Source organism: Phalangium opilio, unplaced genomic scaffold (genome assembly GCF_054372755.1).
Source record: "Phalangium opilio isolate 3A_F unplaced genomic scaffold, DU_Popi_V2 ptg000061l_1, whole genome shotgun sequence".
In the NCBI taxonomy this organism is placed as follows: Eukaryota; Metazoa; Arthropoda; class Arachnida; order Opiliones; family Phalangiidae; genus Phalangium; species Phalangium opilio.
The window spans coordinates 586513-658601 of NW_028324178.1; the positions used below are offsets into that span (position 1 = coordinate 586513).

Here is a 72089-nt window from a genome sequence, read left to right on the forward strand (position 1 = left end):
TTAAAATAAAAACATGTTTGGAAACCAAAATAAATCTCTCCAAGCCGAGACGAGGGCTAACATTTTCAATAAAAAAATTAGTTTTTAAACAGAGGTCAATCAGCCAATTAGGAAAACCGGAAATAAATATCACATATTTGGCGACATATTGCCAAGTGCATTTGTAAAGGTTAAAGTGTCAAATCTTTTACTACATAACCACAATAATGCCTTTAAAGGACATAATATTTTTCACTTAATTATTTATTTAACATTTGGCTCATTCTAAACCGTTAAGACCTCCTAAAAATGACACGAAAGAAGGCCAATTTGGTATCTTTATTCATAAACAAAATCGTAACAACACTTATTTAAATAAAGATAAAGTATTAACATTCATGTTGTTTAGTGGAGTCTAAATTTAAGTTTACACTATATAATGTGGAATTTGGGGTGACGTAGCGGTTAGTGCTTTCGCCTCGCAGCAGGAGGATCCCGGGTTCGATCCCGGATTGTGACAACGGTTGAGAATCTTGGAACAAATCCTTCTGCGTAGAGTTTGCAAGTTCTCTCCCCACTTGTTAAAAGGAGTTTTCCTCCACGGTCTAACCTGGTCCATCAAAACTTGCAGAGGTTAACGGTAATAGCTAGTATAGGGCGCTGTGAGTTAGCTGTAGCATAGGGGGCTATTGTTAATGTTTCACTTCTAGCGAACACCTATTTCAGAACTTTTGTAAATTGAGGGTATATATGGCGATTGATTCACGTTAAGGAATAAGAAAATGCGCAATTGCGTGAACCTTTGGTGGAAGCCCGGCATGTTAAAATAATAGTAATCCTGTATTTAGAGGATCTCGAACTTTTTAGCCCAGAAGAGCTTATTTTTGGAATCATTCAAGATATCGCTATTTTTGAAAAGAAAAATACTCGAGCCGAACGTGAAACTAACGTAGAAATGATGGGTCATCTTAAATATCACCGCAAATACCCTGGAGCGTTAACGCTTGTTAAAAAGCAGTTCCCAGAGGTCGAATCAGACAACGACCTCAATCCTTACGCGATTATCGCGGCTATTGTAGCAATATCAGAAACTCTCGAGGATATAAGCAGAATATTAAAACTGCTAACGCACTCAAAGTCTTCCTGTTATCTACATGACCTATTGGAATGCTTCTATTACTTGCCGTGCATTTATTATTTCGCCACGTTGAAACAAAGTCTGGAAAGGGTAGGATTAAAATTTTTATTTCGGGGGTAAATTTAACCTGAAATGATTTTAGCATTCATCATAGGCTGTATTATGCCTTATATCATTTCGAAGATTATATAAAAACGTCTTGGTTTGGACCAAGGCCGAAAAAACCAACGATATGTGTGAGGTTTATCAATTGACTGAAGTTACAGATATTGAAATTTTTTCTAGATATTTTTATACACTCAATCCTTAATCAATATTTAATTCAATCAACTGATTTTACTGTTAATCGACCTAGTCCCTCTAAATTAATTGAAAAAATTACATATCTACGCTTTTTCAAGAACAATTACATTTTCCGAAAACATTTTATCATGAAATTAATTATTTTGAAGGGATTTCGTGTCGATACTCACTAACTTGTGAGCATCTTGACCGACATAGTTTTAATTGTTGCTGGCTTGACAAATTTTCAAGTTTGCACCAAAGAAGTTTAAATCTGTTTTAAGTTGTTGATAAGACTGTCGTTTAGAGTGAATGTCGTCTACTTAAGACAAAGCAACAAAGTTTATCCTGTGTGGTAAAGGGTAAAGATCACATAAACAGAAATACTTCTCAGACTTGTTATATTCATTTCCCGCGGAAATAATATGGTTAAACACATCATTCATTACTAGTTATGCCAAGAAGGTCACATTTAACTCCGACACCCCCTCTATTCCTCTATTTTCCCAATATATGGCATTTTATAATCACCAGTGGTTTCAGTGTATGGGTCATCTGAGCCGTCGCAACACACTCAGCCAATATTACCATAGACTGAGTTATGACCAAGAAATTCTTAAGTACGGAAAAGGAAGTTCCAGTGCAACTTTACCATCAAAGAGGCGACAATAGAAATGTAGCATTTCGATATATGAAATTAAATGTATAAGTTCGCGCAACACCCTTGTTTGGCATCCACGATCAAATATTTACATTTTCCATTCGAGTTATGCCAAAGTTCGCTTGCTTTTTTTAGACATCCAGTAGAACATTTCAAATATTCAATACTGTATCCTCAACATGATAAATTAATTTCATGATAAAATGTTTTCGGAAAATGTTATTGTTCTTGAAAAAGCGTAGATATGTAATTTTTTCAATTAATTTAGAGGGACTAGGTCGATTAACAGTAAAATCAGTTGATTGAATTAAATATTGATTAAGGATTGAGTGTATAAAAATAACTAGAAAAAATTTCAATATCTGTACTTCAGTCAATTGATAAACCTCACACATATCGTTTGTTTTTTCGGCCTTGGTCCAAACCAAGACGTTTTTATATAATATCTGTCGCTTCAGTCTTAATGTAATTAAATATTGAGTAATTATGTTTTCTTTACCGCTTATTATTATGTCCAATTACGATGGTCAAAACATGTATCTAGCAGGGCCCGAACTTTGCACCTTCCGCGTGTTAGGCGGACGAGATAAATACTACACTACACATACCTGGTAATACTGAGATTCCGAAGAAATCTAGCTTATAATTATGTCCAATCACGATGGTCAAAACATGTATCTACCAGGGCTCGAACCCGGGACCTTCCGCGTGTAAAGCGAACGTGATAACCACTACACAGTGAATACTTAGTTAGTCTGAGTTTTCGAAGAGATCTAGCTTATTATTGTGTCCAATAACGATAGTCAAGTCATGTATCTACCAGGGCTCGAACCTGGGACCTTCCGAGTGTAAAGCGGACGTGATAACCACTACGCCATAGATACTTGGTTATTCTGAGTTTTCGAAGAGCTCTAGCATTATTATCACGATGGTCGAAACAAGTACTTCTGTAATTAACTAAAATTAACATACTTAGACTTAATTGTTTTGATCAAGCTGGCCGATAGCACACCCTGAATACTTAATTGTTAATTTAAGATAATTCCGAAAAGTATCTTCGCTGTAGTTTTTAAGTTATCGGTGGGGAAAAATCACGAAAAACCTATGTTAATCTCCATAGGAAATTAGCAAAAGCGGGTGAATATTACTTTAACGTTACAAAACGGTATCATGTCATATCTACAAGGGCCTACCGGCCCTGTAGAATTCGTGGTTTGGAACCCAGAAAGATATGCAAATTGCGAGACGGAGTAATGTTGGACAGCAATGCATTGATAAGTACGGGTATTTTAACTTGTTGTTTTAGGACTGGGGGTATTGAAGTGAAAAGACTAGGGGGGTAAAACTGCCTTCCACCTCGCTTTTGGCGCCTACGCTTTAGTCTCTTTGTATCCTGAGAGTGCGCGGAGACTAATGGCTTGTACGTCCCGATCCCGAGGGTTGGTAACTTAGGCAAGCCCCTTTTTTACGTTGAAAAGGTCAATTATCCCCATCCAATCAAATCTATGTATATGTAACAAGTTGGGAAAACCAAATATTACCTCTCCGTGTCGAGAAGATTATATAACCTTAAGTATCAAATGAAAACGTCGACCTTTTAGCCCTCATCCTTTCCCGCGCTTTGCGCTTCCGCATTTCATCCTTAAAGGAGGGACACACTTGCTAGAAAACCACGCAGAAAGCGGAAACAGAAACGGAAACAGAAAAATATTACGCTAAAAAGAAGCAGAATCATGGCAGAAAGTGGAGTTAAAAATGTTTCAACTTTTTCTGTTTCTGCCTTGATTCCGCTTTGCTAGTAGCCAATAAAACGCGAGATTAGACTGACGTCATCGAAAGAGAGAAAAAACAAACGAAAGGGAAAGGCGTCCATTTTTTCATCCTCGACGATTCAACAAGTTATTAATAATGAAGCGTCAAGATATAGAACGATTCATAGAGTCTGTTCGAAAGTACAGAGCTTTGTATGACAAAAGTGAGAAAACTTACAAAGATTCTACTTTTAAAAAAACCGTGTGGGAAGCCATTGCCAAAGCGCACAATTTAAAATCTGGTAAGTAAAATTAATTTTTTTTTAGTTAGGCCTTGGTCAAAAGAAATGTACAACTACATAGGTTAGGGGTTAGCGCTATTTGGTGATGCACTATTTATGAAATATTTTATTTCAGGTGCCGAGGCTGAAAAGTATTGGAAGGTACAAAGAGATAGGTTTAATAAAGAAAGAAGATTAGTACGTGACTCTAAAAATAGCGGAAGCGGTTCGGCAGAAGTTTATAAGTCAAAATGGGAACTATATGATATTATGGATGGTATTTTGGGTGGCTGTAGCTTTCAGGCTGAAAGGTAATGATCAATTTTGTGTTTACAAAATGTTTTCGAAGTAATATTTGGATAATTTGAATAGTACGATTACTAATGCCGAAAACATTAGTAATGACATTGTACCGGAGGAACAGTCAAGAGACACAGTATTTGCAAGTGATTCTGAGCTTCATGAAGAGATTGAAATTGAAATGAATGCTAATGCAACTACTGCCTGCGAAAGTAAACAAACTAAAGACACTGGTGTATCTGCAACATGCTCTCGTTCATCAACTGCTTTGAGTGATGATACATTTAACCCTAAAAAGGGCCGAAAACGTAAAATTAGTGAAGAAGTGGATCCGTCATTAATAAATGACGCGTTTCAAATGTTCAGCAGTACCTCAAACTCTATGAATTCGTTCTTAAAGTCAAAAGAAAAGGAGCCAGGTTTAATTGAGAATTATGGTCAACTTATTCAATCCAAACTAAAATTATTGGACAGAAGGGACCAATTGGATTGTATGAAAAAAATAGATGACATACTTTTCGAAAAATTATCACAAGAAAAATATTTTGAGTAAAACAATGTATTTTTATTTCTAATAAAGTTTTTCTGAAATATTTTGAAAAATAATGAAAAGTATTTTGGCTCAGTTTGTTTGGGGAAGGCCACGATAAACCATGCCTTCTTGCCATGGTACTTTTCCTTCGTTAATAAAATATTTGGATAAAGTGTCTCTCAGAACTTTTGCGTCTTTAGAATACATATTTGAACCAACACGTTCAACTCCTTCAATTTGCGCTTCTTGGCGCCATCGGCCTGCTACAACATCGTGGTTTTCGTCTTCATAATCAGCGTAACCATTTGGGCAATAAACATCCGCTGTCTCAGTTAACAAGAAATTGTGCAGAGCTAGAGCGGCCGAGACTATATTACGAACGGCATCCACGTGGTTGTTTAGTGGTCTTTTGAAAATTCTAAACCGCGCAGATAGTATGCCAAAAGCGTTTTCTATGACTCTACGGCCACGGGATAATCGATAATTATAAATTCGTTGATTATGGCTAAAGTTTGAACGTCTGGGATATGGTCTCATTAAATTAGATCTTAAAGGGAATGCTTCATCCCCTGCAAAATAATAGGAAAATGGAAGCTTTTCGGCAGGTGGGAGATTTAGCTCGTTCCTAAGTAGCTTTTGACCGAATAAACACTTTTGAAATATTCCACCATCACTTTCTCCGCCATAATGACCAAAGTCCACCATGAGAAACTTGTATTGGGAATCGCTTACAGCTAAAAGAACCTTGCTGAAGGTGCCCTTGTAATTAAAATTCAAAGTTCCAGTGTTGTCTGGACATTCGAGCCAAACATGTTTTCCATCTATACTTCCACAACAGTGTGGAAGTTGCCATTTCGCTTCAAAGCCTTTAGCAACTTCTTTCCAGTCTTCTGGGGTTTGAGGCATCGCAACGTACTTGGTTTTCAAACTATTCCAAATAGCCTACATAAAGTTTGGCAATTATACGACTTGTGAAACCAAAATGTTGGCATATTTTGTAGACTTGATCAATACCTCTGACGTTTCTTTGACTATGACTGATATTGTTGACCGGCCAACTCTAAAAGCAAAGCTTAGACTTCGGTATGTTTCGCCAGATGCTAGGAATCTTAACAAATCATGAAAATACTTAATATAAAGTTTTGATAAATTTATTCAAATGGATGTGCAGGAGTCTACCGCAATGTAATGCTTAATCTATCACTTGGTGAAATGGCTTTTCTAAATCTCGTGTCCTTTTTCTGAATTGTAGGTCCTAAAATTCCCAGCAGTTTGTCAAACATATTTGGAGTCATCCTCACATTGTTGTCATAAACCGCCAATATGAACTTACTGGAAGAAGAATGTTTGGTCGTTTAAGCGAAGTTGCGGGATCAAGGTGCCCTGAAATAATTTCCTCACCCAAAACCTTCTACTTCTTTTTGTGCGTTGCAAATTAATGAATGATTTAGCTAACATTAGAAATTGTGTTGCATATAGCCATCCAACCACACATACTTCATCGTCTGTTGCCATTTTCTCTACTTTACAAATTAAATTCTTAACATAATATAGATGGCTGCAGTTACGTTTTCTGTTTTGCAGTGTGGCCTATTGTTTTCGAAGAAAACCGAAAGAGGGCGGAAATACGTTTTCCGTTTCAGTTTCTGTTTCCGCTTTCCGCTTGGTTTTTTAGCAAGTGTGTCCTTCCCTTTACTCTCAACATTATCTTCCTCCATTTTACTTACAAAAAGCAAATACTCACAAATAGAAGCGGCAAAAACCTGCTGGCTCTTTACAACCACTTAATTTGACTTAATATCACACATCCAAACACAAATATTTACTGGTAGATAAATTGACAACCTACAAGCAAAGAAAAATTCCCAAGAATGGCTCCCGCAAATTTAAAAGGTATATTTTCAACTAGGTGGGCGTATCTGATTAGATTTAAAATATATATTTGTGAAATTTTTGATCTGACTGTTATCTACACCCAGATTGTTTTCAGTCAAACAAACAAGGAGCATAAACACAATAGTGGAAGCTTCAATCTTATTTAAAACATGTAAAGCAATTATCATCTCTCCAAATAGCTTACACATGTCTTTTTTACCAATGCCTAACCGTTTGGATTTTTCTAAAGCAATCTTTGCACCAAAAAATATTTTTTGATACAAAATAAATGTTTTATATTCTTATTAAGAATAAAGCAAGAGGATAAAAAAGGTCCGTCCTCTCGTAATTTTTTAAGCTTTTATCTTGATTACTCTATACAACAGTAACCAGGAGTATAAACCCATTAGTGGAAGCAGTATTTTTTTCCCGAAACAATCTCGCTTATGTTTATCCTCTCTAGACTTCTCTAAAAACGTATTACTCCTACGTAAAATATTAATAGACAGGAGCGCAATATTATCCATATTTTCATTTCATATACAGATAAAGGAAATTATTATGTTTCTGAGAGGAGCTTCCCATTTTGGTTGTTGTTTTGAAAAATTAATCGGAATGCACCGGCCTTGATAGATATAGGAGGCAATGATTTAATCTCTCTTTGCAAGAGAGGTTTATCTTTAATATTTAAATAAATATAATTATTTTTAATTATTTTAATCTTCAATAATTAACAATAATAATAGTTAAATCGTTTAAAATAAAGTTATACCTATTATCTTCTCAAACTTTGCTAATATTGACGTTTAAATTGAAGCGTACCCCTCCTACCCGATTCTTTTAAAATTTTGGAATATATATGGAAATCGTTTCCCTTATAATAGTAAGGAAAAAAACGCAATTGCGAAAACCTTTGGTGGTCGATCCCACCTTAGGGAGGCTTGACGTTTCTCGTAACCCTAGCTGATCGCCGCGTATATCCTAAAACCAAACGGTGATAATGGAGTAGAAGCCAATGATACAGATTGGTGTCTATGTGGAATAGACGGAAGACCAGTAGATGGTGGTGTTTAGAAGCCAGTATATACAGACTGGTGTCCATGTGGGATGGACGAAGACCAGAAGATGGTGGTGATTAGAAGCCAGTAAGTACAGACTGGTGTCCGTGTGGGATGAACAAAGACCATAAGATGGTGGTGTGAGAACTCAAGTAGAGTAGCCATTTCCGTGACTGTGAAAGCAGTTCGGAAATGGCGAACACGTTTGCTCCGATTTGGAAACTGCGAACGCGGTCACGTGGGTGTAACAACGGACAGACATACAGACACACACACAGACACGGCCAATACAGAACCTCTCCTGGACTACGTCACACGGAGAGGTAATAAAAAGGCTAAGTGGGTGTAGTTATACGCGAGGGCAAAGCTATAAATCTTGTAAGATAAGATGTAGTCTGTTCACAATTATGACATTGTCTGACGCATCGATACCCTTAGATACCGAGTCTGCAAATTACCCCATAAATAAATTATGAATTTTAATGTTTTAGAGATGGGAGAACGCGTCTAACCAGTCGACAGATCCGTATCATAAACCAGGAACTAGCTCCTTGGGGACTCTCTGGGGGACCAGCAGCATGGTCTGCCCTCAGGGTGGAGTTCTCTCCCCCCTGTTGTGGAGCCTGGTGGTGTACGAGCTCTTGGGGATGCTCGAGGGTGTAGGGGGCTGCCGGTGCTTCGGGTATGCGGACGATGTGGCGATAGTAATTACCGGGAAATTCCCAGCTACTATCGCCACGCTTATGAGCTCTGCTCTCTCTAACGTGGTGCCGAGTAGTTAACCTCACCGTTAATCCTGGCAAAACTGCCCTTGTTCCTTTTACGAGGAAGAATACTAAAGTCCTGTTCAATGATATCTCCATCTTTGCTCAGGTCCTGACAAAGTCCTCCGAGGTGAAATACCTGGGGGTTGCTTTCGACTGCAGACTTACATGGAAGCCGCACCTTGAGCGGTGCATCAAAAAGGCCATAATGCTTTTCTGGAGAACCAGGAGCTCTGTCGGCAAGACTTGGGGCCTTAACCCCAATGCCCCCGTACACTGGCTTTACACTGGGATCGTTAGACCCATAATATCCTACGGGGCGCTTGTCTGGTGGACGAGGGTCCGGCTCAAGACGGTGCAGGCTGACCCGCGCAAGCTCCAAAGGCAAGCCTGCATTGGTGTCATGGGGACCATGAGATCGACCCCGACCGCTTCCCTGGAGATACTCTTCGACATGCTTCCTCTTCATCTCATCGTTGAGGAAGAGCCTGCTAGGGGGCTTACAGGCTATACAATAATGGCCGCTGGGCACCCAGACTTTGGGATCAAAGCCATACTAAGCTCTTCCGGGAGTATGCCGCACTTGAGCCGTCGCTGACGATGTGCTCTGACAAAACCGTTAAAAGTTTTAATTTTGCAAAGCCATTAAGCCAAAATTACACTTTCAATATAAATTTTCTTATATTCAAGCGTGATACATTTACTTACGTTTGAATATTCTCTGTATATATTCTTCTAACATTTTTTAACTGTGAAGTAATTTGACATTTCCACGTTAAACATTTTCAAGCACGCGCTTCCTTAACCTCCCATAACCATAACCGTTACGTTAGGCTCGTTAGCACTTGGCAGAAGCAGACGACAAAAAAATTATCTTGATTATTATTGGTTACTGTCAAATAAAAATCTAGAGATATTTTTTCAAGTGGTCATGTGACCGAAACTTAGCCTGGCCTGTTATTTGAGACGCGCCTGCTCGTTTGAGCTACATCTTGTTTTGCACTTCCAAAGGCAGGAGCTTCCGCAACCTTTCTTAATTCTCTCTGGATGGATTAACGCCTTTGCGGGAGTCAGGTTAACGCCCGATCAAATTAAAAAAATATCACTGCATGTGCAGTGAACACGTTATATGGGCGGCGTTGCTTCTAACGCATGAAGAACCCGGTATTTTTTTAATTGTGATTTGCGGGGTCACGTGATGCGCGTAACCAAGGTAACTTGGAGTGCGAGCACGAATCTCTCATCGGAGAGATTAAAAACCTGAGCTCTAAGAACAGGCAGTAGAAAATATCTTCAGTGGATATCTTTAAACTTGCCATATTAAATGTAACATTTGGTCCATCCTTTACTACAATATCTTTAAAAACGTACTCTAAGTCTCTAAGCCTTGGACTAAAAATATAACCAAACCAAAATCGGGAACACTACGAGTCCGAGGCTCCGATGTAACTGAATGCACATACGACCCTACCGCGCATTGATACATTTCCGCGAGCTTCAGAGAGTGCCCGCTAGGAGGTTTATTTCAAAATTTGTGACGTCATGCAAACAAGATGCACAAGGCACTGTAAGACTGGGTCTCAGTAATAGTTTTACCTGATTGTCACACTTATGGAACATATATTATAAACTTATGGTAATAGTGGCAGGGAGCGGAGCTATGATCGAATTACCAAGACAATATAGCTAGTTTGCTTACAATAGAGTAATGTCAGTTCTACTATGCAAACATCATACCATAGAGTATTGTCGGTAGAGGGGGAGTAGACTGTGTATCCCTCCCTCTTGGCGCGCTTTTGTTAGAGGGGAAACTGTACGCGCCTGGTAGGAGGATGACATTTAGCTAAGAGATAGAAGGGTATGACGTTTGGATACGTAGAACTGATATTACTCTCTTAGCTCAGTGTCATCCCCCTTATCAGGCGCGTACAGTATCCCCTCTTACAAAAGCGCGCCTAGAGGGAGGGATAAACAGTCTACTCCCCTCTCTACCGACACTACTCCATAACACTAAAATAGGAAAATGCCATTACACTATTTTCTTGGAAAGAAGGAAAGACTTTCATTTCGCTTACCTCCGGCGGGGGGGGGGGTTGTGACGTCATTAACGAATTTTGAAATAAAAAGAAAAATCCAACAGATTTCCCTGTTCTTTACCAAACCAGAGCCTACCCTAAACTTAACGAAAAACCAAACTCTCACTAAACCCTTGCACTCGTCTTAGCTTATCTAACTCTAACCACACTGTTATTGGAAAAGGTTCAATTGTGGTAGAAATTCGCACCATTAGAGGTTCAATGTGAAATAAGGCTAACATTTGAACCTGAAAAGGTTCATATTAAAAAAATTTTCATTGTTGGACAACCGAAGGTGTATTTTTGTAAGATGGTTCAATGCTGGTTCAAGAATGAACCATGTCAGGTTCGCTTTTCTTAGATGGTTCAATGATGGTTCAAGAATGAACCATGTCAGGTTCGCTTTTCTTAGATGGTTCAAAGATGGTTCAAGAATGAACCATGTCAGGTTCGCTTTTCTTAGATGGTTCAATGATGGTTCAAGAATGAACCATGTCAGGTTCGCTTTTCTTAGATGGTTCAAGAATGAACCATGTCAGGTTCGCTTTTCTTAGATGGTTCAATGATGGTTCAAGAATGAATCATCTCGAATTTGATTTTCTAAGATGGTTCAAGAATGAACAATGTCAGGTTCGCTTTTCTTAGATGGTTCAAGAATGAACCATCTCGGGTTTGATTTTCTTAGATGGTTCAATGCTGGTTCAAGAATGAACCATGTCAGGTTCGCTTTTCTTAGATGAATCAATGATGGTTCAAGAATGAACCCTGTCAGGTTTGATTTTCTTAGATGGTTCAATGAAGGTTCAAGAATGAACGAACTCAGGTTCGTTTTCCTAAGACGGTTCAAGAATGAACCGTACGACGATATTTCTCTAAAAAGGTTCAATAGAGTAATTTTTTCCTATACAATGCAAGGTCATGACCCTCCATCTCTTACCTTAGTGATATCCCCCCTGCCGAGGTCAAACAGTATTCTCTTTACTAACTTTCCCCCAAAGCAAGGGATACAAGGTTCATTCCCCCTCTCTGCCGAAATTACTTAGGTTCAATGCTGATTCAATTATGTCAGCCAGGTTCTGGATTTTGATATTTAAGATTTTCTTAATTAATGACATTCTAATAATTACATAACATATAAAGATAAATTCTAGGGTAACAAAGTAAAACATTTACTTTGTAACTTACATCATAGATGGAGCAGGGCGGTGCTAGGTCAGCTCCAAAACCCCAGCTTTTAAATAATACAATATATTTTGTATGGAATAAATTAATTCGTCTATAGAATTACAAAACCTCACGGAAGTTTATCTATAAAAGGGGGGGTCTCCTCCAAGCGTACCTTTTAAGTTGTTTTAATATTGGTCTATAAGAAAATGAAATCTTAAATTTTCTTTGGTTGTTAAAATGCTGGCAACAGTGGTGGAAAATTTTGCTTAACAAACAAAAATCCCCTTTCCACTGACCACTGTGGGATTCCCACAAAATGTATCACTCAATCTTCAGATTGCTTTATATTAGGAATCCTATACACAGCGAGGCTTTATTTCGGTTTGAAAGAAAGGTGAAACGTTTCTTCGATAGTCACTTTTTGGGCCAACTATAGGAAGAAATGTAGTAGATAGATTGCAGTACGTGAACATATTTCTCTACCTATCAAATGGCAAGCAATAATGGGGGCTCTGCCTTTATTCAAACTGAATACTCGCTCTGTATCAACTTACAAAAGAGGATGGATTTGTCTCAACTTCTCAATACGCCTATATTTTGGACAATGGATGATTCCCGGGGATATTTTCTCGCTTTGTACGAATAGGTTAGAAATGGGAGTTCAGCAGGTACGAAGCTTTTACTCCCTCTCTAACGCACATGCAAAACGATCAAACTACCCTTGAAGTAAAATTATACTGAAAATTGAGCTCTATTCTCATTCAAACCTACAAAAACGGAGAAGCTGGAAATTTCCGGGAATTTAATTATGTCGAAAAATTTCATAGAAATTCATAATATTTGGTGAAATTAGGGACATTTGATAGCCTCGTATCTCTTCCTTCATGTCCAAAACCCTAATTTCTCAGACCCCCTCTCATATAGCAAATTCTAACAGCGACACCAAATTTTGAGTCTCTCGGAAGGAAAATGTTGTCAGTTTGGCCATGTCTACAAAACTTCGAAATATCAGGAAAATTTTGCTTTGAAAATACGAATATTTCAGGAAAATTCATTTTTGAAGTGTTGTATAAACCCTGAATAAGTACATAATGATTTATACGTTATAAACAAACTAACCCTCGCAAACTGAATGTGAACACTTTGCCTTCTATTTCTAAGACTAGATATTTTTCAATTTATCCCTATTGCAAAAAAAACATTCGGGAAGTTTATTTGAACTGTAACAGTGTATTTTTGCTCAAAAGTTATTGAAAAACGTTGAATCCTCTCCAACGAAGCAAAAGCTATAGCCCTTCCACTTAATAAAAGTATTTAGTCGCGTGCGAAATTCCACACGATTTTTTTTTGTTACACGTGATATTCGTAGTGTTTTTAATACGTTATTTTTTTGGTTAAGTGGCATAGGGAAGTAGTGATAGCTATACAAATAGCCACGGATCCAAGATGGCCGCCATACCCCCATCCAGTTAACTCGAACCAAACTTCCCAGACAAGTCCGCACTAGCCCAAGCTCCTGCGTGTTATTTTCAACGCCCATGACATCATCTTCTTAACTCAAACCAAAACTAAAACTATATTCAACCTTCACGTCATTCCCTGTCTGCTAGTAATGGGCGTCACCCTTTAACAAACCCAAAGCAGTCCAAACAAGCCTTTTCTTTCTGTAGGCCTTAAATTAATAAAAAAACACTCAGATTTTTAACACATCAGATATTTACTTTTATATGTACAAATATGCGTAATTATACAAAATATATATTAGAAAATAAACAACAACAAGCAGGGATAAACAAACATGTTTCAAAGAGTTCATTGTTCACGTTGACCCCGTATTCTTATTTGACTCGGAAGGGCGTTCAATGGAGGAACGTCTAGGTTTGGGTTCTAATTGTTTCCGGTTTCGGCGCTCAATTTCGTAAAGAGTTAATAAAACGTTGACTATTAACCCATAACAAAAAAGAAAATGAGGCACAGCATAGTGGGCCGGTTGCGATAGTAAATGATATTTAAATAGCTAGTACATGATATATGTAACATACTAGCGAGGTAAGCGGCATTTTTAATTGGTTCCTACTTGTTTTATTAGGCGGAGCGTAAGTAAAGAGATAATTTCATTGGATAGGTTAATTAAGGCGGAGCTAAAAAATTAGCCTATTATTAAAAAGGTAAGTCTGAGAAGAAAATACAAATTTACGAATAAAAATTTTTAATAACATAAAATATATACAATAAATAACAAGGATATATATATAATAACAAAAATATTTACATAAAAAACCCACCACCATTAAAAAAATAACTAGACACCGGTCGAACCGAACCCCCCCCCCCACCCCCCGAGCCGTGGGGATCAAAGTCTAGAAACAACATAAAAACGTGTTACGCTAAAGCCTAAATTAAAACTTAAGTTATTTACCGCTACTTCCACTGGTCTTAATAATAGCACCGCCGTGACTATTAACTGGGCGACCCTATCACCCCGCCGTAAACGTAGGGGGTCTCCTCGACATTGGCGACGACCACTTTTAGCGGGCCGCGATAGTCGGCGTCTATTATTGTTTAAAAATAGTATACTTTTCGTTTTATAAAATAGTTAATAAACATACCTATAGTCCCCTCGGCGACAAAAAGACCTTGGGCCGTTAAACTGCTACGGCCGACAACGCGACCGTAGCTGTCTGCTGGCAGCATGACGCCGACCCCCGTCGACAAAATTTTGATACCGTGCGGCTCGATCACGGTATCTACCGGACTATATAAGTCCAGTCCGGCCGACTGGGGCGTAGCGCGACGGGGGATAAACGCGGCCGGATGGATTTTGATGAAAGACAAGGCTGGTAGTCTAGGACTGTTAGAGCAAGACATGGTGGTTGATAAATACAGTGGTTAAAAAACTGATAACTTTCATTTTAAAACACGAGGCTTATATACTAAATTATCGAGGTCAAATCTAATATTGTCTATCGAATCCTTTCAAGATTCTTAAAAAACTATTTTCGATAAATAGCGAGAGTTAATTAGATATATTTATATATATTTAAAAAGAAGAAATCTCTCCGAGGTCTAAGTTTTTTCCATATGCAAATGTTACCTAGGCGTGTTTTAAATAATTCAAATGAGCGTGTCTTATATAAAAACCCATGGGCGAAGGTTAAAAAGAAGTTTCTTTGGTAGAAGCCCGAGGGCCAAGTTTTATTCGTATGCAAAGTTTGGTTGGGTGTGTTTTGAATAATTCAAATGAGGTTATATAAAAAAGTTATCAGTGAAGGCTATAATAGAAGTTAGTTTGGGAGGGAGCGAAATTGTTTTTTTAACATGAAGCAAATCTAAATAAATGTATATTAATATTAAGCTATAAGGTTATTTTTTAACATAGGCAGGTTATGCTAATATCCTTCATAATCTCTAGTATCAACTCTTCAATAAAAATGCATTTAAGGTTAAATTAAAAAATCGATTATCGGTACATAATTATATTTTTTAAAGTAAAATGAGGTTGGGTTATAAAAAAGGGTCTTTGTAGCAAAACCATGCCTGGGCCTGTATTCCAAAAATGGCCCTGAGATTTTTGTATAAATCTCGGACATCGGTATTAGTTTCTCACAATCGAACCAGCCATGAGTCAGTATCCCGAATCCCAGTCTCTATATCAATCACTCCTTGATTCTCCACCATCGTCTCCCGGGGATCGACCTGGCCCTTGTCACGGTCGCCGCGTATTAACCCAATTTCTAAGACCGCCGCCCCCGGAAGTTCTTATCGACTCTGACGACGACACCTTTGTGCAAGAGGTTCTCCAGAAAAATATCGTTGGTTCCAGCGGTATCGAAGGCTCCTTTCGGCTCCGGAAAGAGGGCCAATATTACGAAACAAAAGTCCCCCCACGCCAGGGGGATTTTTACGTAGACGTCGCTGTCTACAAGTTTCCGGACATCAAAAACTCCCAGCCGGACAAGGTCTGGGAGTGCGACCATAAGCGACTAAAAACAGTCCTTAAAAAAAACAACAGCGAAGGCGTTAAGTTACTTAACGCCTTCCATAAGCTGGTGGAGGCGGTGAAACAAGACGACGAAACCAAACAACAGCCGCCCAGCAAAGTACGTATTTATTTAACAATAAATCTACAAACCAGCCTTTTTTCTAATTGTTTTATTTTTTTTTTCTGGTAGAAATTTAAAAAATGAGCGCTAGTAGCAGCAGCAGCAGCGGCACTGACTCGGAGGGTAGTGATAGGGAAGAAGAACACGCGCAGGTAAACCGGTTCTATACAATTGAGAGGCAGATAGACAAAACGAGTCGCAAATGGCAATGTAAACAAATCGATTTGCGTATAGCTTTTAAAAATTTGGACGAAATTCTAACGAGAGATTTTTTTCGAATATTTCGAAAAATTCTCGATGAAGTTATACGCAAATTAGTAACCGAGAACCCCGATTATAATCGGGTTCGATTTGTTTTAAGCTCCCCCGGATTGACGACCCCCGTCAATATTAAATTTATAAAAATTGATAAATTTACCAGTAAGCGAATTATGCGCAACATCTATAGAGTAACGCAATCTAGTCGGGATTTTTCTTTAATGGCGAAGACTTTCAGTTTGACATAATTTTTCTAAACCTCGACGCAAATATAGCAGTTTATTATAAGTCCTTTCAAAATAGAACTTTGGTTAATTTGGATTATTTTGTAAAACAAAATAACCATTTTATTTTTATGGAGAACAATGATAATCTCTACTTTGCGCGGAGTTTAGTTCTGGGTAAAGAGCTGGCCGATCGCAATTTTTATCGACAAAATAAGCAAGGTCTGCCCTTTAACCAGAACAATTTTAAACAAGTTGGGAAAACCAAAATATTACCTCTCCATGTCGAGAAGATTGTATAAACTTAAGTATCCAATGAAAACGTCGACCTTTTCGCCCTCATCCTTTCCCGCGCTTTGCGCTTCCGCATTTAAACCTTACTCTCAACATTATCTTCCTCCATTTTACATACAAAAATCAAATACTCACAAAAAGAAGCGGCAAAAACCTGCTGGCTCTTTACAACCACTTAATTTGACTTATCCAATTTCCAACAACAAAAATATAACGGTAGTTTAATTGACAACCTACTAGCATCCGTAGGGCAATTTTCAACTAGGTGGGCGTTATCTCATTAGATTTGAGAAATATCATTTGTCTTTTTTACCAATGCCTAACCGTTTGGATTTTTTTAAAGCAATCTTAGCACCAAAAATATTTTTTGATACAAAATAAATGTTTTATATTCTTATTAAGAATAAAACAAAAGGATAAAAATGGTCTGTCCTCTCGTAATTTTTTAAGCTTTTATCATGATTACTCTATACAACAGTAACAAGGAGTATAAACCCATTAGTGGAAGCAGTATTTTTTTCCGAAACAATCTCGCTTATGTTTATCCTCTCTAGACTTCGCTAAAAACGTAATACTCCTACGTAAAATATTAATAGACAGGCAAGGATTCATACCATTAAAGAAGGAGCGCAATATTATCCATATTTTCATTTCATATACAAAGAAAAGAAATTATTATGTTTCTAAGAGGAGCTTCCCATTTTTGTTGTTGTTTTGAAAAATATATCGCAATGCACGGGCCTTGATAGATATAGGAGGCAATGAATGAAATATATCACAATGCACGCGCCTTGATAGATATAGGAGGCAATGAAGGAAATATATCGCATGCACGGGCCTTGGTAGATATAGGAGGCAATGATAATCTCTCTCTTTGCACGAGAGGTTTATCTTTAATATTTAAATAAATATAATTATTTTTAATTATTTTAATCTTCAATAATTAACATTAATAATAGTTAAATCGTTCAAAATAAAGTTATACCTATTATCATCTCAAACTTTGCTAATATTGACGTTTAAAAGGAAGGGTACCCCTCTTGCCCGCTTTCTTCAAATTTTGGGGTATATATACTATTCGTTTCCATTATAATAGTAAGGAAAAAGCGCAATTGCGAAAACCTTTGGTGGCGATCCCACCTTAGGGAGGCTAGACGTTTCTCGTAACCCTAGCTGATCGCCGCGTATATCCTAAAACCAAACGATGATAATGGAGTAGAAGCCAATGATACAGATTGGTGTCTATGTGGAATAGACGGAAGTAGTTAACCCACCGAAATATGGAGAGTTAATTAGGTCATTTAAGTGTGCCGCCAGCCTTCTAGCGCGCTAGACCCGCGCGTGTATACTCGCGTGTGTCTAGAGTGGGGGAACACCGGTTTTTTATCCGGGGGGGGGGGTTTCTTTGAGTTCGTTTATTGGTCGAGGGTGGGGATCGCCAATTGATTAGGTCTTTTTTAACTGGTTAAGGGGCGTGAACTTCTTTAGTCGTGACGTAATGGCCAGATTTAGATAAGAGGGTGTTAGCTTATGCGACGTATGTTAGACATCTGTTAACGTCTCGAATTTCACTGGAGACGGTTTTCTCTACGCCTACATGTTATCCGCTACTCGGTCATTGCGCTAGAAAGATCAGAAAATTGACTGAACAAGATGTCGCCAATAGTTTTAAAGGTATTGACTGACAACGTAATCTTTAACTGTAAAAATTTACTTTAATTGTACGATTACATATACATTAAATGCATAAATAATAAATGAAAAATACAGAAAATAAGATATAATTGAAAAATACATAAAAGTAAGATATAAAATGAAAATACACAAAATAGATAAGATGAAATATATAAATATGAATAAATTTTAAAGTAAATATATATGAATAAATTTTAAAAAGTAATCTTTAAAAGCAAAGGCCCCTCTGTAACGAATCAATAGAGTATTATTATACCCTATTGTAAACTTTTCAAATGCTAATATATACTTACCACCCGCCACGGTGATTAGGATCGGGGTGTCGCGCGGAACTGCAAAAGATTAGTTTACAATTAATAAATGATTCATTAGTTTACAGTTAATAAATGATGCATTTTTTAAAAAAGTTTTCTATTTACCGTCAGATAGGTTTAACGTTATCTCGCGATGATCGGCGCCAGGAATCGGAGGTCCTTCCTGAATGACAACAGCCTGGGCTGGTTGTTGAATTCGCTCAAGCGGGTCATCGGGAGGAAGGATGTTTGGAGGAGGGGAAGGAGTACCAGGGTATGGGGGAGGAGGGGTTTCGATACGGGGCCGGTATTCAGTGTTGATAACGTTACGTAAAATGGGGATATCTATGTCACCATCGTCACCCCAATTACTCTCCCACGAATAAGGAGATTCAGCACCGGCCGGAATTAAATTACGATTGGGTGCCGGCGAAACCGGAGCTTCGTCGACTAAACCCCAATCGACCGAGCCGGCGCGGCTCTGAGGTGCCATTTCTTGAGCGTTGAAAAAGACCTCAATTTTTCTAGCTCTTACCAGAGCGCATCTATCTCCGTTATGCGGGAATCGTAAATGGGGGTCATAGACATCTTCCCCTCCCGGCATAATGCGAATTGAAGGGGCACCCAACCTTCCTATATCCACAACCCGGAGGGTTCCAAGAAAAAAATTTAAAAATTCTTTTTGATCTGGCCCTTTTACGTAAACGGTATCGCAACCTCGGGTTAATTGTTGAAGTACGGTTCGGATCTCGTCTTGACCGTATTCACCATCACGCCCCAAACCGGAATGTCTGAGGTTATTATAAATAACCGTGTTATCCGTTCTACGGAAACACTCCTCGTCAGGAATTTGAAAATTCCTAACGCTACGTTCACCGCTATCGCGTATGCAGCCTATCTATTAAAATGAAAACACACGTATAAGGAAAAATTCTAAAACATTAGTTAAGATTTAATACCTCTTTGACTAGAAACCTACAACGTAGGTTCCTAGCGCGACTAAAAACGATCGCGAAGCTCGTGGCGATAAAGATAAGGGACTCCCTATTTTAAAATATAAGTCTCTTAATCGAGGGTTTAAATCTAATAGAAAATACTTACATTATATGTATATATTAAGTTTTTAAAAAGACTTCTGAGTAAAGAAGAGGTTATAGATATATGGTGATGCGTTAGAAACTAAAAGACACTAAGATAAGGGTCACTGTTGCCTAACCATTTTAAAATACTAGAAAAATACTTACATTTTTTTATTGCGAGACTAGAAGAAGAAGTTATTGAGTTTATGAAATTTTATTGCGTTGTAGAGAATACAAAGGCTTAAACGCTGTATTTATACATTTTTTCTCACCCACGAGTATACTAGGAGTCCGATAGTAACACGAAACCGTTCATCGGTGATAGTATAATTAGTTATAAAATTTTCGATAGTTAAGTGTAGCCTTAAGATTACACGTGAAAGACTTGGATAAAAAATTAAAGGAAAACAGATGTGTTTGGAGACTTTGAAAAATAAAAGATACGAATGAAATCTAATATTATTTAATCTATACATATATAATAACATAAATAAAGACGATCATCGACGATAGGAAAGATTTATAAAATATCTATAACTAAGTTTAAGATTACAACTGAACGAGTTATATAAAGTTAAACTAAACCAGATGTGTTTGGAGACTTAAAAATAAAAGATGCGTATGTAATTTAATATTATAACGCGAATAAATACGTTCATCGGCCTATGGGAAAGAGTTAGTTATAAATTGTCACACGCCGAAAACTAATTTAATTTTGACCTTAAGGTTATAATTATTCAATTTCGTTAAAAAGAAACAGATGTCGTTGAAGGTTTAAATATAAATTTAATTTACTGAATATATAATGACGTAGTTAAGTAATATGAAACCCTCTCGGACGTAAAGCTAGAAAAGATAACAACCGTATAGTATAAAAGCTCAGACTCAACGTTCGAGATTCATTCGTGCCGAAATTACTGCATTAACATCTCGCAGCAAGAAATTTCTATTCCTGAGAATGGTGAGTACTTTATACTTTTTCAATGAGATTAGAAGATTTAGTTCATAGGAAATAGGCATTTCAATAGGCCGAATCAAAGGATGAGACACAATCCTGTGACAAAGAAGTAGAGACCTTGTTATCTCAGTCGGGATTTAAAAAGGAAGATTGGAAAGATCATATAATAGAATATGGTCGGGATAGATTATTAGGTGTTAAAATATCGTCGTTCAATGGTACTCTATACCTTGATATTAGGAGGTACGCGAAATCAAAGAACCCGCGAAAACCGTTTCCCATCCCTACTAAGGACGGTATATGTATTAAATACGAGAGCGCATTTGAACTGAAATCAATTCTGAACAACGCTCAGGGAGATTGGGGCGCAACGGTATATATGTCAGAAGAACCCATTCAAATAGCCACCACGCCTGACCGAGAAATAGCCATCTTTAAATACAGAGGACAACCCTATGAGAAGCAGTTCGTAATTAGAGATTCAGACGATCTCCATAACATAATAGTTGCCTTGGAGAAAACAATCAATAGATTTGAAGAACTTTCCCATTAAGAAAAAAATGTCGGACACTTCGTCATCCTCAGATGATGAACTTTATCCCATCGATTTATCCACAAAATTTAGACCTGAACAATATTTCAAGATAGACAAAATATCTAATCGAAAATCTAGAAAATATAAATGTATTACAACAGAATATAATGTTAAATTCCGTAACTTAGAAGAACTAAAATTAACAAAAATTCACGAACAACTTTCCCAAATATTAACATCTCTTATAAACCAAATCACGCAAAATAATGAAGAGTATAACTTAATTAGATTCGCCATAAGCTCCGACGCGTTAGAGAACCCTGTAAATTTAAGATTTATGGCGATAAATGAGTTAACTCCTGATCGATTACTCTCTAGTATCGAAAAGGTGGCTCAGTCCAAACGTAGTCTTTTATTAGAGGGTTCTCTAAAAATTGATGTTATTCTTTTAAAATGCAATGTTCCAATGACAGGTAGAAAAGCGGTGCATAATCGAACTATAGCTGAACTGGATAAATATATTGATCAAGGTTATGCTTACATACCTATTAGAAATAATGATACTCTATGCGTTTCTAGAGCCTTAGCCGTGGGTAAAAGTCTAGCTGATCGAACTTATTTAAAATCAATAGGAAAGCTAAACGAGTTTAATCAATGGAGCTTCCGATTATTAAGAAATGTAGACCACCCTTCCCAAAAAACCGCGGCTTTAGAGTTACACGCATTAGCCGAAGTCCCGGAGGGTCCTGTAGATTTATTGGGTGTTCAAAAGTTTCAAAATGCCTTGTCAGATTACCAGATTGTAATTTTTTCAGCTGAAGAGAAGTTTGAGAAAATATTTATAGGTCCTCACAAGGAAAAAAAAATTTTCCTCCTCAAAGTTGGGAATCATATGCATGTTGTACGGTCTTACATCTCAATGTTCGCGGCTAAGGCTTATTGTCAATACTGTTTAACCCTATTTTACGGTCTGGAAGAAAAATCTAGTCATTCTTGCTCGGAAACGGCTAAGTGTTACCGCTGTTTAACAACGGAGGCTTATCATGAAAAAGACGAGTATAAACTCATAAGATGCGAGGAGTGTAATAGATATTTAAAGGGAACCGAATGTTTCAATAACCATAAGAGTAACGGAACATGCGATTCTTTGAAACGATGCGGAAATTGCGCTCGCGAAATAAAACCAAATCATAAGTGTGATCTAAATTGCAAAAATTGTAAAATTACGCATGAAAAAAATCATTGTTGGGTGATGCCCCTAGATATTGATTATCCTCCTGTTCGTCTTCTATACTTCGATTGTGAAACTATCCCTTTAAATAATGAACACACTCCCGTACTCTTGGTTTCCGCTGCGCAAGAATCCGTTGATTCAAAAGAATTTACCATTCGTGTCTTTAGGGGCTTTGATTGTATAAAGGATTTTATAGACTATCTTTTCCAATGTGAGACAAGCTCTATTAAAAAGGGAAATAAGAAAGTAAAGGTTGCGCGAATGTTGTTTTCCGATGTAATCTGCTGCGCTCATAACGGGGCAGGGTTCGATTTTTTCTTTATATTGAAAGAAATACTTAGAAGGAATATAGTTCCTGAGCCTATCTTCAACGGTTCAAAAATCATGGCACTCTTCTTAAAAAATCTAAAGATCAAATTCATTGACAGTTACAGATTTATTAGTGTCCCCTTAAGAAAATTTTCATCTACATTCGATCTCGGGGAAGAAAAAAAAGACTATTTCCCGCATCTGTTCCATAATGAAAAAACGTTAGACTATGTAGGCCCTATACCCGAGATACATCAATTTCAGCCCGATAATTTTAAAGATAAGGAGCACGCGGATTTTATGAAATGGTATTCGGAAAGAAAGGATAAGCCCTATAATCTGAGACAGGAGCTTGAAACATACGCTATTCAAGATGTTAAGGTCCTACAATTAGGAATGGAAAAATTTAGAGAGTTATTTAGGAATGTCTCCGGGGTCGACGTGCTTAACGTAGGTGGTATTACCATAGCGGGAACAGTAACTAATATTTTCCTTCACAAACATCTTGAAAAATACACACTAGGTGTCGTACCTGCAAAGGGTTTTCGTGGAAATTTTAGTATCGGAGCCTTAAAGTGTATAGCCTTGGAAGAAAAATTACGCGGGGTAAAATTTCAAACTGCCTTGTCATTGGAAGGGGAAAAAAGGGTGTCAAACTATTTAATAGACGGATATTGTAAAAATCCTGAAATTGTTTTAAACTATAACGGATGCGTCTATCACGGATGTGTAAAACACACAAAACATTACGAGTACAATCCTATAGTTAAAGATCTAAACAGAAATGTCTACGAAAGAACTCTAGATAGGGAAAATTATCTAAAAAAGATTTTACCGAACGCCGAACACCTCAATATTTGGGAATGCGAGTTCAATGAGAGATTACGAGATGATCCTGACGCTAAACTCTATTGTGACAGTTTAAAATTTAAACAACCAATTGGATCCAGGAGTGCCTTGTACGGGGGAAGAAGCGAGTGTATATGTCTGTATTATAAGGCAAAACCGGGCGAGTCTATTCAATACCTAGATATCTGCTCGCTCTATCCTTACGTATGTAAATGGGGCGTATTTCCTAAAGGTCATCCTGAAATTATTACGAAAGACTTCAACTTTGAACCTAATTTTTATTTCGGTCTTATTTCTTGTCGAGTATTAGCGCCTGAAAATCTATTTTTGCCTGTCCTTCCAATTAAAACTAAAAAGAAACTTTTCTTTGCTTTGTGTTTAAAATGCGTTGAAACTGAACAATCAGTCTGTACACATAATTCGGAAGAAAGATCCTTCTGTGGTTGTTGGCCAAGTCCCGAGGTATATCTAGCAGTTAAAAATGGATATAAGATTCTAGAGTTTTTTGAAGTCCAACATTACAAAGATAAGTTTGACAGAAAAGAAAATACCGGTTTATTTGACACGTTCATTGATTGTTACCTTAAAATTAAACAATCTAGTTCAGGTTGGCCTTCGGGAATAGAAAGCGAAGAGCAAAAAGAAGCGTATTTAAAATCAATTTATGACCGAGAAGGAATAGTTATTAATAAAGAAGAGATAGTGGACAACCCCACTCTCCGCGCCATTAGTAAACTATGTCTAAATTCGCTTTGGGGAAAAATGGGTTACAATACGGAAAAGAGAAAAAATGTATACATTGACTCTTACGCTGGATTAGTTCAGATAATAACTGATGAAACGAAAGAACTGTTAGACCTGAAACCGGTAAACGATAAAATCTGTTTAGTCAGTTATAAACTAAAAAAAGAATACGCTCCTACCTACTACAAAGGAAGTCCCACGATAGCTTCCTTTGTTAGTTCATTAGGACGTATCGAGTTGTATAATACGATAAGTAAAATGGGTAAGAGGTTACTTTATTGTGACACTGATTCATGTATAGTTGTAACAAAGGAAGGGGAATATCTACCACCCTTATCTAGTAATCTAGGGTGTTGGACGGATGAGTTAAAGGGTGAGACGATTCTCGAATTTGTCTCGACAGGGCCTAAGTCGTACGCTTACCGTACCACAGACGGTAAATCTGTTATTAAAATGAAAGGTATTACCCTTAACAGAAGAAATGAAGAAATCATTAATCATTCGATTAAAAGTGTTTTATATAGTCCCTCTAAAACTTTGTCGGTCACCGTTCCATTTAATGTTGTAAGACGTAAAGAAACAGCTACACTTTTATTAGGCAATCTAAAGAAAACCTTTGGATATAGTTTCAATAAACGTAGAGTCTTAGAGGATTACACAACACTTCCTTACGGATATTTAAATCATCAAGACTCGTCTGCCACGTCAAATGAGAAAACGGACCACTAAACATCGGGTCACGTTTTCCCACCTTGTTAAAGTGAGAGTGATACCGTACGAAGATCGAGTCAACTACGAGTTCATAGACGATATTAGAGAACGTTTTAAAAATGGAGAACGGGTTAGAGTATCGCCTCCGCTTAGAAACACCGATGACCATTTTACTGGCTGGCCCAAGCAGCTCGGGGAAAACAACGTGGGTAATAAATTTACTCAAATATAAAGACATTATCATGGACAAACCTCCTGATAGAATAGTCTATTGCTATAGTGTTTATCAGGACATTTTTGATGAACTGAAACTCTTTTTACCTATTGAATTCCACGAAGGACTAATTCCTAATGATTCTGATTTTTTTGATAAACGAATAAATAATCTTTTAATCCTAGACGATCTAGCTAACACCTGTACCAAACAGGAGTTTATAAGTAATCTTTTTTGTGTCGGGAGTCATCATTTATCTTTAAGCATCGTGCTGCTGTCTCAAAATGTCTTTAACCCAGGTAAATATTCTAGAAATATATCATTGAACTGTTCTTATATCGTTATGTTTAAAAATCCTAGGGATAATAACCAGGTTCGCTATTTAAGTCGTCAGCTTTTTCCTACAGACACCAAACGCCTAACGGAAGCGTACGAAGAGTGTACCGAAAAAGCGTATTCTTATATCTTAATAGATCTAAAACAAAGTACCGATAATAGTTTAAGACTTAGGTCCAATATATTCCCCAATGAAGGACCGATGGTAATCTACGTTAGAAAATAAAAATCCATAAAATATAAATCTCAATTTATTTAACCTCATTTCGAGACATGCCTTTACCCGTGTCGGTTAGGAACCAATTACCCTTTTTAAATCTCTTGCGTAAAAGCGGTGTGAAACAAAGAAAACTTTTAATATCAAAGTGTACGCGACCCCAATTGGATTGTATAAGCGGTATTTGTTATAATTTGAAGAACGGCGGTATTCCATTGAATCGTCATAAAAAGAAAAGACTTCAACGTTACAAAAACGTTATAAGGTATTTATCCAAGAGAGGTTTAAGCGACAAAAAGAGGCGACAGGTGTTAATTAAACAGGTAGGAGGATTCTGGCCGGCGTTGCTTTCAATGTTAATACCGACAATAGCTTCGGTCTTTACTAGATAATGAAAAAGTGCGTTTTAGTACCAGCGGCTTTACTGACGGACAATCAAAAGGAAGTTAACAGTTTAGACAACGCCATTAAAGAGGTACTGAGAAAGCCTGGTTCTGCCGAGGAAAAATTGAAGGAGTACCTTTTAACTCTTCAAAAATATTTATCTTTAAAGAGTTTAGCGGAGCCACCAAGCGTTACTATCTTGCCACCTACAACGAGTTCGTCTTTTCCAGCACCCGGAGTGTCGAGTAAAATACAGCCTCTAAGTCCTTCATCCTCGTCTTGGATTCCTCCATCGTGGCCTACCCCTATCCAGAATATACCTATTAATATCTCTACCCCCTCCCAAATTGTCCCTACTAATGTCGCATCCCCTCCCCAAAGTATCCCTTTTAATATCTCCTCGAGTCTGACTACCCCACAGCCTATAATGAGTAGTACAGCAATGGGTCAAACACCGGCGATATCGTTTACTACGCCAGCGTCTCTCTCTCGAACGACCAGTATGCCAATTTTAACACCCATGGGACCCGTGGTACCGAAACAGTCCGGGACGTCTCAAACGCCGAGTATGCCAGTTTTAACACCCATGGTACCGAATCAGCCCGTGACGTCTCAACAGGCCTTATCAACGAAGGGCGCTTCTGGTTCAAAGTTCCGGAAACTTAACCCTAACGATGAGACTTCGCCGAAAAAAAGACTCGCGAAAATTCCATCTACGAAATCAAAACCGTACCCTACACAAGCCAAAATAAAAAAAGATCGCGAAGCTAGTTTGAAAGAACTTCAAAAGCCCGAATCTAAGATCGAATGGGTAACTTATAGAAAGGCAAAAAAATAACCTTAATAATGATTATTACATTTTATATAAAAGCATCTAACTCATTATATTGAAAAACACGTATCTGATTATATAAAAGCATGTATTTGAGTATATAAAAAAGCTTGTATCTGATTATATATAAAAGCATGATAATTACAATTTATATAAAAGCATGATAATTACAATTTATATAAAAAATTATAATCGAATAATAAATATTTTTATTCTCGCATTCAATACAAGTGTATCTGATTATTAAACATTACAACTTTAATATTTTATTGGTTACATTTTTCATATCTATGTCTTAACAAGTGAAGGCAGATATTCCATAAAGATAAGGCGTCGTTAATTTCCGTTTTATTTTCATACATTTTCAGAACTCTATGAAACGAATTTCCCAGACATCTTTGAATAAGGAAGAATATACAATGAGGTCCGCAACAAAGGGAGAACATATCTTGAATTAATTTATCGTTATAGATCCATCTGGACGCGTATTTGGCCAGGTTAATTTTATACGTATCCGGGCTCTGCCCGTAGCTGCAGAAAAATTACCTTCATTGTTTTCAACGTAAATGGCTACCCAATGAAGTCCAGGATCCTCGGCTCTCTCCGTGTTCAGAACAAAACAAAATTTCTTCTTTCTAGGTTTCCTGGGAAGCATGTCTCTAGGAAAAGTACCTAGGTAGTAGGGTTTTGTCCTCTGGTCGCATGATAATATTTGATTTATTTGTAACGTATTCATATCACTTTAGATAGTTCGTATTCGTAAAACGTTCCTTTAATTATCTCGTTATTTTTGTCTTTAACGACGTATACTGGAGGATTACGGTATAAAACCTTATCAATAATAAAGATCTCTTTTGTAAAGTAGCCTTTATATCCCTTTGAAAAGGTTTTTTCAAATTTACTCAACCTTACTAAATCACCTTCTTTTAGCTTTGGTTTTGTCCCAGGTTTAATGGTACCGAAAAGACGGTACCACACCTTATGCTCATTTTGTAGATTAACATTGACTGGCGCGATACCAGTTGAGCGGTGTATCGAGTGATTGTAAGCCTTAACTATTTTTGGTAACGCACTCAGATAGCTACGAGTATCAGCGCTAGTTATGAATTTGTGTATTTTCTCTTGAACCGTTCTGTTAAATCTCTCGCAGATCGCAATTTTTTTATTCCCGTAAGCTACGTAGTGGTGAATACCTTTCTCTTTAAAATATTGCTGAACTGGTTTAGCTAAAAATTCAGAGCCAGCGTCCGTATTTATATTCGTGGGTACAACATCTTTATGTATTATTTTAAAAGCTCTTATAACTTCCGCGGAAGTCTTGTTTTTAATAGGTATAACGTAGGCGTATTTACTCAAAACATCTATATTACTTAACAAATATTTCATACCCTTGTTGTATCTGGAAAGTTTATCTAAAACTATTAAATCAGCCTGATGAGTCTCATCCATAGATGTCACTGTAATTTTATTGCGAGGAAACTTTAATCGACGATAACGATGAATAGTATAGGTGGGTTGTTTTAATAGAAAACTCTCAACTTCTTTCCTCGAAGACTGAGGAACTCCTTTCGTTAATTTATCCAATCCGGAAAAAGAGGAGGGATTTTCGGGGTCGTAGTACGCGTTTGAGAGAGACATTTTTTCTAAACAAGATCGAAAATGATATCTGATAATATAACGTAATTGTAGGGTATTATATAAGAGGGAGAGATACAATTTTCTGGAATATTTTCTAAATAAGGAAAAAAAATTGATATATAACGTAGGTATAGGAAACGCAACAATAAGAGTAATTTATATTTTATTCGGTTACTTAAAAATTAACAATACATTGTTTTTAGACCGACAAAATTTCCAAGAATATATTTTAAATAGATACGTCATTAAACACTGGATCATTTAGGACATTAGCTTCGGTAGTGGTTGTTCTCTGGCGAATATCTCCTGGTCCCTTGGCACCGTTTATCGAGTAATTTCGATATTAAATTTATTTTGCTCTTCTCCGAGGTAACGCATTCCAACGATTTCAAATCCTCTCGGAATATTTTCAGACGCCTTAGAGTAATCCATGACCCAATACACGCGAGATAAGAGTGACATATATTTTAACCGTACATTAGTTCAGTTTTTAGACCGACAAAGTTTCCGAGAATATCGTTAAATAAAATTGAGACGTCGTCTTCGTAATCTCCGTATTCCTCGACAAAGGATTCTAGAATTCTTTCGTAGTTAAGCAACGGAATAGCTCTAATTAGGTTTTTCTCCACTCTCTCGCTCCAATTAGTATCCGTGGGTAAACAAGTGATATCGTGGGCGATTTCGTTGTGACAGCTGATATTTTCGCACGAATCAGTGAAATTAAATAAAATATTGGTCAAACTGTCCAAGATAATTTTCTTCATTATTTCTCTGGCCTCTTCTTTTCGCTTTAATTCGCTACCAATAACATTTTTCAAGTTCTTTAACCTTAACCAACTGTCTTTATTTAATGAAAATCCTTTCGATGTTGAGAATAGAATATTATATCTATTATTCGATCCTCTAATATATTGACGAATATCAACTATTTTTCCTCTCTGACATACGAAGCATTCTAGCTTAACTCTCTGAGTACCGTCAACTAACCAAGTCAGAAATCGTCCCGTTATTCCGTTAAAGAAAGCGTCAATATCCGCTTCGAAAGTCCATATACTATTCCAAATACAACTGTCGAAAGACGCTTCGGTTTTAGTATCGAGTCGTTTGACATTGAAGACGGGAAGAATTCCGCTTCCAACGTAAATGTTTTGCTTCTCCGATAGGTAGTGTACTTGATTCATCTCTAACCGGTTATGAGAGAATGCTTCTTAAATCAGAGGTTATATAGAGCCTTTTTACTCGGGATTAAATAACACCGAGCGATCCCTAGTTATCATGATAGAATTTTCAAATTAGGAATAAATTATGCACGTGATATTGTGTGGTAAATTGTTTTTAAATTTCATATTGATACGTAGATTTCCTTGTCTGGGCAAAGAAAGATGACTAGCCCCCGCATTTTCATACGGGCTTAAATCTAGGCAATACAAAGCGTAACCTTTTTTGTACTCTTCGTACGTGATAAAATTTCCCTTGTTTTTTCTGTATGTGTTTAGAGAGGTGAATAACGACATGTACTCTCGAGTGTATAGATTGTTTTCGTAATCAGGCGTAAAGGCTTCCGAAGGATAGGTATCGGTACCGACGTTGACGGATAGGTAATTAAGATCAAAGGTTTCAAAATTAAAGGGGTTTAAAGAATGATTACCATTAAAGGCCGAGGTTCGAACTAGACCTATGATTACTCTTTGAGGTATTTTACCTAAGAAGACGTTTTCTCGATTAACGTCGTTCATTCCAGCTGGAATTGAAAAGGTTTTCACGACTGTTTGATTCAAAGGATAGATGGCGCTGGTTTGCTCTAATACCGTAGCGTGGGCTAACATTATTTCGGGATTTATTTTTAGTCTTTTAACGTACAATGAGGCATTATCGATAACCACTTTATATTTCTTATCAGCGGCTTCTTTCGATATTACGCAAAACTCTGGTTTGGATCGAATAAGCCTAAATCTAACGTCTACATTATTCAATAGGAAACGATTTAAGCGACAAATATCAACGTGTAACGGGGCGTATAAATCTATCGTACTCGATACCTTGGCTCTCTCGGGTCTTCTTAATATCCCATTGGTAGTAAGATTTTTATTGGCTGCCACCCAGGCGGAATCGGGATCGATCGGATTATCCTTATAATACAACCCTAGATTTAGTTGGCTTTCTTTAGCATCTATACCGTAATTTAATAAATTCTCGAGATAAGCGATATAAGGGGCTCCTTGGTTAGGGGACTGAACGCTCGTGTTTCCTAAAAAGACGTCTATTTGGGAAAAGAGGGCGGCGTGTAAAAGATTAACCGGAGCTACTTTGGTTTCAGCGGCTGGTACTTCGGTGCCGTCCAAATGAAGCACCCTGACCTTCAGCTTTAACCTAGTTTTAGAAAGGTCGATATAATGTTCGCTCGTGCCAGGGACAAAAAATTCCAAAGGTCCACTATCCGTTACGGAACTTAAAGGTTGATAACTTTCGTCGCTACTAGTTATAATATTAGCGTTCAAAGGGGGTGTCGCGAATAGGTCTAATTCCCCCATCATCCCTTCGAATTGGGCCATCTTGTTTTATGACAAAAAATCGGCCTTTGATCTACTTTTCTTCTTGCGTATCTTCTGACGTTTCCGTCGAATACCAGACCCGTACTGAGAATTAGCCAGACTATCACCCGCTTTATGAATTAAATTTGAGCCGGCTATTTTTAGATTCCTTTTGAACGCTCTCTTGGGTTCTTCTCCAGCGCTTAAATCTTGAATAAACCTTCCACCAAGTCCTAAAGCTTCTTTACCCACGCTCTTAGCTATCGGTTTCGCTAGAGGAGTTAACATTCTCATCAAAGCTCTAAAAATGCCTCCCAAACCAAATCCTTTCTGCACTAATACACCTGGTGGAGATCCAAGGAACTGATCCTGATAATAGGACACGTACCTATTAGGTCGAGACATGTCGTCTAAAGTGAATTTTGATAATGATGCGATCCGATATAAAGGATATAGGAGCGTCGGCTTCGTCTCTAATATCAATTTTGATAGTTTCAATTTCGTTGGATCTTATAGGATAATAGTCTATAGTATCGTATGTGATAATTTTCTCCGACGTATCGTTTTTAGTGGGAATGACGCGTAGAAGAGGTTTGAAACCAGAGCCTATAAACTGGGGGTATATCAGATCAGTGTAAACGTATAAATATTGACTGACTAAATCCGGTTTGAAGTTGGCGTTTGCAGACCCTAATAGACGATTAGTTTGGTCACCGAATCCTAACATAGAACCTAATTTGTTACGAACGCCTCTAAAAAGCACGGTGCACTCCTTATCAGTCGTTATTCGAACGGTACCGTTATCGTTTAATGAGAAATTAAACCGAGATTGATGAGCTTCGGGTATCGCTCTATTCATAGCTTCCAATAGGGCGTCGACGCTATAGGGTCCCTCAGGAATCTTTACCGTTACCATACGATTTTGAAGTTTTAAAGTTTTTTTCAATTTTATCTCGATATAATTATTGGTGTAGTTTATCGTAATATTTCTAGCTTGTTGAGACAATGGAATGGGACAAATGTATTCCCCAGTAATGTACTCGTCCGTTTCGAATCCTAAAACCTGAGCCAGAGGGCCAGGAGCTAGCCTGGCCTGGTGACCGGCATCGACTGATAATTTAACTCTCTTGATAGGAGGCCCAGTCGGGACTGACATATCTATAACCTGTATTTTCACGGGAAAATTCTGTTTTTCAAGCTGAACGGTTAAGTCACGCACCAGTTTATTCTGCATTGAAAAAAATACGGCGTTTCCATTTTTATCTTTCGAACCTTCGTACTTTTGCGGTATTAACTCCACTCTTCTAACGTCCCAGCCATCATTCGTTAAATATCGTTCAGGTACCTGTATTTCGAAAGAGTTACAGGTATTGTCTATTACGGTTGAAATTTTCGGTGTTAATATTTCCGATAAACCAATTTCCCATTCGTTTGAAAGAATAATTGGTTTACCTAATTTGACCGTGAAAGACGATTGTGAATTATCGGGATATTCATCAGTTTTATCACTTAACAGAGTAACGAAAAAAGAATTCACCGACATAATTGATATTTTATTTAAAAATGAATGAGGATTTACACGTTATCCAATTTTATTTAGAAATAAAAGGTTGAACTCGATGTGATGGTTAGAGCGGGGTTCGATCTCGCGATCTATTGATTGGCGAACAAACGCGCTAACCACTACACCGAGAGCAACCTTCCTACGTTTTAAAGAAGATTACATTAACATATACTTGGAAATAAAACGGGTAAATGTTCATGATAAAAACTATCGGGAGTACCGAATTTACTCATTTGTTCCTGTATGTATTTTATAAAGTCATTTCCGTAAAATTCGGCTTTTTCTTCTAAACACAATGGCGCCGGTGAATCCGTTTCCGGGGCTTTGGCTCTTGGTTGATTTATACCGTGACCCAATCGGGTAAATAAAAGTCCATCATCTAATTCCTCCAAAATAATGGTACTTCTAGGTAATATGAATCGTTTCAAAATTTCCACCTGATTCTGATACTCGATATCTTTTTCTTGAGGCTCTCTATCTTTAAACATCGGGCATTTCTTCGTAACACGAGCGATTTTCCCACTTTCAGATACTTGGTGTTCGAAACATATTGTATACATAGCGCATTGATCTAAAAGATACGCGACCATATATTGGAAATCCTCGCGCCCTTTGAATCGTTGATACGTCACTATATAACGCATTTTGTAAGATCTCCCTCGGAAGTCACTGCTCTCTTCAAGGCGTTCGTCGAATAACCGAGATAAAGGGAGATCGCTCTCTTATCAAACAAACTCTTATTTAAGTCTGGCGATTACGTCACGACTAAAGACAAGTACAGACACGTCCTAAAAACCCCTAAACAATTAACAAAGACCTAATCAATTGACGGTTATAGAATAGATTACATTAACGACTACCGGGAAATAAAAAGGATAAATATTCCTCGTAGATACTATCGAGAGTCCCTAATTTCCTCAATTCTTCCCGTAAACAACTTTTATGTATTTTTCAATTATATCTTATTTTCTGTATTTTTCATTTATTATTTATGCATTTAATGTATATGTAATCGTACAATTAAAGTAAATTTTTACAGTTAAAGATTACGTTGTCAGTCAATACCTTTAAAACTATTGGCGACATCTTGTTCAGTCAATTTTCTGATCTTTCTAGCGCAATGACCGAGTAGCGGATAACATGTAGGCGTAGAGAAAACCGTCTCCAGTGAAATTCGAGACGTTAACAGATGTCTAACATACGTCGCATAAGCTAACACCCTCTTATCTAAATCTGGCCATAACGTCACGACTAAAGAAGTTCACGCCCCTTAACCAGTTAAAAAAGACCTAATCAATTGGCGACCCCCACCCTCGACCAATAAACGAACTCAAAGAAACCCCCCCCCCGGATAAAAAACCGGTGTTCCCCCACTCTAGACACACGCGAGTATACACGCGCGGGTCTAGCGCGCTAGAAGGCTGGCGGCACACTTAAATGACCTAATTAACTCTCCATATTTCGGTGGGTTAACTACTGACGGAAGAGCAGTGGATGGTGGTGTTAGAAGCCAGTGTAAGTGCAGACTGGTGTCAATGTGGGATTGACAATGAACAGAAGATGGTGGTGATTGGAAGCCAGTATGTACAGACTGGTGTCCAAGTCGAATGGACGAAGACCACAAGATGGTGGTGATTAGAAGCCAGTAAGAACTGGTGTCAATGTGGGATTGACAAAGAACAGAAGATGGTGGTGATTGGAAGCCAGTATGTACAGACTGGTGTCCAAGTCGAATGGACGAAGACCAGAAGATGGTGGTGATTAGAAGCCAGTAAGAACAGACTGGTGTCCGTGTGGGATGGACAAAGACCAGAAGATGGTGGTGTGAGAACTCAAGTAGAGGAGCCATTTCCGTGACTGTGAAGGCAGTTCGGAAATGGCGAACATGTTTGCTCCGATACGCAAACTGCGAACGCGGTCACGTGGGTGTAACAACGGACAGACAGACAGACAGACAGACACACAGACAGACAGACAGACACACAGACAGACAGACAGACACACAGACACGGCCGTTACAGAACCTCTCCTGGACTACGTCACACGGAGAGGTAAAAACTGAAGCGCGATAGCGCCCTTGTGGGTAATATTGCGAAAATCTTGCACCGAAAAAGCCGGCGTCCCCGAAGGTTTCGTTACTCTAGAAGATATTCAAAAATTTCAAAATTATTTAGCTCCCCATTATCGAATCGTGATAGTTGATGCTGCAAATAATTTTACCATATTTCTCAAAGGAGCCCGCGCTCCTAAATTTATTTATCTCTTAAAAACTGGCGATCATATCCACCCCGCGAAAACTTGGCACGGCATGATGGGCGGCTGTATCTCTTGCGATTTATGCTTAAAATCGTTTAACAAATAAGATTTGTTAAAAGAGCATAAATGCCCCGAGGATACAAAACCCTATATATGTTTTCGTTGCCAAGGAGAAGCTTTTCATTCGACCAACGAGGACGTTTTAAAACGCTGCGACAAATGCCACCGTTATTTCTTCCCCGGCCCCTGTTTCGAAACTAATGTACTTAATGGCACCTGCGACAGTCAAAAACGATGTTTAGAATGTGGGCGGCTTATAGCCCAGGACAGATAGGCCAAAAAAGGGCTTGACCTAGAACATTTGAACATAAAGATGAAAATTGGTATATGTGTTGTTTTTGACCCAACAAAAAATATACTAAAAGTCCCCTGCTGTAGAGCGCGAGCTTTCGCCGCCATCTTGGAAAATGGCCGCCGGGAATGCCAGCTACAATGTATTCCACGTTCTTCTTCAAAAATTATGAAAATTGGTACAAACTATGATTGGAGCCACATGAACATCATGGCAAAATTTTACAGCTCTGTGTTTAATAGTTTGATCGCCATATTCGAAAATGGCCCCCGTGAATTCTAGGTACAGCGTATTTCATCATGTTGTTGGAAAATTATGAAAATTGATAGGCATTATAATCAGAGCTGTGTGAACCTCATAGTAAAATATTGAAGTCATTCATGAGGTAGTTTGGCCGCCATGTTGGAAAATGGCCACCGGGAATGTCATTTAAATACAGTATATTCTGCAAAAATTATAAAAATTGGTAAAAATATTGTTGAAGACCCTCTAAACATCAAACTTGAATATTGAAGACGTGCACGGTGCTACTGATAGTTTGGGTGCCATCTTGGAAAATGACTACTTGAAATGCCAAATATATTACAGATATAAATTTATTCGATATTTATTTATTGAGTAGATGATTTTCATGAACGTATTAAACGCCATAAAAATAACTATTTTCGAGTCTAAAATATTGATTGTCTACATTCACAGTTCTTTATTCAAAATGTTCTGTAGACTGCAGGTACAAATAATGAGCGTTATAAGTTCATCTGGTGCCGGAAGGAGAATGGTGTGAATGGGTCTTCGACTTTCGCGATCGCGAACCAATCCCCACTGGTCGGGATTAAATCGTTTTGTAGCTATTGTTGGACTTGAAGATACGCTCGGAAAGAATGTGGTTTTACGGCGCCGGTTGGATGAAGCTTAGCGAGATCAAATGGGAACTTGACAGTAAGTGTGGCAACGGTTCCATTATACGTGTAATATCCACATAGTTGAAGCGTGACGTGTCCATTATCACCCTGAAAAGCGACAAGAAATCTCTCTTCGGTAGCAGCTATGGCTTTCTTAGATGCAATATGGTCATTAAAAAAGCGCAACGAATTTGTAAGATGTTGATTATCGGTCGTTACTTTAAAACACGCCTTATCATAACCACAACCAGTTACAGCACGTAAATGAAAGAAGTGTTCTCTTAACTTTTTTATCTCAAAGGACTTGTCGTGGCGGAGGGGGCCCGAGTTCAGTGTTACGGTTAGGGAGTTCCTTGGGTTCGCCCTTGGTTCAGACCGTTCCTTGCCCCGTTCCGTGAAGGTTTTGCTGGGCCGCTTCGTCCCCACCCAGGTGTTGCCTTGGTTCGCCCCCGCTATTGGCAACCCTCTAGGGGGCGCGGATGCATTATTTAGACCGTATGGCACTGTTGTGTTTGGAGGGAACTCTACCGTCCACTCGAGCCTTCGGCTGCCTTAATCCTTCCCTGTCACCGACCACCTCCTGACTGGGCTTGCCGCTGACGGTGTCCAGCTTCTGTCACCTGCTCAAGTGGCGTTTGTCGAGCCCGCTGGCCGATCCCGTGTGCCATAACGGCGGTTCCTAAATTTCAATTTGGAATATGATGGGGAGGGTCGCTGATAAAGGCCCCCAGCTAGGTCTAGCGCCTAATCCAGGCCTCTGACATGCAATTATTATGAAAAAACTCTTCAGGATCACGATGAATATGAATGAAATGTTAGAGATTTGTCTAAAATCTATTCTTAAAAAACACTAAAATGTACAAACCCCATATTAAATTATATTCTCGAATCAACATGTTGAGAAAAACAGCTTTGAATAACTTTTCTTTCTTTCGGATTTTAGGGCAATAATTTTCGTGTGGCCATTTTTAAAGATGGCGTCGATAATTTCAACTTAGAGATGCCCATTTTTGTTGTCTATTACGTTAATGAAAATCATCTATTCAAAATAGGAATTTCGAAAAGATTTATATATTTGAAACATATTTAGCATTTCCAGCAGTCATTTTCGAAGATGGCGCCTAAACTATCAGTAGTAGAATGTCAATATTCAAGTATGATGTTAAGACGATCTTCAACCTAATTATTACCCATTTTCATAATTTTTGATTTGTATCAAAATGACATTGATGGCGGCCATTTTAAAACATGGCGGCCAAACTATCTGATTAATGACTTCAATATTTTACTATGAGGTTCAAATAGCTCTAATTATAATACCTATCAATTTTCATAATTTTCGAGAAACATGGTGAAATAAACTGTACCTAGCATTCACGGCGGCCATTTTCCAATATGGCGACCAAACTATTGAACACAGAGCTGTAAAATTTTGCCATGCTGTTCATGTGGTTCCATTTATAATGTGTACCAATTTTCATAATTTTTGAAGAAGAACGTGGAATACATTGTAGCTGGCATTCCCGGCGGCCATTTTCCAATATGGCGGCGAAAGCTCGTGCTCTACAGCAGGGGACTTTTAGTATATTTTTTGTTGGGTCAAAAATAACACATGTACCAACTTTCATCTTTATTTTAAAATGTTCTAGATCAAACCCTAAAAGTCCTGGGCTATTATGGGGGACTATCACGATTGCAATCCCGAATGCTCTCAATGTAAAATAGTCCATCCGCCAGGCGAGCATTTTGTTATGCCTTTGGAAACCAAAATGAAAGCCTCGCGGTTTATTTATTACAACATTGAGACTATTCTCAGAAATAATATCCACGTCCCCATTTTACTAGTTTGCGACGCCCAAACTGAAGCTGGCTTTGAAACCAAAATTTTTTACGGCCCCAATTGCGTCGAGCAATTTTTAAATTATTTATTTAGCGTAGAACAGGTAGTTTTGCCTGGACAAAAACGTAAAACGTATCAACCGCGCTTTACTAACACGCAAGTTGTAGCTCATTACGCGAAAGCTTTTGATAACTTCTTAATTCTTAACGCTTTAATACATAGACACGTAACCCCTGCCGTTATGTTTGACGGCAGTAAAATTTTGATGATTCATCTCGAGGGACCGCAAATTAGGTTTCTCGATAGCTTTAACTATATTAGTCAACCTTTGAGTAATTTCACCAGCATGTTTAGCCTCGGCGATGTGGCAAAAGGATTCTTCCCATTTGATTTCCATACCGAAGAAAATCTCAATTACATTGGCGTCATCCCTGAGGCTTCGTACTTTAACGTGGCTCAAATGAAGGCCAATGATTATCGAGATTTTCAAACTTGGTACGCGTCGAGGGAAGGATCTATATACAACATCAAAGAGGAGCTTATTAAATATTGCATTCAAGATGTTCGAGTCTTGAGGCAAGGCGTCGAAGCTTTTAGAAAAATTTACGTTAATCTAACAAAATTAGACCCTTTTTGCTTAAAAAATATCACTTTGGCGGGTGCTTTAACCACTATTTATCTTAACAATTACTATAAACCTTACAGCATGGGTATTGTTCCTTCTAACGGCTATAACGCAAAATTTAATCACAGTCAGATTAGCCTAAAATATCTCGCTTGGGTGGAGAAAACGGAAGATATAAAATTGCGCACTGCTTTAAGCTACGGGGGTGAATATCGCGTGGGTCCCTATTTAGTTGATGGCTATAGTGAAACTCCGCCCAAAATTTACGATTTCCACGGTTGCTACTTTCACGGTTGTCCATGCCAAAAACTTAATGTCTACAATAGCCAACTCAAGGCCAGCAACAGATTTCTGTACGAACGGACTCTAGATAGAGAGTTGTTTATTAAAGAGAAGATGCCCGGCTACGAATATACCTCCATTTTTGAGTGTCAATTTGTTAAGCTTTTAAAAGAAAACGCCGAAGCTAAGGCCTTATGTCCCCTTGCCCCATGATTGGTGCGTAATATTGCTTCTCCCAATTCATTGCCTTTAAATAGTTGTTCATTCTGGTGGACGTTAATCACATTCATTATGGACCAGAACATATTCAAATGCTCCAAGTGTGGATGTAAACGATTTTCACCTCAATCATATTTATGCCACATAAGAAATCTTCATAGTCATGAACCCAACCTAAGAATACAGTGTTGTATGTCCCACTCAAATTGTCCTAATGTTTACAAAACTTCATATATATAGTGCTCATAAAAATGAGTTTATCAAGAAAAACTTTGAACGATTGAAAAATAATCAGATTATGATACAAGAACGTGCGGATGTGGATGGTAATTTTGAAATGATCGACCAAGTGGATGAACTTCCACTGGACAATCACGAGTTATATAGAAATGAGTGCGCATCTTTAAATCAATTGAGCAATAACGCAGTTAGGTTTCTGCTAGAAGTACGGGAATTGCACAAGTTGCCTATTACTGTTGCGCAACAAATTTCAATTGGCGTTGCTAATCTTTTGTCTCAAGCACTTGAAATTAAAACCAATGTCGCGGGTGAGTCTAGTGTGGTGGTTGAAAGCTTTACCAAAAGCATTAGGAATCCTGAGGCGTTACATAAGTATTGCAAAACAAATCTGCAAATGTTAGAACCAGTGGAGTATCAGCTTGGCTATTCAAAATATGTAGGGCGAAATGGTTTACAAAAAATGGACACCTTTCAATATATACCACTGTTGGAACTTTTAAAATTATTGCTGAGAAAAGATGATATCCGAAATGATGTAACAAGGGAAAAATCGATTGAGAACAAAGAATACCTTTCAGATGTTAGGGACGGTTCTAATTTTAAAAATCACTGTCTTTTTTCGAAGATGCCGAAGGCGCTACAACTACATCTCTATACAGATGAAATCGAAGTAGCAAATCCGTTAGGAGCAAAGAAAGGTGTTCACAAACTAAGCATGACCTATATGACGTTAGGAAACATGAGTTCTAAGTATCGTAGCAAGCTCTCAAGTATATACTTATTAGTCGCTGTTTTAGACACCTCACTTAAACGACATGGAGGTTATCATAAAGTGTATTAACCTTTATTGGATGATATTATTAAGCTCGAAACTGAAGGCATCACGGTAGCAAATGAAACCTATTATGGGAGCGTTCTTACAATAGCTGGTGATAATTTATCTAGCCACGCTTTAGCCGGTTTTATGCAATCATTTTCTAGAGGTCGTGTTTGCAGATTTTGTATGGCCTCTCATGAAGAAATTGGGAGAAAATTTAGGGAGTCTGAATTTGTGTTAAGAACTGAAGATGAAATAGATTATCATGTTAAAAATGTGGAAAAAAATCCTCTTAATTCGTCGATTTATGGAGTTAAACAAAAGTGTTGTTTTAAGAAACTTTCACGATTTCAAGTATCCAAAAGCTTTCCGCCAGACTGTATGCATGACTTATTTGAAGGAATTGCACCAAAATTCCTGCGCGCCCTTATCATGACACTAGTAAACAAAGGATTTCTTACCTTATCAGTAATTAGTCAAAGAATTAAAAGTTTCAAATATGGGCCCCTTACAAATTCTAAAATTCCAAGTATTCTCTCAGAAACTGTTATTCAGGGAAAATCAAATATTAGTGGATCAGATTCTCAAAAGCAGTGCTTCTTCCAGTTATTTTGTTTTATGTTTGGAGACTTAGTTGACGAAAATCAGGAGGAATGGAAGTGCCTTCTGATATTAAGCGAGATATTTGAAATAATTTGCTCTCCCGTAGTTGAAAATGCATGGATTCCGTATCTTAGGATGTTGAGTTGAGTGAAGACTTCCTTTCGCTTGCTGCCGAACTTCGTTTAAACATTTTCATTCCTAAACTACATTATCTCATCCATTACCCAAGGCTTATAACAGAATTTGGACCTCTGATTAAGCTTTGGTGCATGCGTTACGAAGCAAAACACCATTACTTTAAAGAAATCGTAAAACGATGTAGAAATTTTATAAATATACCTAAAACTGCGACGAACCGCCACCAGTATTTGCAATGCTATGAATTAAGTGGCACAAATGGGTTAATAGAAGATAGCATCGACGAAGGAAAGTCAAAGTTAATTAGGATGTCGGTTTTGCCCTTGGAACTAGTTTAAGAAATTAAATCATACATTTTTCACGAAAATCCTCTTAAAGAAGTGAAAGACATTTATCTAACGCCAACACTTCAGTTTAATGGAGTTAAGTACTTAAAAGATACTATGATTGTTCTGGATTTGGTGCAAGCTGAAGAAATACCACTATTTCTTAAAATCACTAATATAATACAAACCTGTAATGTGTGGCTTCTTTGTGGAAGAATATTTGTGGCAAACAAATTTTACACTCACTTCAATGCATTCGAAGTGTATGACGCCAAAATATGGAAAATATTAAAACCGGGCGAAGAAAAAAATGGTTATTATGCTCTAGAAGCTTATGCTAAAGAAGGAAAACTTTATGTTCCAATGCGACATGCTCTCAGTAAGCATTGGTGTAATAATTGAGTATGTGTTTAAATCTAACACCTTTAATGCTAAACATGCATTTAATTTTTATTTGTATATAAAAATACCTCCTAATTATAAAATAGATCAAATCATTAGTGAAAATTGCAAATCTTTTTGCAAAAACAAGCTAAATTACCTTCAGCGCTTTTCAATATGAAATAATTGCGTGTTAAGCCTGATTTTCTCTCGTTTAATGGTAAAACTAAAAAGTTTTTTTTTTAATTCAGATGCCAGAGTACCATATTACCCATGGAGTATCTAAAAAGATACTAACAATCCCCGAAAATGCCGTCTTTGAAGATTTGTTGTCTAAAATCAAACAGATATTCAAGATTACTGCCACAAAAAGTTTGTTGTTGCAAGTTTTTGAAAATAAATATGACGATTGGCGCAACATTGGGAATGATGAATTACCTCAACATGAATCGAAATTAAACGTTATAGTAAATGAAAATTTAGAGACTAGCGGTGGCGACTCCTTGTTAAATTTAGATGAATCAAATAATTCCGATGTTTCTACTGGGTGAATATTTTTATGAAGATTAACTGGTTTATACCTTTTGCGATATTTAAGTATGTATATGTTTTATAGCTACGCAGAAGGAAGACCAGTTTTTCCGCTTGTTTATACAGTACCGAAATTTGATCCAGATATCATGGAACTGATTGAGCAAAAAAATGATTCAGTACTCCAACGAAAATACCGATCCAGAATAATAAACACATTGTACGAAGACCTATCAAGACACACCATGTTAGTGTAAATTTATGGATGCTTAAACAGATAGCATATTTTAATTGTAATTCCTCGTTTTAGGTATCCAACGCATGATCATTACGAAGAGACTGTAAAAAGGCTAATATTGAAGCACAAGTTTTTAAGCGACAGACAAGAAAATGGAGATTTTCACTCAATTCCCAAAGCATATGCAAGTACATAACATAAAATGTTCACCAGTTTTTTTAATATAAGATAATTTATAGACAACTTGGCGGCAAGCCTTGAAGAACAAATTTAAGCATCAAAGAATGCCTTTGACAGCTGATATAGAAGTTGCTAAAGCTAAAGCTACCCACGGCACTCAAGCAAAAAGAGAGTGTGCCAAGAGAAAAGCAGCTGAGCTTGCATCTGGTACAAGCGGTACAGTTGGAACCATTGCACCCCTGCCCAAAAGGATTAAACGTGGGGTAGGTCGAATATTTCTTCATATATTGTTTTGTATTCTAATCATTTAAACCAAATGCAAAATAACAGCGCTTGTGGTTCTTTACAGTTAAATTAATAATTATATTTTTCAGAGTCCAAAGAATGGTGACTTTGGAGGAGAGGACGAAAAGAGTGTGAAGACCCATATTGCTCTTCTTCAAAAAGAGTGGTCTAAAATCAAACCTGACGAAATGTTGATTGACGAAAAAATGTGTGCCACTCTTCTTTATAGGGAAAGTTTATCATTATCTGAAACGTTTCCAATTTCGGAACTATTCGTTCTGTTTCCACCCTTGCATTCCGAGAAGCAGGTACCAAAAACTCCAATTTGTTAATTGTTCAATGTCATTAAAATATTTATAATACGTCATTATAGATATTCAAAGAAATGCACAGAAAAACCATTCTAACAAGTGAAGTAGAGAAGCTCGTGCAAAATTTTGCTGAACTTAATCACGAAAAGATTTTGTCCATGATAAAGTAAAAGCCGAAAAGGAAAACTTTCATTGAAAAAGTGGAGACGGCCTCAGAGGCAATGAATGATGAAAAAATCAAATGTAAAAATCTAATTTAGGCTTAAAGGGATAAAGAGCTCTTGGAAAAGGATATTTTTACAATGCAGGTTCACATCATTCGCGTTTTTTTAGTTAATCGCGAAAGTTTTGGTTTGTTCTAGCAAACCCTAAGCACATTTTCAAAGAAAGATTAAACCGAGAAGAATCTCGGTTGGCCCCAATTGTGCCAATTGGCCATATGTCTAATCAGCCCCACTAGCGGATGGTCTGAAAACTACTCCCATAGATTCTAGGTAGTAGGTATATTTAAGCGGGTTTGCAGAATTTCCGCTGATTAGACATATGGTCAATTGCTTTCCAACATATTTTCTGGCAGGAAATGTCTTAAAATTACAGTTAGCATAAAGTGGCTTTTTTGTTATTTCACTATAAATGAAAGCAAAAATTTCGCTGTTTCAAGAGTTAAATAGATTTGTAAAACATATATTTAATAATTGAGTTTTAGTATCTTGAGATTTCGTCTAAACAATTGACACATAATAATTAAATATATTTTTTCTCTCAGAAATAAGGACTGCGGCTGCATTAGTAGGGTTACCGTATTTATTCAAAGACGAGATTGATGGTTGGGTAACCAAAAAGGTCATATAAACATTTTTAACATTTTTAATTTTAAACCAAACTTGAATTTTATACCTTTACATAAAATTAGGACGATCCAAAGGCGGAACCTTTGGTAAGAATGAAGGGTGATTCCCTTTTCTCAACACCCACAGAGGTCACTGTTGGGACGGACCAAATCTCATGCAGCAGCATTGTTTTTGTTGTTATTATGTCTTCAATTTGCAATACGAGAAGACAGTGAAAAAACTTTGTTATTTTTCCAAATGGTTATTCTTAGGCTTGAAAAAGAAAAAAGCTGAGACCTTCCTTCCAAACTATTGTGAATAACATAAGTGCTAAAGATTAAAATCTTAAAAACAGAACTTGACATGTTTTATTACACAATAAAACCTTATCATCAAAAAGTTTAGACTTTTGTACTAAATAGTGTTGAAAGTTAAGCAAATCTTTCAATTTAAGTTAGGTTCTTTTGGGATTTATCGGTAGCAAGAGTTTTAACCACCCATTGGTAGAACCTAGAACCGTGAACCTACGAGGGTTCAGTTATGAACTATATCCATTAATTAAACCTTGAAATCGAGTAATGGATATTTGAACCTTTGAAGGTTAAATCCTGAACCATCAATTAATAACCTTGAAAGTGTGTGGAATGTATTTGAACCTATGGAGGTTAAATTCTGAACCATCAATTAATAACCTTGAAAGTGTGTGGAGTGTATTTGAACCTATGAAGGATTAATTCTGAACCATCAATTAATAACCTTGAAAATGTGTGGAGTGTATTTGAACCTATGAAGGATTAATTCTGAACCATCAATTAATAACCTTGAAAATGTGTGGAGGGTATTTGAACCTATGAAGGTTCAATTCTGAACCATGAGTTAATAACCTTGAAAGTCTGTGGAGGGTATGTGGACCTACGAAGGTTCAATTCTGAACCATGAGTTAATAACCTTGAAAGTCTGTGGAGGGTATGTGAACCTATGAAGGTTCAATTCTGAACCATCAATTAATAACGTTGAAAGTGAGTGGTGGATATTTGATCCTATGAAGGTTCAATTTTGAACCTCTCACTGAAATGTCTGAACCTTGCAAGAGGTTCAAAATTGAACCGCCACAAAAGGCTCATATTTCAACCTACGTGGCTGGTGGGTAATTGAACCTATGAAGGTTCAATTATGAACCTATCACACAAATATCTGAACCTTGCAAAAGATTCAAAACTGAACTGACTCAAAAGGCTCATATTTGAACCATCATGACTGGTGGGTATTTGAACCTAGTAAGGTTCAAGTTTAAACCGTACGGATATTTTTCAAAGGTGTAAGTCGGAACCCTTCATGGTTCGAAATTGAACCCTTTCAAGAGGTTCAAGATTGAACCGATTTCAAAGGGTTCAAGTTCGAACCAAAAAAGGTGCTCTATGGGTTTTCCGACTTTGAACCCTTTAAGGTTCAATTCTGAACTTTTTTATAGCAGTGTAGGACGTATTGAAGATCCATATTAGCGTTCCATAACTCTAAAATCTTCTTGTTGTATGGATTAATTCTTATTTCCTGCGGCGACCTTTTCAGAAGGACAGTGAGCCTTCTAATTGGATAAGTTATAGCTGCAATATATTGCTCTTCCGTTAGGTTCAGCGTTTCCAGAAATTCTTCAAATGTTTCCGGTGCAGTTTCGACTTTCAATATCGCGATAGCATTTCGCACCAATTTGCTTAAGGCTTCAACCTCTTCAACGTTTTCGTTTTCATCACGCTTAGAAGGGTCGTAAATAAGGGTTCTTCCCATTGGCGGAAAAGTTATGCCAAAACGACACGATAACTGTCCACTATCGTTCTTCTAAACATCAGGTTTTGGAATGCTTGTGAGTTTGCAGCTTGACCAAGTTGTTCCATTTTTCACTTCCATCCCCTTTCGAGCAGGTAATGTTGGAATCAATGAATATGATAACCTCTTCTAGATTGGAGTTATCGCTTCTCAATTGTGGGGCGTTTTTATTCCAGAGTAGAATATGGGCGTGTGGTGATCCCCTCTTTTGGAACTCTATTCTAATGTAGTAATCATCAATGATTCCAATCGGTGACTCCTTGCTTCGCAGAAACTTGGAAAATTCTCTCAAACGATAATCAAAATATCGGCTGCAGGTGACAGGGTCCCCGTTGATAAGCTTAGCTCTCTCCATAAATCCCAAGGTTTTTACATATTCTTTCGCAGTTTCTCAAGGGTGCCCGGCAATGACGCACAACGACTCCAAAAGCTCTTCCCATTTCGTCTCAGCGGCACTCAGAGTGAGGAAACACGTAGGATTACCAAGTTGGCGAACCATAGCCAGAAGATCTTTCTCACGCTGTTGTAAATAGCAAGGGGAAGATCTGATGCTATCCAAATCTTTGTAACCATCATCGTGTTTCACCAAAGAATCCAAACTTCCAGGCGCTGTTAATGCTCCCGCTGTGTATGCTTGGCCAGCTTTGGACTTGGTTTTTCTCATGCAAATATTAGTAGCGCGCCGTAGTTTTGACGATACTAATTTAACATAGGAATAAAATATTTTTTGGAATACTAGAGGCACAACGCCTATCGCTGCATCTGAACTCCCATTTTATTTGCTGTGTGTACGTTGCCTTAGGTGGTAGCTTCAAAGCTTGGCCAGCGTAAATACTCGGGAAAGAAAGGTATTCGGAGACCTCATCATAAATAATTGATTGTGATATCTGCCCTTCTCCAGGAGCATAAGCAATACTCTCAATCTGGGGCGTAATTAGATCTTCAGATGAAAGCAAAAGGGTATCACTGTTTCCATTGTTCAATGCTGTTTCTTCATTAATTTCGTCCCATTCCTGGTCGCTGTCAGGTGCTTGTTGAGGTTCTACAGCAGAATTACTTGGTTGATCTGTACCAACAGGGGGCGTGTGCTCTACTTCAGTTGGCATATCTTCCTCATTCGATACGAACTTTATTTTGTTGATCTATACCAACAGGGGGCGTGTGCTCTACTTCAGTTGGCATATCTTCCTCATTCGATACGAAATTTACACTATTAGATTCGCTGAATTCCAAAGCCACTTCATCTGGAACTGTAACTCCATGTTTCAAATACAAAGGAGTTGTTATTAGAATCTTTAAAGCATCCAGTATTTTTCTGGGACGAACTGTTTCAAACATATAGTGGTGTTGATATTCCTTCTTCCTCATGAGTTTAATTTGAATAACTTGAGTGTCAGTGGGGCCTCTGGGCAGAATTGAAACAGAAGAGTCGATTGAAACTGGTGCATTTACGACATTACCGCGAATGCCTCTTAGCTGATCAACTCCTAGTTTTCATATCTGCATAAACGGTAATCGCGGAGAAATCATCCTACATTCAAGTTCTGTAAGATCTTTCAACTCCATGGGTAAATCAGGAAAAAAATAGCCGTTTTCTTTGGAGAGTGGTGGTACTTTCCTTCTAGAAACGTAGCTGTGGCAAGAACCACACAACAAAATATGCGACGGAAACACTCTCTCGTGTACTCCGTCAACTGACAAGTATTTTACTGACTGTTTTTTTAACAGAAGTACGGAAAATAGTCCAGAACAGCATTAGCATTTATAATCTGGACCATATGATATATTTTGCAGATAGGCGTTTTCGAAATATTGTGAGTGTTGTCTCCTAATCTGCCTTGTAGCGTTGTCCCTCTGCATTTCGGCTTCTCTATAGTTGGGATCTTGACGCCTCTCAATTCTTGACAGATTATCTCTCCGGTTTTTGGGTTCACGGTACACAGAATTTTCACGCCTAATTTGCCTTGTGTAATTATCTCTCTGGATTTCCGCCTTAGCATAATCCATATTTCCTCTTCTTTTCTTCCTGGAAAGATTAACCGTTTCTAACTCAGATTGAGCATAATTTGAATCTGTGCGCTTATCTCTCCGTTTCAAAAAATAATTTTGCATGTTATTAGTTTTCTGATCCACAACGGAAGCTAAAGGATGCTGACCAGCTGATGGGTCCTGACAAGTAACGCCCACACTAGTTGATGGGTCCTGCAGAGTTAAAGAACTCTGACTACTAGATGGGTCCTGCAGAGTTAAAGAACTCTGACTAATTTATGGGTCCTGCAGAGTTAAAGAACTCTGACTAGTTGATGGGTCCTGATTAGTTAAAAAACTTTGTGGAAAAGCTCTGATTGGCAGGCGATTCTAACACCAACTGCCTCTCGAGCTTTTTTTTGCCGCATATCTCTCTCGTCTTCGAGCTTTTTCTCTTTCTCTGTATTCTGGATTCAAACGAAGCCTTCTCATCTTTTCCGCTGATGTTTCTTTCACATTAGATGCCATTTCTGGACTCTCTCGTATTTGTAAAACAGCCGAGTTAGACAGGCACAAAGTCAATTTTGATTTCAGACCGTTGAAAATGTCCTAACTTAGTTCATAACTAGTTATATATCCCGAAAACAATCTTGGTTTACACGTAAATAGGCCTAACAAATAATAAAATATGACAATGATAGAAAAAAAATACCCGTTCAAAGAAATACTTAATTTAATTATATTAATTCTGAAAATAAACTATAGATACTGGTAAATTAATAGGCCTAATAAAAATGAGAACTATGGTAAAAAGATTCAAAACAAATAGTTATTTCGAACAATAAGTTATCAATTAGCATTCTCAAAAGGCAGAAGTAAACTTCCACAGCCGTACAGCACAGAGTTCGCAAGAGAACAAAGGAAAGGATGTTCAGAGCAGTGATGCCAGGTGGGAAAAATGGAATTTTCCTTTTCAACCCTTAAAATTTCCCGTTTTGGACCAAAATTTCCCTAGTTCAGGGCTGCCAGATTCCGCGCATAGAAAATGATAGAATTATAAGGCTCCGTGATTATAGCATGACAACTGTTTTTAGCGATGTATTTTCGTAACGACCAGCGTGGGAAATTAGGTGGTGGCACAAGGCAAATGACAAGTTTAAAAATTGCCTGGTCCAGTTTAAAAATTAAATCGGAGGGGGGTCAGTGGTCCATTGGACCACTAAGAAATTTCAAGGGTAACCTGAGTCTAGACATTAACTCAAATATTTTAGTTATCCACTTCTTTAGTTTAGCAGACGACGTGCTCTGGTCAATGGTAATGGACCAGTTTATTTATTCCAGGCCAGGGGGGTCACTGGCCTAGTGTCCAGTTTCTAAAAAATCCTTATTTTCCACCCTTATAGCAGACGACGTGCTCTGGTCAATGGTAATGTACCAGTTTATTATTCCAGGCCAGGGGGTCACAGGCCTAGTGTCTAGTTTAAAAAATCCTTATTTCCCACCCTTTTTGCAGTAGACTTTCAATAATTCAATGTTTGGAAATTACTAAAATTAGTAGCAGGGCTGCTATCTATTGTGAATCCAACGTAATTAATAAGTCAATATATAATTATTAATATTTTTATATTTTATAAAATTATTTTAATATAAAAATTATATTAGCGATATATAATTATATTAATTTAATGAGTACGTTCAATTAAATTTAATTTATTTGCTAGAAATTGTAGCTAGGGGGCTCTTAAAATGTCAGATTGCCTGATCCGGAAAAGCTCGATAGTCCGCGCCAGAGGCCTTAGGGCCCTTATACCGTCAATCATTAACCACACAACAAAACCTAGTAATCAAAGTGAAGAAGAAGATGACATAGTGAATTGGTTGAAAAAGAAAATTATTTAATAACTACTCAATTTTGTGTTTCTCAAACTTTAAATGCTTTAAATTAAATCTAAAATAATCAAAAATCGCAAGGAATTGAGAAATAGCGAATATAATGAAAATTCGAACAAGTTAAGAATAGAACATGAACCCATGATTACGCCAACTAATTTTTAGAATGATCAGTAGCTAAATTTTAGGATGATTTCAGTTAGTAAATAATTGTCCTCAATTGAATTCCATCTTTTCCCACAAGGAGGGTCTGAAATTTGCATCACTTGGCAGAGACTTGAGGTCGTCAGCGTTTAGTGACCGACTCTCAATGGGTACTAAAAAACTAGGATACATTTAAATTGAAATTCCAAATTATAATTAAATACTATTTGTTTGATACGTTGATATTAATGTAATCAATCCTTGAATACGTTAATTTAGTTTGACATTAGTCAAAGTTTAGTTTTTTCATACATTTAATACTCCTGTTATCGTTGAGTTGTTGATTTAATTTTGTAATTATCATTGAGAAATTCAAATGGAGCCTTACATTTTTCATATTAACTTTACGGAAGGAGAACCAACTTTAGACTCAGCCAGTTAGTCAGGCCTGTTTGTGTAACACTTGAAGCCCAGGCCTCCCTGTTTAAATGCAATGAATCCTCTTAGTCTGTAAACTATGTATTCTCCCAAATTATTTAATGTTCATTTTATGGAGAAGCTTAAGTTTAAGATTTTTATTTGATACATTCATAGTAACGTTATTTTAACCTTCAATACCTTTTTATTTATACTTGAGTAGCATAGTTTTTAGAATGATAACTTAATTTAAGGATGATGTCATTTTGTAAATCGCGTTAATTGAGTTCCCCTTTTCAAACTGGGATAAATTTAAATTGAAATTCCAAATTATAATTAAATACTTTTTGTTTGATACCTTGAGACTGGAGGTGGCAACGTTATGGGTATTTAAAAAACTGGGATACATTTAAATTGAAATTCCAAATTATAATTGATTACTTTTTGTTTGATACCTTGATATTAACGGAATCAATCCTTGAATATGTTAATTTAGTTCACGTTAGCCAGAGTTCGCATTTCTTACTCCTGTTATCGTTGAGTTGTTGATTTAATTTTATAATTATCTTTGATCAATTCTTTCTCTCTCTTCTCTTGACTCTAACTTAACTCGATTTATGTACTAACCGAGCGTGGCTCAGTTGGCTAAGGCAGGCGCTTTCACTAGCGTCGAGTGTGGATCAGGAGGTCACGGGATTGGTTCCTGGGTGTATCTGAAAAATAATTTCATTTGAAATAAAATGTGTTACGCCACCTTTGTGGTGTAACGAGAACTAAAGGTGAAATTTGAATTGAAAATTCGCGGGAAATTCGAAATTCAAATTGTTAATTTATGACGAATCTCATCAGTTCACACCAAATCCAGCCAGCCTTCCAACAGAGGTCGGAACAATCGTTTTCCAGCTCTAAAGAGCGGCAAATCGAAAAACTAATCGGTTTCCTATGCGGACTTTATCGCGACCTTTTCTAAAAATATCGGTTTCCTATAGACCTTTCAATAAATTTTCTATCAAAGTTTCAAATAGGAGTAAGGATCTTACGCGAGGGCAGGAGATGAAGCCTCGCGGCAGAATAGACAACATATCTATCTTTGTACTTTTGAAGAACGCGTCGTCTGCTACTCATTCTGGAGTGAGACACAGAAGAAAAACTAGAAATATGTAAACCATAGGTATAGAAATACACTATTATAGCCTAGATAAACTACCTTTGATTCAACGCTCGAGACTCAATGAAGCCAAAAATCGAATCGGTAGGGTGGGGAATAAAGCGACACTAGCCACCTAACGGCGGACGGGGAAACTAAAAATAAAAATGTTCTGTTTTTTTTTTTTTTTTCCTATACAAATTATTGAAAAAAGGCGGGAAATTCAAGTTGCAACTTTCATATTTTTAAAACTTAAAAGCTTTTGGCGTTGTTAAAAAGGATAATCGGCAAGTGGAAAGTGAATTGTACTAATTAGTAAAACCGTTTAGAATGTCTTTTTGAGTAGTGATAGCTATACAGATACGCATGGATCCAACATGGCCGCCACCCCAAGATGGCCGCCACTACCCAACTCAAACCAAACTTCCCAGACAAGTCCGGACTGACCCGAGCTCGGGCGTGTTATTTTTCAACCCTAGATCGATGAACTACCAACCCTAGATTGTGTTATTTTATGGAGAAATCTTACCTGATATTCCCTACCTTCCACCGTGCTATGGGTATTCCTGCCTTCCACCATGCTATGCCCCCGAACAAGTCTAAACCAACCCAGACTTGTGTTATTTTGCCAGATTTCTGTTTGAATTTCCCACCATAGAACCTTTAAATATGTCTGAGAAACAAAGACAAATATACAAATAAAGATTTTATTGTTCTTATCTCTAGTGTAAAAAAAAACATCTTGTTCAAAGTGACATTTTGATTTTCAAAACTTGATATTTTAGTCGAAATCTTAACTGAAAGCCGCTCTTTAAATCGTAATTAGCGCCACTAGCTTTCTTTATGCATTCTGATGACTGACGTCAAGTGGCTTAAGATAAACGATGCCGGATGAATTTTGATGAAAGACAGGCAGGGTAATCGAGGATTGTTAGAAGACAACCTTTTAAGTGAAGCCTTCCATCGGTTCTCGAAGATCTTTAGCGTTTCGACGTGGCTTGGTTGTTTTTTGCCGCTTCTTGGGTCCAAAATGTATCCAGCGTTGAAGAGAGCCACGTTGATGTCGTGAAATTGTTAAGTTTGAGAAGGACATCGAAGTCAGGATTCCAGTTAGAGCCGTACTGAAGAGAACGTGCTCCAGTTGGTGCAGGGTACGCAGAACCTTATGCGGTGGCAGGGCTTGTCGGGTTGTACGGGCCATGTCCTATAAAATTCTTCCTTGACCCTTTACCTCCCGAAGGAAGTTACATCCGAGCCACTGCGCGGCTTGGTCTTCCGGCCCAGGTCTGGTTGTTTGACCCACAACCATCAAGCTTTCTTTGTGCTTTTGGATGGCAGAAGCGACTTCACACAAATTTTACGCGACTTTTAAGAGACCAACTCCAAAATTTTCTATGATGGAAAACGCGTCATATTAAGTCCTGGCACCAACAACCAGACGAGCAACAAATAATTAAACTCGGCAGGTCTGGTTGATGGCGCCAGAACTTCCCTCATCGCGGTAGTCAGTTGTGTGGATGCATATGACACCGCAATGAAGGTCGATTCATGAACCTCCTCAACATGATTCGACCTGGTTTTTTTGTTCTATTTCCTGCATTGGGTCCTAAACCATGGCCGACGTTGAGTGGTGGGCCGCAAAAATGCGACTTCACGCAAATTTCCGCAACTTTTGTGCATGTAACCAGTAAAGATTACAAAACAAGTTACGGAAATCGAGGCACATGAATCGAATTTGGTCTCTTTTCAGGCTATTCCTGAAAAGAGACGGATGGAAAAATCGAATTTGGTCTCTTTTCACACAGCAAAAGCTGTGTGAATCCACGATCGGCGGGTAAAGTCATCTTAGTAGAGATGGTACTGAACACGGTTAAACAGGAGAGCGTAGCCAGGTAACTGGTAACTCTCTCTTTAAAACACGACTCTTATATACTAGAATATCACGTAGATGTTTCAAGGATGACGACTTAAAACTTTCCTTGTTTTGAGGAAAATATTTTATTGGAAGCGGTTAGGGTTTAATTAACTATGCACGTAGATGTTTCAAGGATGACGACTTAAAACTTTCCTTGTTTTGAGGAAAATATTTTATTGGAAGCGGTTAGGGTTTAATTAACTATGCACGTAGATGCTGCAAGGATAACGACTTAAAACTTTCCTTGTTTTGAGGAAAATATTTTATTGGAAGCGGTTAGGGTTTAATTAACTATGCACGTAGATGCTGCAAGGATAACGACTTAAAACTTTCCTTGTTTTGAGGAAAATATTTTATTGGAAGCGGTTAGGGTTTAATTAACTATGCACGTAGATGCTGCAAGGATAACGACTTAAAAACTTTCCTTGTTTTGAGGAAAATATTTTATTGGAAGTGGTTAGGGTTTAATTAACTATGCACGTAGATGTTTCAAGGGTAACGACTTTAAAAGTTTAAGAATTTTTAAAGTTTTTGATGAAGATAAACGGCCTGTTGTTTAAGATCGTCCATAGCTCAGTGGATAAAGGCAGGGTCTACTAATGTAATACCCAAAAAGGTGGCGAGTTCAAATCCCGGCCAGTTCACCGAGCTATGGACGATCTTTTTATGTATAAAATAAGGTTTGTTTAAGAAGTTGGGGTTAGTTGATAAACAGGCGTTAGTCATGAATGACGACTTCTTTTTAACTCTAGCGTCTAATACGTGTCTAGATATATATCCAAACAATACTCAGTCAAGTTTTAAAAATTATTTGCATCAGCCCCTTAACTTGACTAGTGATTATGAAGTTGGGTTGGCGGAAATCATATTTCCAAATCATTGGGTGAATATAAGCGAAGAGTTTAACAAGTTTGAAATTCAGGTTGTAAGTGACCCAAACCGTGACAACTATGCAGCTGTTAGAGAGCCTGTTGAATATCAAAAAATAGAGATACCTGTCAATCGTTATACCAAGACCAAAGAGTACGAACTGCCCCAAAATTTTGTCGAGCTGTTAAATGATGATGTAGACAGTCATCCGTATTTAAAAGGCAAATTATCTTTTAAATTAGTGAATAAATATAAAGACGGGGCCCTGGGAAAACAGTTAGATACAAACTTTCCCGTTTACCTGCAAGTTTTAGGAGAGGAAAACATACGGTTCAAAATACCAGCTGATTCTCCCTTGACCACGCTATTTGAATTTAAAGAGAATAATTACGAAGATGTTCCATATATATCCAAATATCCTGTATCAAAGCATGCTAAAAATATAAGTTTAAATTACACTAATAATTACGTGGAAATCGAAATTGATAATGTTGGAGATAGTTTTAAAAAAAAATTTGATTACAAGTACATTCCCAAGGCCGCCATTAAACGTAAAACAAACTACGAAGTTCCGCCAATAAGAAAAAAGCCTCAGCCGGAATATAGGCCTGTACCGCCATCTATACCTATTTTACCGCGAACTACGCCTTTTCTTCCGATACCTATTGCTACGACTGAACCCGTAGTATTTGTACAACCACAGCCATCCAAAATAACCCCTCCCCCACCACCACCCAAAATAACTATTCCAAAACAAACCTCTCCAAAGCCTTATTATCCAACATATTCAGGGCCTGACCCCTCTAAAACGCCAGCTTCAGGTAAACAGTTACCTCCAAATTCGACTAAACCGATACCTCCAAGTTCAAATAAACCGATACCTCCAAGTTCGGATAAACTAATACCTCCGAGCTCAACTAATTCAGCCGCTACTACAACGATTAATTCAGCATCTACCACAACAACTAAACCAACATCTACTACAACAACAACAACTAGGCCAACCCCGTCTACTTCAGATCCCTTAAAGATTCTGACTACAGACCCACCAAAGGCTGAATTACCGAAGCCAAAGCCGGAGCCAGATCCCCTGAAACTTCCGGATTCCCCCAAAATTCCAGCTCCGGACCCATATAAGCCTGATCTATCAAAACAAGAGGCCCCGAAACCCTCTACCTTCGAACCACTGACGCCGACCCCCTCGCCAACAGAGGTTGAGGAAATATATATATTTCCAGACCCCTCAAAACCTGACTTACCGAAACCCGACTTACCGAAACCCGACTTATCGAACCCCGACTTACCAAACCCCGACCTATCAAAACCTGATCTATCCAAGCCTGATCTCTCAAAATCTCCAGACTCTACAACATCCTCTACTTTTGAGCTACCCGTATTACCGACATCCTCCCCACCACCGGTTGATAAAAAACCCTTGTTTCCGCAGCCGGTTGATCCGCCAAAGAAAAAACCCGAGCCAATTATCTCTGAAAAGCCTAAACAAATTAACCCCGAAGATTATGATAACTATAAAATATTGTTCTTACCGCAAACTTTTAAAGCCAGTAAAACGCCAGAGAAAAACGCCGAAGGGCTTTATCGAGCCGTAGCCAACACTTTAGAAAAATTAGTAATAAATAAAATTCAATTCACATATCACGTAGTAGATAATTGGGGCTATGCTATCGTGTATAATTTCAAAACACCGGAATGGGTGGAAATTAAATTTTCTCCCCAATTAGCTAAATTGCTCAACCTCGACCCCGATAAATATTATACCGGAAAGCAGCAATGCGGGCCCTTAAGCCTCACGATACAAGAATATACCATAAATGAAAACAATGCCTATCTAGAATATCGAATCAATAGAACCATTAAGCATTATACCGCCGGGGAGGAGCCATGGATTTATTTATTGTTCTTGGTGTCAGGCGAGTTTAAAGCGCAACAATCTTTGGAGGATGATTTTAAAATTTATTATGAAATCGCCGAAAAGCTCAAAATAAGCTCGAACAACCACGATCCTTTAAGATTGCACAATGCTGAATTTAGCGTTATTAAACAAGGAGCGGAGCATTATTTTAGAGTCCATTGTCCGGCAAAAATTGAAATGAAATTTTCGCCGGATTTGCAGGATATATTAAATTTAGAAAATGAATACGTTGGGGGGACGTTTCTATCCAAGAGGCCTCTAGAGCGTAATTTTACGCATTTTAAAACTACTAACAGTACAGGAGTGTCATATCGCGTCCACTTTTCATTAATGTATCTTTTTACAAAGACGGAGACAACGAAAATCAAAATACCGGCGCGTGAATATACCTGTGATCTTACCCCGACCGGTGCGGTAATCCCCTTTTCGCTACATTTGAAAGTGATTAACAAATTATTAGAAGTTCAGCAATTTATGACTCGCCGTCATTTTAAAATCTTTATTCTCAAAACGGCGCCAGAAAATAGATACTACACGCGTCTCGAAATAGAGCGAGGTGTTCGCGTATCGGTAGCTGGACCGATGGCCAAGTTATTTAACATTCCCGAAGAGGGAGAAGTTTTGCAACATAGCCACTCGGGTGTAGCGTTGGTGAACCCCCGATTGAGATCAATGACACTGACAGAGGCTAATAATTTTTGGACTAGCGAATACGATGTTGATAGATTTCCAGAAGATCCAAATATGGCTGACCAGCCGTCCCTACCCGGATCTCAAGGCAAACGAGTTGATAATTACGCGTGCGAGATACCTCCCGGGGTTTATTATCATATTAGCGATGTTTTAAGTGCTATGAGCGAAGCCATGTCCCCGGCGCATAGGAAAAGTCTGAAATTTACGCAGAATGTCGACGGAACCGTGACGGTTTCAAAACTGAACGATACGGTCTCAATTTTGTTTCCCAAAACAACACCCGGAAGAGGCCTGGGACGATTGCTAGGTTTTAGTAGTAATCAGTTGGATCGGTATCTCAATAACGAGACTTCGGAGTATCCCGCTGATATCATGAGAGGCGTCGATGCCATGTTTGTTTATACCAATATTATCCGTCAACAAGTGGTGGGTGGTGGTCAAGCCCCTCTGCTACGTTTCATAAAAATGCCAGCTTTTTCGCTACTAGACGAAGAGAACCAGGAAATATTTAATAATATCGACTTTTATCCAATTTCAACTAGCGATATACAAGAAATTGAAATTGAATTGAAATCCGATTACGGGGAAAATATCCCGTTTAATTTAGGCAAAGTATATATTAAACTGTTTTTTAGGCGTCGACGTCAATAGAACTTGAGCAATGGTGCCTAATAGATACACTCTGTATTTCCAAAGAGGATCCTCCCTTCCGGCTTTACACGCAAACGTTTTCCAATCGGGGGGTCGTTTTAGTGTTGGCGGCATCTTTAATTCTTTATTGCGCAAAATTACACCCTTTATTAGGCCGGCCATTAATACTTTAGCGTCCGAAGCTGTTGGGTTAACGAGTAGAGTAATTAGCGATGCACAAAACCCCGGAATATCGCCTCGAGAATCGATTAAACGAAATGTCAAACAATCTATAAATTCCCTACTACATAAAGGCGTGGACCGGTTCGTCAACACTCAGAGCGGGACGGGCCGAAAACGAAAGAGGACTGCTAAAACAAGCCGGAGCAAACGTGTTAAGCGACGCACTAAACGCGATTTTCTAGACTAAACATGTCGACCTACGAAAGTGTTCTATCCGATTTTGAAATATTTGAAAAGCCAGTGGTGAATAATAATATTGTGGGGACTAAAACGACTGCTCATTATCCAATTGCCCCACTAACTAATGCTAAATATGTAGAATTTATCATTCCTCCCTCAAACAATTATCATGATTTGACTAAAACTCTTTTGAGATTAAAATTTCGCGTTTTACACGAGGACGGCACGGCCGTTCCAGATGCGGAAAAGAAAGTCTCGGTAACAAATTTAATAATTGCCTCGCTATTTTGCCAAGTAGAATTATTTCTTAATGGCGTCGCTGTCCAACAACCTAATAATATGTACCCATATATGGCCTATTTTAAAATACTTTTAAATTATGGACAAACGGCGGCCAATTCCTGGTTAACTTCTATGTTATATTATTTGGATACCATTATCGATCCGGCGACGGCTTTAGAAGACGCCAATATTAACAAAGAAGATAATGGTATTGGTCGTCGCGCTAAACGCGTGGCAAAATCAAAGACGTGCGATGTAATTGGCGAATTATTTCTGGATATGTTCAAAACGCCCAAATTCTTACTAGATAATATCGAGGTGCGAATTAGACTTCATCGAAGCTCCACGGATTTCGCTATTATTCACAATGAGCAGGGCAAAAAGTATAAGATTGATTTAACGGAATGCACCTTGTTTACGCGCGAAATTGAGGTTAATCCCGAACTGCAACTAGCTCACGCTCAGATGTTAAACTCGGGAATAAACGCTCGCTACGAAGTAAACTCTATTGTTATGAAAAATTTCTTAATAACCACCGGAACGCAAGATTTTATTAGGGACAGCCTGTTTACGGGGCAATTACCCTCGCGAACTGTCGTGGCTTTCGTTACTAATAAAAAATTTGTAGGGGAAGCAACTTCCAACCCCCTGGATCTCCAACATTTCAAACTCGATTTCATGCAATTCTCTTTAAATTCTCAAAATTATCCTGATATTCCCTTTACGCCTAATTTTGACGACGACCAATACGTTAGATGTTACAATTCTTTATTCGAGGGTCTCGAGATATTAGGTCTTGACCGGGGAAATATAATTTCTTACGATTTATATAAGAAGGGCTTTTTTGTCGTTGTTTTTGATTTGAGTAGAGAACATCTCGCTTCGTTAGGTTTAAATTCCATGCCCCAGACTGGTAACTTGCGATTATCGTTAAGATTTAGCTCTCCGCTAACCGAAAACGTCACGTGTATTGTCATGGCCGAATTTCCAAACAACCAATTAATAATATCTAAAAACAGAGAAATAATTTATAATCACCCCAACGTATAAAAGACTAAAACTTTATAAATACAATATCAGTCGCGATCCAAAATGCACCAAGTACACACCGTCACGCCAAAGCTCGACATTTGCGTCATTGAGTCAATTGAACCTAAAATATTAATTCAAAGATCGGATACGCGTACAAAAACTATATTAAAACCTAACGCCTGGTACGCTTTGTTTCGGTTTCAAAATGAACTCACGTCCTTTTTTGACGGAAAAATACCTCGCTATCATATTTGGTTGCCCGTCAAAGAGCGCCTCAAGCTGGAATGCTTCGTCAACTCGAAAGATGAACGTATAATCGATCTTCGATACTATGAACGAGGCAGCGGCAGTCGTTATTTCCTGAACTTTAGCACCAGCGAAGGATTCAGCCTGAACAAAACAGGATGGCAGACATTGATTGATTTAAAGCCGCTGATTGACGAGGATCTCAAAGCTAAAGGGATAGCTGTCTGTCGCATGCGCGAATTAATTTTAAACGAGCTCACTACCACTTTGTTTGACGTCACTTCCACTTGCGCCAACGTCGAGTGTCGAAAACAAATATGCCACTCTCAAAGCTGCTCGGAATTTGACACAAATTTCAGCGATCGAGTCGAACGTAATTTGCACGAAGCGCTGCCTCAATTGGATCGTGAGAAAATTTTGCATCAATTTGAGACTGAACACGGATGGATCGAGGATCAAGAGGATATTTACGCTTATTTTGTCAACAGTTTTGCCGATTTAAAGAATGCCTTGATTTATGGCTATTAAAATGTACTGATATAGCGTATTTGTTTAACTGATATTGTTTTTATAAAATACCTTTGTGTGTATTAAATAAAGTTGTTTATTGGGAAACCATTTAGTCGTTATTTATACTTGTTGAGACATGGACGCTAAAATTAGAAAAATTTATTACGACGTGGCTAATCCGGCCGCCTATGGGTCGCTAGCGAGGTTACAAAAGGCCTTACCGCACGTGCCAAAAGCAAAATTAGTCGCCTTTCTCGAGAAACAACCGGCCTACACGAAACATCGTTTTAGACGCTTCCGATTCAAAACCAACCAGGTGTACGCTTCGAGCATGGACGATGTTTTTCAAGCTGATTTGTTGGATCTACCGAAATTGAAACGTTTTAATAAAAATGTTCGCTATGTTTTGTGCGTCATTGACGTCTTAAGCCGCTACGGATGGACAATACCTCTTAGAAACAAAACATCTGGCGAGGTTATCGAAGCTTTTAAAAAAATATTTCGAGAGAGGATCCCTTTAAAAATATACACTGACTTTGGTGGGGAATTTAGTTCGCGCAACTTTGCTTCCTTCTTGAAACGGCACAATGTGCAAATACATTTTGCCCGGAGTCAGCATAAGGCTAGTTTAGCCGAGCGTTTTATTAGAACAATTAAGGAACAAATTGCCCGGGTTATTACAGCCACAGGGAATAAAAATTACGTTAAATATTTACCTTTAATTACTCAAGCCTATAATGAACGGGTTCATTCAACTACTGGAATTGCACCGGCTCATGTTAATATAGATAACGAGTCAATCATTTGGAATAAACTGTACGGGAAATCAAGCGGCATTAATCGATACGCACCGAGGCTTAAAGTTGGCGATCACGTGCGTCTCTCTATAGCTAGTCGGGTATTTAGAAAAATTAGCTCGGGAGGTACGTTTACTGACGAAATATTCCGCGTTGTTGACGTCATACCCAGGTCACCACCCGTCTATCGCGTAGCGGATTTAAAGGGGGAGCAAATTTTGGGTGTTTTCTACGGCGCCGAACTACAAAAAGTCTCGTTACCCGAGACTAAATTATGAACACTTCGCAAATAAACGCTCTTTTAACTTGCGACAAAAGAACGCGACCCTACTATTTAGGATGCTTCCCAGTAGACAGACTCCCAGAACGTCCTAAAAGGCCAAAATTTTGCTTTATATTCAATAACGAAGCTGCTGGAGAGGCTGGAGAACATTGGATAGCATGCTTTTCTAACAATGACACGGTAGAAATGTTTTGCACTTACGGAAAGTCGCCGCGATACTATAAAGTTAATTTAAAACGATACGGGAAACGAGTTGTTTACAATAAACAACAAATTCAACATCCATTTTTTCAACTGTGCGGTCTGCATTGTAGTCTGTACCTAGCGCTCCGTTGCGAGGGCGTGGCTAGACAGACGATATTAGATGCCATCTATGACCAGAATCTTAAACTTAACGATTATGTCGCCTTATTATATTTATCTTTACATTTAAAAAAACATGTACACAGATATTGTTCGCAATAAAACAATTTTTTATTTGTCTTAATTTTACATTTAATCAATATCACGCCATTTATGGTGTTTAGCTCTTCGTTCGTTAGATGGCACTACTGGACCGAGATTTTGAAGTTCGTCTTTCTTTTTCCGAGGTTTTTTCTGTTTTTTCTTGTTCTTCTGTTTAGCGGAGGCCGTCTCAAACAGGTTTTCCAAGTCCGTTAAATTGTCCCCGTTTGCCTCCGCTAAATTCTCTTGTTCATCGACAATTTCTTCTTGAAAAGCGTCCGGATTTGCATAACCGACAGCCGGCGTAAAAAATGTGTTTTGCAAACGATTTGCAAGAACTTCGGCCTGCCGTTTCACCATATCTCCAACATAGGTCGGCCCATATTGCTGGTAAAAATCTTCTCGTGTTGGTGTCCCCGCCGCCGTTTCGCTTTTAAAAACCTTTTGCCGAGGCTCGGTTCGTTTAGGCGTAGTAAAAGAACTGCCAGGCGTGCTTGTTGTCGGTGATGACGTGGCATAGTTCGGCCATGACAATTGTTTTTTTCGCGGGGGCATTTTAGGGGTGACCGGTAATGGCGGCGTGGGGACATTGGACATTGCTTGCGTTACGACCTCAAATTTAGGTAAAGGAATTTGTTTCTCGATACTTAAATATTTCTTAAAAGCGTCTAAATATTTATATAATTTATCGTAAGCATTCAATGGCGATTTTAAAATATCATCAATCTCTCGGTCCAAAGCCGAGTGTTCTTGGGCAGCTGTTGAAGTTACTGCGCTAGCGGGGACAAAAACCATTTGTTTCATAGTTTAGCAGCTATGGCTTGGACAATTGAAGGCAAAATTGCTGCAAGTAGCGTCGTAAGAAAACCACCTGATTGCTGCAACAACAGCTTTTTTTTGCTTTTCTGCGACAAGGTACTTGATCCGAGTTGTCTAATAATTTTCTTGTACTTTGCTAGCTTTTTCTTACGGTCTTTACTCAAATAAATGCCCCCGCCCTTTAAATTCTTACAAATTGTCTGAAGGCTCTTTAATTGGGGCGTGCTACTATTGTTTAAGAGGGTTCGCCGTTGTTTACAGCTAGTTTGACGCAAACTTTGTAAATAAGGGACAAATTTGGCAAACTTTGTCGAGGGACGGGCTACGAAGAGTCGGGAGCCTTTTCCTGATCGATGTTTAACGCGCGGGGCCATTATTCAAATGACAATTAAATTTAATCGACATAGACATACATAGGCGATTCGTGAGGTAGAACACGCGACCTTAATCGTAAATTTTCCGGAGTTTCTTGTTTTAAATCAATTAACAAATAACTATAGGGTTCTTTAGTGGCTAGCCTGTACGCATCCGTAATACGTCTCGGGTTATCTGGACTTATTTGTTGCGCTAAATATCTAATAGAGGCAACATCGCGAGGATTTTTCATTATTATAAAATAGGAAGAGTTTTGAGAAATTATCCGCGATTGGCTACCCTTGGGAAACAGTTGTTGAGTAATAATAATGACCGTATACCCTAAATGATGCGACGTCACGCACACTAAATCGGCAATATGAGTTTGCTTAAATAATTGGCTAGCTAAGTCGTCTAGTATCAAGTAGGAATCGCGATTCATTTCCCAAAAGTCCGGATCGGCCGTTGGCAAGCCTTGAATAAATTGAATTCCCGGAATCAATTGTTTCAATTTTTCGTAGTTTGGCTGCCAGGCCGCGTAGCAATAAATAACCTTTTTATGCGGTGGGTCAAACATAAGCTGATGATTTTGCAATAAGTTACTTAAAAGAAAACTCTTCCCCGCTTGCGTTGGCCCCACGATTAGAAACTGAGCGGGTGTTTGGAACTTTAAAGAATGCGAGACTGACTCGGTTGGATTCATCTTGATTAATAAACATTTTTATTTTAATTAACAGTTTATATATATATATATAATATATATAATCAAAAATACAATTAACCCAAAGACCCTTAATAAACACAAATTAGAAAATCTTTAAACAAAATAAACGAAACCCTTTTACCCAAAAAAAAAATTCCCCTATGAAGTAATTGTTTTTTTTTTTAAAAAGTTTCTCTTCTAATTCCAGACAACGCTGGCGGAAGCGTTGGGCGTTGAGGAGGTTAAAGTTGACGCGCGACTCGGAGGGTGGTAAGATGTAAACACGCACTACTGTAGCGAACACGACGGATGGATGCGCACGCGCACTTTTTCGGTTCCCGACCGCTCTTCGTTGGTGGTTGGGCATGTCTGAACCAGATGGTCACAAACATCCGTGCCATCGTTGGTCGGGAAGTCGGGAAACCCTTGCCGCAGTGGTTTGTTGTTGCACGGCTTTTTGGAAACCATCGCGCACGATGGACTGTGCTTACGATGTTCCCTGGATGGACTGTCCGTGCAACGCCACTGGTACAGGGCAATGCCGCAAAAGGCGCAGCGCGTCGTCTGTGTTTCTACATCTGCAAGATAGAAACCGTCTTTGGCCAGGGCTTCGATCGGAACGCAAGATTCCCACAAGCCCTCGAAAGTATGTCTTCGCCTAGCCTCGTAATTCATGCGAAAGAGATGTTGAAGCGGATGCTGACTCTTTAAAACCGTACGGTCGACTGGTTGTCAAATCGGCGTTCAACAATCTCTTATTCGAGGTTTGGCGAAATCTTTTGGTGATTTTAACGGCCTCTAGCTGCAACTTGTATTTGTCCCGTTTAAAATTAAAAGGGACATTGACTGTAACTTCCTTTTCCGGATTCATCGCCACACTTTCAAAGGTTTCAAAGTCAAGTTTTTCCAGATTTTCTCGATTTAACGTCAACCCTTTAATTTTCTTGACTTCTTTTCCTTTGCTAGTGCGAAACGAGTAACTTTTGGCACCGGTACTACAAAAGGAAGTTATATAATCACCGCCGAGTTCGTCCGCCCAGCAACCAATATGATTGCCAGTTGGAATGTCAAACTTTCCCGGTAGATGGCGGTAGATTATCGAGTCGGTGTCACAATACAAAGCTGCGCGGTCTAATTGAAGCAGCATCTTGTTCAATTCGAGTCGCCCGTAGCAAGAAACGAAGCTCCCCACGATGGCCGACCCCAGTTTGTAGTCTAGAACGTAATCGCTTTTGGCTTTGTACGATAAGAGAGCGATTGACTCCGTAACTGGCCGTAAGTCGACTAATTCCAGAGTGTAATCGCTCGCGTATCGTATCAATTCGTAATAATTGTTGATAAAGATGCTGCGAATCTTTCCTGTATTTAGCGCCATGCGACCCCAAAGAGAATTTAAATTAATTTTTGCGATATTACGCAGGGAAGGATTTGATTGAATATCCGCCACTGTTAGAGAAAGCTTTTCATTCCGGTTCATATCCGCGATATACGCTTCTTTTTGCAAAGGCGTTTGCGCATGAGCGGGAAATCCGGAATTCTTCACTTTCAAGGCGATAAAATCAGTCATGTACTGCGAGAAGAAATATTCCTTTTTGGGATAGTGATAAACTTCGAATATATCGAGGAGTTTATAACCATGTTCCAAAGCGGCATAGACTTCGACCGTTGGCCAGACTGATTCGAAAGCCCGCTCATTGACCGTATGATCGCAGATTTCCGCTCGCAGTTCTAAACACGTGCGACAGAGGGCGTAGGCTAATTTACCACCGCTGCGGAAAGGAATTAAGGGGATGTGAAGATCTTGAGGGGCCAGCAGGCGACAACTCATAACACCAAAATACCACCCTGGCGATTTGTCAAAATCTCTGTTATAGATAATGGGATGGCCGCTAGGGTACGGAAAATCACGACAGACTTTCGGATACAAAGAAATAATATCCTTGTAGAAAATTTTCTCCTCGCCTTGCACGTGGCAGTTGAGAACAAAATTTTCCGTTCGTCCCCCATAGAGAGCGCTACGAGCTGATATTTGAGGTCGAAAAGTTAAACTTTTGCAGAAAGCCTTAGCTTCGGCGTTTTCTTTTAAAAGCTTAACAAATTGACACTCAAAAATCGATGTGTACTCGTAGCCGGGCATATTCTCTTTAATAAAAAGCTCTCTATCTAGAGTCCGCTCGTACAGAAATCTGTTGCTAGCCTTGAGTTGGGTATTGTAGACATTTAGTTTTTGACATGGACAACCGTGAAAGTAGCAACCGTGGAAATCAAAGATTTTGGGCGGAGTTTCGCTATAACCATCGACTAAATAGCGACCCACGCGATATTCTCCACCGTAGCTTAAAGCAGTGCGCAATTTTATATCTTCCGTTTTCTCCACCCAAGCGAGATATTTTAAGCTAATTTGACTGTGATTAAATTTTGCGTTATACCCATTAGAAGGAACGATACCCATGCTGTAAGGTTTATAGTAATTGTTAAGATAAATAGTTGTTAGAGCACCCGCCAAAGTGATATTTTTTAAGCAGAAAGGGTCTAATTTTGTTAGATCAACGTAGATTTTTCTAAAAGCTTCGACGCCTTGTCTCAGGACTCGGACATCTTGAATGCAATATTTAATAAGCTCCTCTTTGATGTTGTAAATAGATCCTTCCATTGACGCGTACCAAGTTTGAAAATCTCGATAATCATTGGTCTTCATTTGAGCTACGTTAAAGTACGAAGCTTCAGGGATGACACCAATGTAATTAAGATTTTCTTCGGTATGAAAATCAAATGGAAAGAATCCTTTCGCCACATCGCCGAGGCTAAACATGCTGGTGAAATTACGCAAAGGCTGACTAATATAGTTATAGCTATCAAGAAATCTAATTTGCGGTCCCTCGAGATGAATCATAAGAATTTTACTGCCATCAAAAATAACGGCAGGGGTGACGTGTCTATGAACTAAAGCGTTAAGAATTAAGAAGTTATCAAAAGCTTTCGCGTAATGAGCTACGACTTGAGTGTTAGTAAAGCGTGGTCGGTACGTTTTACGTTTTTGTCCAGTCAAAACTACCTGCTCTACGCTAAATAAATAATTTAAAAATTGCTCGACGCAATTGGCGCCGTAAAAAATTTTGGTTTCAAAGCCAGCTTCAGTCTCTACGTCGCAAACTAGTAAAATGGGGACATGGATATTATTTCTAAGAATAGTCTCAATGTCGTAATAAATAAACCGCGAGGCTTTCATTTTGGTTTCCAAAGGCATAACAAAATGCTCGCCTGGCGGATGAACTACTTTACACTGAGAGCATTCGGGATTGCAGTCGTGATTGTCCCCCATCAGCCGCCCACACTCTAAACATCGCTTCTGACTATCGCAGGTGCCATTAAGAACATGAGTGTCGAAGCAGGGGCCGGGGAAGAAATAGCGGTGGCATTTGTCACAGCGTTTTAAAACGTCCTCGCTGGTCGAATGAAAAGCTTCTCCTTGGCAGCGGAAACAGATATAGGGTTTCGTATCCTCGGGGCATTTATGCTCTTTTAACAATTCGTATTTATAAAACGATTTTAAGCATAAATCGCAAGAGATACAACCCCCCATCATGCCGTGCCAAGTTTTCGCGGGGTGGATATGGTCGCCAATTTTTAAGAGATAGATAAATTTAGGAGCTTGGGGTCCTTTGAAAAATATGGTAAAATTATTCGCAGCATCAACTATTACAATCCGATAATGGGGAGCTAAATAATTTTGAAATTTTTGAATATCCTCTAGAGTAACGAAACCTTCGGGGACGCCGGCTTTTCGGTGCAAGATTTTCGCAATGTTACCTTGAAGAGTGCTATTGCGTCTCAGTTTGTCAAAATTGTTCCGATTAAAGGGAGGACCTTGCTTATTTTGTTGATAAAAATTGCGATCGGACATCTCTTTACCCAGAACTAAACTTCGAGCAAAACAGAGGTTATCATTGTTCTCCATAAAAATAAACTGGTTATTTTGTTTAACAAAATAATCCAAATTAACCAAAGTTCTATTTTTAATGGATTTATAATAAGTCCCTATATTCGCATCGAGGTTTAAAAAAATTATGTCAAACTGAAAATCTTCACCATTAAAGACAAAGTCTCGACTAGATTGCGTTACTCTATAGATGGTGCGCATAATTCGTTTACTGGTGAATTTATCAATTTTTATAAATTTAATATTAACGGGGGTCGTCAATCCGGGGGAGCTTAAAACAAATCGAACCCGATTATACCCGGGATTCTCGGTTACTAATTTCCGTATAACTTCGTCGAGAATTTTTCGAAAAATTCGAAAAAAATCTCGCGTTGGGATGTCATCCAAATTTTTGAAAGCTATACGCAAATCGATTTGTTTACAGTGCCATTTGCGACTCGTTTTGTCTAGCTGCCGCTCAATTGTGTAGTACCGGTTTACCTGCGCGTGTTCTTCTCTCTCACTACCCTCCGAGTCGCTGTCGCTGCTACTGCTTTCGCTCATTTTTTAAATTTCTATCAGAAATAAAACAATTAGAAAAAACTTGGCTTGCAGATTTATTGTTAAATAGATACGTACTTTACTGGGGGGCTGCTGTTTAGCTTCCTCGTCCTGTTTGACGGTCTCCACCAGCTTCTTGAAGGCGTTAAGGAATTTAACGCCTTCTTTGTTGTTTTTTTTTTAAAACTATTTTCAGTCTTTTGTGGTTACACTCCCAGACCTTATCAGGCTGGGAGTTTCTAATATCGAAAAATTTATAGACTGCCGCGTCTATAAAGTAATCCCCCTGGCGTGGGGGGACTTTAGTTTCGTAGAACTGCCCTTCCTTTCTAACGCGAAAGGAGCCCTCAATACCACTGGACCCGACAATATTTTTCTGCAGGACGTCCTGCACAAAGCTTTCGTCGTCCGAGTCCAGCAGTATTTCGAGGGGTTCTGGCTTCAGGAACTGAGTGATGGTTCTTTTTCCACTGCTGGTAGAAGGGGCTGGAAAATTTTCTTGCGACGACGGCGGTGAATTAAGGAGCGATTGTGATAGAGACTGCGATTCTTGATACTTGTTCATGGTGGCAAGTTAGATTGTGAAAATACAATGCCGATGCTCCAGCTTTTATACCAAAATCTCAGGGCCATTTTTTTAGAATACAGGCCCAGATATGGTTTTTTTTTTATAAAACCACCTTATTTTACTTTTATTAAGTGTATCAACAAGCGATTTGTTAATTTAACCTTAAATGCATTTTTTATTGACGAGTTGATACTGGAGATTATGAAGGATATTAGCGTAGATACGCATATAAAAAACACCTCTATAGTTTAATATTAATATACGTTTATTCATATTTAAATCATGTTAAAAATAATTTCACTTCCTCCTAAAATAATTTTAACCAAATTTTGCCTATAAGGAAATCTTATACATATTATTCAAATTATATTATTCACATCACGCCCAGACAGGCTCAAACAAACTTTGCAGACCCATAAAAAAAACCTGCCCCCCTCGGCCTTCTGTCAAGGTAACTCCTTCTTAACCTTCGCGCATAAATTTTTAATATCACACGATCTTATTTTAATTACTTAAATCGTGACTAGACAAGTTTTGCATATAGAAAAATAAACCTAGACCTTGGAGAGATTTCTCATTCTATGAATATATACCTAATTAACTTTTTCCTTTTTATCGAAAAAAATAGTTTCTTATCAATCTTGAAAGCTAGACACTATTAGAATTAACCTCCATAATTTACTATATAAGCCCCGTGTTTCAAGGTGAAAGTTATCAGTTGTTTAACTTCTGTTACTTAAAAAACAATCCCAACCAAGATGTCTTTCTCTACCGCTCCTCGATTACCCGCCCTGTCGTTTGTCAAAATTCATCCGGCAGCGCTTACTCCTCGTCGTGCCACTCCCCACTCGGCTGGACTGGACTTATATTGTCCAGTAGATACCATGATTGAACCGCATGGTGTCAAAATCTTGTCGACCGGGTTAGCCGTTATGCTACCGGTTGGTAGTAGCTGTTTGTCGCCGAAGGGACTATAGGTATGTTTATTAGTTATTTTATAATGCCCAACAGTATAATATTTCTAAAGAATAACAATAGACGCCGACTATCGGGGCCCCCTGAAAGTGGTCATAGCCAACGTAGGGGAAACCCCCTACACTGTCCGGCGGGGCGATAGAGTTGCCCAATTAATAGTTACACCGGTGCTATTGTTAAGGCCGTTGGAAGCAGCGGTAAATAACTTTAGTTTTAATTTAGGATTCAGCGTGTAACACGTTTTATATATTGTTTCTAGAATCTAACCCCAACGCTTCGTGGGAGTGGGGGGTTTGGCTCGACTGGTGTCTAGTCATTTTTTAATGGTGGTGGGTTCTTTTGTAAATATCTTTGTTATTATTATACATGTCTTTTTGCTAGTTATTGTATATACTTTATGTTATTAAAAATTTTTATTTGTAAATCTGTATTTTCTTTTCAGACTTATAATTATATGCTTATTGTACTAGCTATTTAAATATCATTTACAATTGGAACCCTCCCAATATACTGTGCCGCATTTTCTTCTTTGTTTACGGGTTCATTAACTCTTTACGAAATCGAGCCCATTACTAGCAAGCCAGCGATGAATATAGTTTAAGTTTTGGTTTGAGTTAATAAGATGACGTCATGGGGTTTAAAAATAGCCTGTAAGAGCTCGGGCCAGTCCGGACTTGTCGCAAAACCTTGGTTTGAAACCAATCTAGGGTTGGAAGTTTGGTTGGAGTTGGTTGGATGGCGGCCATCTTGGGGTGGCGGCCATCTTGGATCCATGCGTATCTGTATAGCTATCACTACTTTTTTGAACATTTTTAATGCAATAAAAACCTGAAATTGATTAAATATCTCATTTAATGAGAGGGCTTAGAAATGGTTAAAGTTTGTGCCGTCCCTGACTGCAAAAGCCTTGCAACAACAATTAAAATATTATTTCACAGGCGTGTTGGTTGCACTTTTTTAAATATGAATTAATTTATACTCGTTGATTTCATGTAATTAAGATTTGCACAATTAAACAAACGGTTATGTCATAAATGGCTCGCAGCTATAAAACGGTTGGACTTAGTGCCGGGCAAAAAACATTTTGTTTGCGGTAAAAACTTTCAAGAACGTGATTTTGGTGTACGCGAAGACAGAAACCACAAAACTATGAAATTACTAAAGGACGAGGCAATACCTTCTTTGTTTTATTTAAGATTTAATGAAGCCGATTCACAAGTATACATAACAATTGAATATCATATTAAGTTCGGAATGTCAGTACATAGTATGTAACATAATAGCGCACCTATGGTAAATCGGGCGCGACAGATTCGCAGAAACCACACATTGACAGTGCTTTGCCTAGTACAATACCCACCCAACATCGCGCAACAGAGTCTTCATCATCGATCCCAGATTTTCTGTTCTTTACCCACGAAGTAGAAGTCTGTACATCAGCCGTCCACAACGTCAAAGTACATATCTTGAAAAATAATAATATAATTAATTATCAAAAATATCGTGAATTGGCAATCGCAGGTTAGTAATATTAATAGGAAATCGAGGGGATATTCACTAAATCGTTGCCAGTTTTAAAATAATTGAAGGGATATTCACAAAATCATTTATGGTCGAGGGGACATGTACAAGTTTATAAGAAGAGTCATGCATAACCCTAGTTACAAACAAGTTTATATGGTGAGTTATGCATAACCCTATTAACAAGTTTATAAGGCGAGTTATGCATAACCCTATGTACACGTTCATAAGGTAATTACCTGCGATTGCCAATTCACGATATTTTTGATACGAACAAAGATGTATAATAATGATAGAGTCAAATAATATTGGTTATTAATTAGGAAAAGGACTTAATTTATAACATAATTGTTCAATTGGCGATTGATTGAGAAGAAAATGACAGACTTGGCTCTACATGGGATCTCAGAACGTTTTACGGCGGAGAGGGCACGAGGCGAAGCTTGGCCCATTTTTGTACATGTTAATGTTTTTCATAGGATCTCACTTCTTTTTGTAGACCCGCTCGTTATACTTCGGTAGTTAAATTAAAACAAGACCCTCTCGTTATACTTCGTTTGCCAATATGATCGCTAAAGTTTGTCCTTATTTACGCTGAATTACCCGTTTCGACCCCCAGAGAATATGCCGAAAAGATTGTACGCTATATCCTAATATAGGAATGTAGCATCAGTTACGACACATTTCTTTTAAACTACTATTGGTATTAGCTTTAATCATAAGCATATCAAACCACCCGTAAGCGTGAATCGGAGGGAATTTTGCCACAGGCATTGTCTAGGTAAAATTCGCGACACGGGTCTTCCTGGTGGCACAAAAGGGAAACATTTTTCAAATCGCGCAAGGGATGCTACCGGAAGCTAGGACATAAATACAAGGATTAGTATATATCTTATTCTTACCTATTATGTGCTCTACCTACATTAATACTTGTAATATTAACAAACATTTTAAACCGCGTCTTCGCTAATGATCAGGGAGGGGGAGGCGTGCACAGTTA

At 38.2% G+C, this 72089-nt stretch overlaps 5 protein-coding genes and 1 long non-coding RNA gene across 6 annotated transcripts; 4 read left to right on the plus strand and 2 right to left on the minus strand.

Moving 5' to 3' along the window:
* Positions 1 to 18635: 18635 nt before the first annotated feature.
* On the minus strand, positions 18636 to 19148 carry LOC149663511 (uncharacterized). The gene is made up of 3 exons (XR_016368416.1): positions 18857 to 19148; positions 18731 to 18769; positions 18636 to 18663 (listed from the first exon to the last, which is right to left on the minus strand). It is a non-coding gene; the product is annotated as an uncharacterized LOC149663511 (long non-coding RNA).
* A 2179-nt stretch (positions 19149 to 21327) lies between these two features.
* LOC149663512 (uncharacterized) lies at positions 21328 to 25167 on the plus strand. Its single transcript, XM_089841878.1, has one exon. The coding sequence runs from the start codon at positions 21328 to 21330 to the stop codon at positions 25165 to 25167; it is 3840 nt and encodes a 1279-aa protein (XP_089698004.1).
* On the plus strand, positions 25148 to 25907 carry LOC149663513 (uncharacterized). Its single transcript, XM_089842099.1, has 2 exons — positions 25148 to 25662; positions 25724 to 25907. The coding sequence occupies exons 1-2, from the start codon at positions 25269 to 25271 to the stop codon at positions 25747 to 25749; spliced, it is 420 nt and encodes a 139-aa protein (XP_089698225.1). The 5' UTR covers positions 25148 to 25268; the 3' UTR covers positions 25750 to 25907.
* Positions 25908 to 25972: 65 nt separating this feature from the next.
* On the plus strand, positions 25973 to 28128 carry LOC149663514 (uncharacterized). The gene is made up of 5 exons (XM_089841879.1): positions 25973 to 26239; positions 26305 to 26391; positions 26470 to 26944; positions 27059 to 27111; positions 28063 to 28128. The coding sequence occupies exons 1-5, from the start codon at positions 25973 to 25975 to the stop codon at positions 28126 to 28128; spliced, it is 948 nt and encodes a 315-aa protein (XP_089698005.1).
* Positions 28129 to 30062: 1934 nt separating this feature from the next.
* LOC149663515 (uncharacterized protein F54H12.2-like) lies at positions 30063 to 31322 on the minus strand. The gene is made up of 2 exons (XM_089841880.1): positions 30781 to 31322; positions 30063 to 30252 (listed from the first exon to the last, which is right to left on the minus strand). Exons 1-2 carry the CDS (start codon positions 31320 to 31322, stop codon positions 30063 to 30065), a joined length of 732 nt encoding a protein of 243 aa, XP_089698006.1.
* Positions 31323 to 41391: 10069 nt separating this feature from the next.
* Positions 41392 to 43744, plus strand: LOC149663516 (uncharacterized). Its single transcript, XM_089842100.1, has 6 exons — positions 41392 to 41867; positions 42098 to 42393; positions 42463 to 42624; positions 42688 to 42799; positions 42855 to 43388; positions 43454 to 43744. The coding sequence occupies exons 2-5, from the start codon at positions 42098 to 42100 to the stop codon at positions 43104 to 43106; spliced, it is 822 nt and encodes a 273-aa protein (XP_089698226.1). The 5' UTR covers positions 41392 to 41867; the 3' UTR covers positions 43107 to 43388; positions 43454 to 43744.
* The last annotated feature ends 28345 nt before the right edge of the window (positions 43745 to 72089 follow it).

Coding starts and splice junctions, on each gene's coding strand:
- LOC149663516 (XM_089842100.1), top strand. CDS start 42,098: ATGCCAGAGTACCATATTACCCATGGAGTATCTAAAAAGATACTAACA. Junction 42,394..42,462: donor AATTCCGATGTTTCTACTGG/GTGAATATTTTT, acceptor TATGTTTTATAG/CTACGCAGAAGGAAGACCAG. Junction 42,800..42,854: donor ACTCAATTCCCAAAGCATAT/GCAAGTACATAA, acceptor GATAATTTATAG/ACAACTTGGCGGCAAGCCTT.
- LOC149663512 (XM_089841878.1), top strand. CDS start 21,328: ATGTCGGACACTTCGTCATCCTCAGATGATGAACTTTATCCCATCGAT.
- LOC149663515 (XM_089841880.1), bottom strand. CDS start 31,322: ATGGCCCAATTCGAAGGGATGATGGGGGAATTAGACCTATTCGCGACA. Junction 30,253..30,780: donor ACGATAGATTTATACGCCCC/GTTACACGTTGA, acceptor AAACACATACAG/AAAAAACAAGGGAAATTTTA.
- LOC149663513 (XM_089842099.1), top strand. CDS start 25,269: ATGGAGAACGGGTTAGAGTATCGCCTCCGCTTAGAAACACCGATGACC. Junction 25,663..25,723: donor TCAAAATGTCTTTAACCCAG/GTAAATATTCTA, acceptor TAAAAATCCTAG/GGATAATAACCAGGTTCGCT.
- LOC149663514 (XM_089841879.1), top strand. CDS start 25,973: ATGCCTTTACCCGTGTCGGTTAGGAACCAATTACCCTTTTTAAATCTC. Junction 26,240..26,304: donor GACAGGTGTTAATTAAACAG/GTAGGAGGATTC, acceptor GGTCTTTACTAG/ATAATGAAAAAGTGCGTTTT. Junction 27,112..28,062: donor CCGAATCTAAGATCGAATGG/GTAACTTATAGA, acceptor ACCTTCTTTTAG/CTTTGGTTTTGTCCCAGGTT.